The 70652-nt window shown below is 39.0% G+C and overlaps 6 protein-coding genes across 7 annotated transcripts; all 6 read left to right on the forward strand.

The window, feature by feature from the left end:
* Positions 1-3527: 3527 nt before the first annotated feature.
* Positions 3528-11655, forward strand: LOC141619630 (uncharacterized). Of its 2 annotated transcripts, XM_074436650.1 has the most exons (6): positions 3528-4633; positions 4718-7097; positions 8457-9053; positions 9518-9693; positions 10290-10860; positions 11280-11655. In XM_074436650.1, the coding sequence occupies exons 1-6, from the start codon at positions 3776-3778 to the stop codon at positions 11309-11311; spliced, it is 4614 nt and encodes a 1537-aa protein (XP_074292751.1). In that variant the 5' UTR covers positions 3528-3775; the 3' UTR covers positions 11312-11655. The 2 variants fall into 2 exon arrangements, with proteins under 2 accessions (XP_074292751.1, XP_074292750.1); XM_074436649.1 differs by having other exon boundaries at positions 3528-7097.
* Positions 11656-21465: 9810 nt separating this feature from the next.
* Positions 21466-27016, forward strand: LOC141619632 (phosphoenolpyruvate/phosphate translocator 2, chloroplastic-like). Its single transcript, XM_074436651.1, has 9 exons — positions 21466-24302; positions 24520-24642; positions 24717-24869; positions 24959-25044; positions 25119-25203; positions 25276-25395; positions 25505-25582; positions 25717-25846; positions 26710-27016. Exons 1-9 carry the CDS (start codon positions 23850-23852, stop codon positions 26778-26780), a joined length of 1299 nt encoding a protein of 432 aa, XP_074292752.1. The 5' UTR covers positions 21466-23849; the 3' UTR covers positions 26781-27016.
* A 2695-nt stretch (positions 27017-29711) lies between these two features.
* On the forward strand, positions 29712-32388 carry LOC141619662 (protein BONZAI 3-like). Its single transcript, XM_074436680.1, has 5 exons — positions 29712-30297; positions 31449-31496; positions 31739-31887; positions 31982-32030; positions 32143-32388. Exons 1-5 carry the CDS (start codon positions 30136-30138, stop codon positions 32224-32226), a joined length of 492 nt encoding a protein of 163 aa, XP_074292781.1. The 5' UTR covers positions 29712-30135; the 3' UTR covers positions 32227-32388.
* On the forward strand, positions 32257-34719 carry LOC141621081 (protein BONZAI 3-like). Its single transcript, XM_074437794.1, has 11 exons — positions 32257-32295; positions 32360-32539; positions 32636-32761; positions 32995-33056; positions 33116-33239; positions 33334-33448; positions 33536-33612; positions 33692-33829; positions 34012-34176; positions 34258-34375; positions 34712-34719. Exons 1-11 carry the CDS (start codon positions 32257-32259, stop codon positions 34717-34719), a joined length of 1152 nt encoding a protein of 383 aa, XP_074293895.1.
* An 8-nt stretch (positions 34720-34727) lies between these two features.
* On the forward strand, positions 34728-41866 carry LOC141619660 (protein BONZAI 3-like). The gene is made up of 18 exons (XM_074436678.1): positions 34728-34808; positions 36642-36711; positions 37038-37150; positions 37441-37488; positions 37948-38096; positions 38189-38237; positions 38349-38405; positions 38567-38746; positions 38833-38967; positions 39106-39167; positions 39412-39502; positions 39600-39714; positions 39827-39903; positions 40015-40152; positions 40382-40546; positions 40632-40745; positions 41269-41365; positions 41730-41866. The coding sequence occupies exons 1-18, from the start codon at positions 34806-34808 to the stop codon at positions 41822-41824; spliced, it is 1758 nt and encodes a 585-aa protein (XP_074292779.1). The 5' UTR covers positions 34728-34805; the 3' UTR covers positions 41825-41866.
* A 1489-nt stretch (positions 41867-43355) lies between these two features.
* LOC141619661 (protein BONZAI 3-like) lies at positions 43356-50465 on the forward strand. Its single transcript, XM_074436679.1, has 16 exons — positions 43356-43854; positions 44518-44565; positions 44660-44808; positions 44951-44999; positions 45098-45154; positions 45304-45483; positions 45581-45715; positions 46018-46079; positions 46172-46262; positions 46354-46468; positions 46581-46657; positions 46736-46873; positions 47013-47177; positions 47267-47380; positions 47805-47901; positions 50200-50465. Exons 1-16 carry the CDS (start codon positions 43720-43722, stop codon positions 50292-50294), a joined length of 1707 nt encoding a protein of 568 aa, XP_074292780.1. The 5' UTR covers positions 43356-43719; the 3' UTR covers positions 50295-50465.
* The last annotated feature ends 20187 nt before the right edge of the window (positions 50466-70652 follow it).

Consider the following 70652-nt stretch of genomic DNA (forward strand, 5'->3'; position numbering starts at 1 on the left):
GAAATGGTATCCGTCACAAGCTTGTGACGGATATCGCCGTCTTCAATGAGATTTTGTGTTACATAAAAGGGAGAGCGAAGTAGCGGCTTTAGCCTCTTTTACAATTTTACTTGGGAATGGGAAGGACTGGTCCGTGGTATCCTACTATCCTTAGTAAAGTGGCTACTTTTTTTTTTTCGGTGCTTAAGAGGGGCTAAGCCCCGACTAGACTAATTATGAGCTATTACACGGGGAAATGCTACCCCGAAGACGTCTTCCCGAAGAATGCTACTCAATTCCGTGTCTGGGACATGTAAAAGAGTAGGAATGGTGCTTGAATTGATTCCTCGGTTCGCTAAAAGATCCGCTGCTCTATTCCCTTCACGATAAATATGCTCCATCTCACTCATTCCGAGTAACTCAATTAATGCGACTGTGAGTGATATGTGGTGTGAAGGAAACGGATGGAAATGGGAACAATTTGCTGATTTCTTACCACAAACAATTTTACAAAAAATAGCCTCCATCTCACTCATTCCGGATCCTGACCAAGAAGACACTTTGTATTGGCAAGGGACTTCATCGGGCAAATTCTCTTTAAAGACGGCTTTGGGATTCTTAAATGAAACCGCTCCTTCTCAAGCACCTGAAACGCCTCTATGGAGAACGATTTGGAGGCTGCCAGTCCAACAAAAGGTTAGAATGTTCCTTTGGCTCGCGGGACATGGCAGATTAATGGTCAACGTTAATCGAGTTAGAAGGAATATGGGTGACAATCCTATTTGTCCGCGATGCAATGAAGAGGACGAAACAATTGAACATCTTCTCCGGTCTTGCCAGGTATCTCGACACATTTGGTTTCTCTTGGGGATTTGTCCCTCGAATAATTTCTTCTTTACTACCCCTTTTACTACCTGGTTAACCAAGAACGCGAGTAATGATGTCGAAGTGAATGCGAAAGATTGGCCCTTGGTCTTTGCAATTACCAACTGGTGGATTTGGAAATGGCGGAATAATATTGTTTTCGGGAGGGAAAACGAAAATCCGAGTCAACCCCATCTCTTTCTGCGTCAACAATTCGAGGCCACAAGGAAAGCGTTCAACAATTTTGACATTCTTATCCCGCCACCTCGACCCCATAATGTGGAAATTCATGTTCGTTGGGATCCGCCACCGTATGGGTGGATTATGCTAAACACCGATGGTGCCTCGAAGGGCAACCCTGGACCCGCGGGAGGAGGAGGCGTTTTTCGAAATGCTTCAGGCGACCTTATTTCAGCGTACTATCTATCTTGCGGAGTATGTTCGTCGATGAAAGCCGAGCTTATTGCACTGCTCGCTGGGTTAGAAAATGCTAAGACTATGAATATTTCAAGACTCATGATTAATATGGATAATGATCCTTGCATTAAGCTAATTAACGAAGACCAACTCGTAAGCAACAGCCTTAAGTTTATTGTGGAACGATGCAAGCGGCTCATTCGAGATACTAATTGGATAGTAAAGTGGCTACTTCAAGTGGCGGTTTTACATATAGAGGAACGAAGGCACTGCTTTTCTTTTTTATGAAAATGTGTAAAGTAGAAGATTTATTAAAAGTAAGGAGAAGAAGATTTACTTAATAGGAGAAAATAAAAATTGATGATGTTGATCCATTAAACAAGCCCAAAGGCCAAAAATTTTCATTTCTTACGATCCTAAGACGTAAGAGTATTATTATTGGCCAGTTTGACCAAAGTCTTGATACTTGTCATATCAGTTTTTCAATAACTTTTATTAAAGAGTATTATTTTACTGTTCAGACTTTATTTAGACTCATCTAGACTTTACACATTATTATCCCTGAGACTCTAACTTTTCTACAACTTTTTTCTTGGGAGGTTTTAAATAAAAAGGAAAAAAATACCACGAAATAGTTTAACAAAGGGAAGTCATTTATTAAATTCATCTCTAAAAAAGTGGGGTCAAGACTCTTGTAAAGTCTTGGATTTCCGTAACTCAACTTGACTTTGTTACGCCAATGGTAGATTGATTATTGGGAGTCTTGAGCGAGTCTTGTCTTAAGACTCAGGTAAGTCTTGTTTCAAGACACCAATAATCTTACCCTAAGAGCATGTAACTGGGAAAAAATTGGAGAAAACTTACGGTTATACCCTTGCCCCACTACTCATGACTGGTACAATTTCCGTACCCACACCCGCCAAAGTTCTAGCATACTCGCCCTAACTAGGGCCCGGTGCAGGGTGGTATTCACTTGTACCCGCTCCTTTGACCTTTCTATTGAATACGAGTACTTATTAATTAGGTACACAAATTCTTGTTTAAAACGGGTGTATTCGTCTTAAGTTTATAATAGGTTAATTTATATGAATAAGAAAAAACAAAATGCATAGAAAAATGCAAAAAAATTATCTTAAATATATTTTAATTGGTCTTATTCTCAACCCGTTTTATTATTAAGACGAATAATTAAAGAAAAGACATAATATCACTTCGAAATTACTAATGTCATATTGTCATTCATGTAAGGGGGCGGCTATGACCAAGTGCGGGCTGAGCGCGTGAACTGGGCCTCCAAATTTTTGGGCCTCGTGTTCGTATAAAGTATGAAAACATTAGTAATATATGCGTAATAATCTCCATGTATAATAACAAAAGTGTGATAGCACATTGGTGAATACATGTTTCAATTGCCCAAGTCACCTGAGTTCGAACCTTGCCATAACCATTTTTATTTATTTTATTTATTTTCTCAAATTTTGAGGGCCTCCGTTTTCATTTTGCACCGGGCCTCCGAATTATTCGAGACGCCCCTAAAGATGGACAGAAGATAAACAGTAATAACTCTTAGACTTAGCTCATATTGTTGTCTTATTAACAAAAAAAAATGTAGTGATATAATCATTTCTGACTTTCTGTAATTGGATTAGGTAAGGTAGAGAGAACATGACCAGACACCATTTACCAATGCACTAGGCTCTAGCTATAATCATCATACTGTTAATTGTAGCACTAAATGAACCACTTTTACCCGCAACTACTTTAAAAATACGATGTTTTAATAAGTTATTAAAAAAACCGTCTCTCAAATACTTCGTACTAGTAGTCTTAATAGTCATCTTCATTCTTCACAATTAATTGTACTACTCCGTAGTAAATAATTTGTCATCTAGTGTAAGAAACCCATAAAATTTTAAAAGATGGTCTTTTGTAATTTATTGAATGACCGTCTCTTAAAAATTTCATGATAAATACAATTATAAACTTAATTTTACCATAATTAGTGAGAATATCCTATGAATCTTTTTTTATTTGGTTTATTAATGTTTATCCTAAGGCACAAGTTAGAAAAACTCTAATAATATCTTCATATACAGTTAATTGTACCAGTAATAATTTGTCATGTGTAAAAAAATAAACATTAATGCGGAAACTACTTTTAACCCAAATACAACCCATTGATTTGTATTTATCATTATTAAAAAAAAATCGGTCTTTCAATAAATTATTCAAACACGGTTTCTCATAAACTTACCCATTTTCCTTTTAATAATCATCATCATATTCATCAATTCATCAGACACAATTAAATTAACTGTACCAGCAAATGAACCACCAGTAAATAATGCATTGAGTTACTTTTACCAGAAAGGTTACTTCAAAAAGACGGTTTTTCAATAAGTTATTGAGAAGATCGTCTCTCAAGGAACTTACTCTACTTTTAATTCTAGGGTTTCAGGTTCTTACAAATTAATTTAATTTCAATTTACTGTTGCTTTACATATTTATTTGCAGAATGTCGTTGTTACCGCCATTAATGGAGGAAGAAGCTTATTCTTCTTCATCTGAATTACAGCAATGTAGAACCGTAATTGATGAAGTTAGTGATTCTTTAAGTGAAATTCGATCACATTGTTTTTCTGTAGTTTCGTTAGCTCAGCAATGGCGGACGTTGCATAGTACTTTTAGTTTAGCTCAGGATGAGGTTGAGAGGAAGGAAATGGAGTTACGGAATCGGTTTGAGGCGGTTGAGTTGAGGGAAAGGGAGGTTACTGATCGTTGTGAGGAGATGAATTTGGAAGATGAGAGGATTGTTACGCGGGGGATGGAGTTGGAGAAACGGGAGACGGAAATCGAGGAGCGGTTTGAGGAGGTTGGGGTGAGGGAGACGGAAATTGAGAACCGGTTTGAGTATGTCCTGTCGAAGGAGAGGGAAATTGAGGAGCAGTTTGAGGTGATAGAATTGAAGGAGAAGGGAGTCCAGGAGCGGTTTGATATTGTAGAGTCGAAGGAGAGGGAAATTGAGGAGCGGTTTGAGGTGATAGAATTGAAGGAGAAGGGAGTCGAGGAGCGGTTTGATATTGTAGAGTCGGAGGAGAGGGAAATTGAGGAGCGGTTTGATATTGTAGAGGGGAAAGAGATGAAAATTGAGGAGCGGTTTAGGGTTTTGGAATTGAAGGAGAAGGGAATTAAGGAATGGTCTGATGCTCTAGAGTTGAAGGAGAGGGAAACCGAGGAGCGGTTTGAGTATGTTGAGTCGAAGGAGAGGGAAATTGAGGAGCGGTTTGAGGTGATGGAATTGAAGGAGAAGGGAATTGATAAGCGGTTTGCGGTTTTAGAGTCTAAGGAGAGGGAAATTGAGGAGCGGTTTGAGGTTGTGGAATTGAAGGAAAAGGGAATTAAGGAGCGGTCTGATGTTGTGGAATCGAAGGAGAGGCAGTTAGAGGAGCGGTTTGAGGTATTAGAATTGAAGGAGAAGGGAATTGAGCAGCGTTTTGCGGTCGTGGAATCAAAGGAGAAGGAAGTCGTAGAGCGGTTTTTGGGGGTGGGGTTAAAGGAGAGGAAGATTGAGGAGCGATTTGAAGATTTGGAATTGAGGGAGAAGGGAGTTGAGGAGCGGTTTGCTGTGGTGGAGTCGAAAGAGAGGGATTTTGGGGAACGGTTTGAGGTTTTGGAATTGAAGGAAAAGGGAATTGAGGAGCGATTTGATAAGGTGAGGTCAAAGGAGAAAGAAATTGAGGAGCGTATTAAGGTTGTGGAATTGAAAGAGAGGGAAATCGAAGAGGGTTGGCGAAATTTGGAGTTCAAAGATAAGGAAATTAAATGGAGTTTGCAGGATTTGGAGTTGAAGAAGAAACGAATTAATGAACGTCGCGAGGCTCTAGAATTGTGGGAAAGGGAGATTAATGAGGATTGTCCAGCTCCTAAGTTGGATGTGACCCAAGCTAAGATGCGAGGTACTGAGATGGATTTCAAACAAAAGCAAATTGAAGACCTTTTGTTAGAGCTAGCGTCGAAAGAGCGCGAATTGAATGAACGATCTCGAGATCTTGATTTAAAGGAGAAACTGGTTGAAGAGAATTGTATGGGGGAAGAATTGAGGGAGAAGGAAACAGATGAGAGATGTCATGAGCTCAAATTAGAAAAGAGTCGAATTGTGGAGCAGTTTGTTGAGTTAGAGAGGCGGGAAAGTGAGATTGGTGAGCGTATGAGAGAGGTAGAGTTGAAAGAGAAGAATATTGATGGGTTGATTAAAGAAATTGAATTGACAAATAAGGGCATTGATGAGAAACATCAGGGGAATATATTTGAGGACAATCGAATTAGCAAGGTTCGTATGGAGATGGAGAGGTGGAAGAATGAACTTGAGCTGAAGGATAAGAAGTTGAATGATGATTGTGAGAGTTTGAAGTTCAAGGAAAGGGAAATCGACGAGGGGATGAAGGAGCTGAATGCTGGTTATGAGAAATTGGAAGTGGAAAAGCAGCTGGTACGAGATTATAATGATCAGATTCATTTGGTCGATAAGCTAGTTAAGGAGAAAGGAGTTGAGCTAGAATTGAAGGAAACGGAATTACGTATAAGTCTCCAAGCACTGGAGTTGAGAGAGAAGCAAAACCGACATCAATCTGAAGCTTTGAGGTTGAGACACAAGGAAATCGAGGAAAAGGGTATGGCCCTTACAGTGAGGGAGGAGCAAAATCTACAGCAATCTGAAGCTTTGAGGTTGAAACAGAAGGAAATTGAGGAAAAGGGTATGGCCCTAGAAATGAGAGACAAGAAAAATGAACAGATGTATGAAGCTTTGAGGTTCAAACAGAAGGTGATCGACGAAAAGAGTATGGGTCTGGAAGTGAGAGAGAAGCAAAATCGACAGCAATCTGAAGCTTTGAAGTTCAAACGGAAGGAAATTGAGGATAAGGGTGTGGCTCTCAAACTGAGAGGGAAGGAACTCGAGCTGAAGGATAAGCAGTTGAGTGAATATTGTGAGAGTTTGAAGGCTAAGGAAAGGCAAATCGACGAGCAAATGAAGGAGGCTGCTGAAAAGCAGATGGTAAGAGAATATAATGATCAAATACACTTGGTAGATAAGCTAGTAAAGGAGAAAGGAGATGAGCTAGAATTCAAGGAAACAGTCTTGCGTAAAAGTCTCCAAGCAGTGGAGTTGAGAGAGACGCAAATTCGACAGCAATCTGAAGCTTTGAGGTTGAGACAGATGGAAATCGAGGGAAAGGGTATGGCCCTTGAAGTAAGAGAGAAGGAATTCGATAAACGTTGCCAAGAACGTGAATTGAGAGAGAAAGAAACCATTGATGATGTTCCGATGATGGAGACTGATGGACAGTGGAACGATCTGACAGTTGTTGATGATGGCGAAACTTTGCAGTTGCTTCTAAATGACAGGGTTGATGAACACTGTTTCATGGGTGAAGAGGTGCTCAAGGCATTAAAGTTATATAATGACCCAGCTGCGTTAGTATTATCGGCTGTAAACGGTTTTTTCCCACCGCATTTGAAGAAGGGTGAAGTAGGGTACACAGCAAGGACTGTAAGAAGTAGCTGTCTGCTGTTGTTGGAGCAGTTGATGAATGTGAAACCTGAGGTGTCCAAGAATGTGAGGGTAAAGGCAGAGGAAATGGTGTCTTTCTGGAGACAAAAGATGCAGGAAAGCGGAGAGAGGCGTATTCTTGTGTTGGGATTTTTGCTATTGGTGGTGGGTTTTCGTTTGAGAGGGGAGTTTGAGAGAGACGAGCTGAAGCGGCTTTGGGAGATTATTGATCAGCACAGATTAGCACCAAAGCTTCGTTTTGAACTTGACCTGTTTGAAGAGTGTGAGAGTAAGCTGCTTTGCCTTTTTTTTTTTTGGGTGTGTGTGTGTGTGTGTGTGTGTGTTTGTAGCTCTTTAGGTTTGGCTAATGACTATTTCTGTGTAAGATTAACAATAGCAACATACCCCACCGCCTTCAGAACTCCCGCTAGTGAAGGGTTAAGACTTAAGAGGGTTGTGCGTTACCCCCGTGTTAACAAAACAGAGAGGCTGTTTGTGGATTGTCCATTATAACAGTTGTGTCGATAATTATATCAAATGACTGTTATGTTACACATTATAAACTGCAGTGAGTTAGAGAGTCAATTTACTTGATTTCAGCATATCCCACAACCATAGCACCACAAATTTTAGTCTCCATTGAATTTTGGAAGGAGTTAATATATGCATTGCTTAAATTTTATTGAGAATATGTTGATCAACCTGTCAAGGTGCGGTTTTTATTGCCACTATAGGTAGCCAGTCTACCACCATCGCAACCAAAATCATTGAATAATTTCACCACTGCACAGGACATTGTATTCTGGAATCAGAATAACCTGTAGCTAGCCTTGGGAGGCCTGTCAAGGTGCAGTTTGTGGATTGGCTTGTTGCAGTAGAGGGATATTGGAAGAAGTTAACAATGTATGAATTGCTGAAAATTTTTAGATAATATGTGAGTCAACCTGTCAAGGTGCGGTTTTAGTGCACTGAGCAGGATTCAGAAAATAGTATTTGATCAATCAGAATGACCTGTAGCTAGCCTTGGGAGTCCTTGAAGTGGGTTTGTAGTCCTTCCGAAACAAATTACCCTGGCTTCCTATTCAAGCATCTATTAGTGATGATGCTTCAAAATGAAGATTGACTTGCTCTATAGTTTTATTCAGTAATGCATATAAGGTTGATATACATTTCATGTTTGGTATAATTCTCTTAACTTCCATGGCTACTTGGGATTTATAAGTTTTCTGTGAATTGGTCGTATAATGACTAGTCCGTACTTGTGAGACCACATCTCAAATCTAACCATGAGACCATTTCATATACAAAATTGTGATTTTGAATTGCTGCTGTGAAAATCTATGGATATTTTTAAGCTAGCTGGTCTTTGTAAATTGTAATTAGCGTTCTTGGCCGACATGTTTTATTGACATGTTTATGTTTATAGATGTATCTGACTACTGACTTTACCAGTTTAGATTATCATCTTGTAGTCATTGTTTGCTGATATGAATTATTTTAATTCATTGATTCCAAGTCCCATTTTGGAACATTAAGCAGTTCATATTTCATAATAATAAGTGGATTTGCTCTGGTTGTCTTGCATTACATCTACTTATTATACTTTCAGCTTATGAATGTTTATTCATCCTTGGCTTACTTTCCCCAGAAAACCGGGCTTTCTTACAACCGGAGAGGGATGACGTGAATATCTGCAATGAGATCCTATCTGCCTGCACAAATATGGATGCAGATTGCGTCAGATCATATCTGAATAAACATGTGATGGATCACAAGTTATTTCCTTACAAAATTGTGGATGCTCTCAAGTCGGCCCCTGATCCGGCAAAATTAGTCTTTAAAGTGCTTGAAAGCTTTAATCTACCACAATCAAGCACCATTGACAAAACCAGTTGCATCTTTTTGTTGGAGCAACTAATGAAACTTCAAAAACATCAATCTGTACGAAACCCACTTGGTAAGGTAGTACAGGTGTCGAGTCCACCATTGGAGATAACGCAAGATATGAGGATTAACGCTCTGGCATTTGCCTCGAGATGGAAAAGCAGATTGACTGAGCAAGGTTTGAAACCTTTGGAGGTTTATGGGTTCTTGCAGTTTGTTGCGTCTTACAAGCTTGCCAGCTTTTATGATGAGAATGAAGTTGTGCAACTGTTTAGAGTGCTTTATGATGCTCAACCGGTCTTTTGGCCTGAGGAAAACCCGCAGTTGTGCCGCGCACTGGGCTTAACAAATAAAATTCCTGGTACTTTCCTGTCTTCTTTTCGAGAGCATTATTCTATTACCAGTTTCACTGTCTAATATTCCGATGAAGCACCAAAACTACCTTTTACACCTTTTCTGATTGAAAAACTATCTACTTTATGGGGTTTATTGTCTCACATAAAAAAAAGGCCTCGGTTACACTTATATAAGTTGGTTTTGCAGAAGTATCTGCAAGAATTTGTATGTTTAAACTTTAAAGCAGGTGTGGAGTTAGAATTATATTTTTGGGTAACAAACTTTCCTCTTGTTTTATATTTGTGCTAAGGACTCATTTTCATTGATTTTGGGTAGCAAAAATCGATAACCTTAATTGATTTTTTAGGCTTTGGGGTAGCGAGTGCTACCCCTTGCTACCAACTAGCTCTGCCCTGGTTTAAAGATTGTTTGTCTCCTGTGGCTTTTCTTCTGTTTTCTGTTGATGCCATTGCTTATGCTGTTGAATAGGTCTGATCAGATCTCTTATTAAGGAGGACCGCCGGCTTCAAGCAGCTCAGTACATTTGTACGTTTATGGAGGAACCTCATTTCCCGTTAGCTCCCCTTCTGAACGTTCATGTCAAGTTCATCCAGCAAACAGTACAGAAAATACGGGGGGCATCCAACAACAAAAGTACGGAAAAGGTAATTTTCGTGTGATCTTTGTTCTGCTGTAGCTATCTGATACCTTCTTCAACTGCTTAATTTCTGCCTTCAAGTTGGCTTGTTTGTGTTACCACAAAATATTCACTCTTGTTTCTGCCACGCTGGGAGGTCGGATATGTGTGTTAATTTTCAAATGTGATATTATCGGTCATTTTGGAAATGTGTCTGTTCAGATTAAATCATTTTGCGATCAGGTTTGAGTTCGGTTGTTTTAGGATTTGTCTTGTTTTTTTTTTTCCTTTTTTTTTGTTAAGAGGTCTAATTGCCCTGACAAAGAATAACTTCAAATTAGCCATTTTGGGTCTATTCAGATTCTATCAAGACGAGTAGCTTCTAAATCGAGTGAAATTGTGCTGGGTCATTTTGTATCCAGTCAATATTGAGCGCACCAACCTTCGGGTAGGGATCAGGTTTCTCATCATATTCACGATATTTTAATAGGGCCGAGTGATCATTAGGTTGGATCAGTTGCAATGCTTTTTATCTTGATTTCCTGTGGTCTTTGCTAGAGATTTGTTAGTCTTGTAGTCTCCTAGAAATTACTTAAGCTGATTCCGGTTTTGATGGCTTCACAGATTAAAGTGACGTCTGAGCTGTCGCATCTCAGAGAAGTACTTCACTACATTAAGGACTACAACTACAAGCTTGAGCAGGAATGTTTGCCTATTGCCCTCGAATCACGCATGATACAGTTGGAAGCAATGATGGCAAACCTGAATACTGACCCACCAGAAGCCGGACATAACTCGATTACACCGCCGGTCACTAAAATGAAAAAAGATGGCTCAAAAGTTAAAAATCCACAAAGATTGGATAAGACAATTGTGAAGAACCCTTCATTCACATTGGTCGCTCCCACTGATCCGGAACTAAACTCCAATGAGCCGAATTGGGACTGTCCTCAGCAAGTAAAGCGACCCAAAGTAGAAGCGGTCAGATTACCTTCCCAGTCCAATATTATTAGCTTTAAGATCCCCTCGGTTAACACTCCTTCATTACCAGAAAAAGCTCGAGCTTTGTTACCGCGCAAACTGCTTCAACCTTGTCCTGTCAAGCCTACAAACCAAACCAGCGAAAGCCAAAATCCTGCACAACGTCTTGAAATGACACCTACTGCAAGGAGCACAAGCACCCCTGCTGGTTATGGTATCAACTAAATCTCTGTTATTGGATTATGTTACGTCTTTCAATGTTTTAATTTCTATTCCCATTAGATTCAGAAATGTGCTTGCTCATCTGACATTGTGAACTACTGCAAACTGTTAATGCAATTCATTTCATTACGGGTTACGTGGAACTAGTTTTTTATGTCCAACACACGGATAAGACAACATACTCGTCATGGGCATGATGGGGGAGAGCCTTCTAAGCTGTCAACCCTTATTTCTATTGTTAAATCATTTGAGCAATTTCTGAGGCCGTTCTCATTATTCATAATCCGAAAACTTTGTTTCCTTGATATCGTTTAAGTGGAATATATTATACTCCGTATATGACATCTCACCTTCACCAAAGTAGAAATTGAATTATCTTAACTGGTATTGACATTTTGTTTAATTTTTCAGGTGGAGTTGATGATACACAGAACACACCCTGAGTTGCGTAGGCATTGTTGCTACATATAAGTCACTCCGAAACAAGCAGTTGATGACCGAGCTTGATAGCTTTGTTTCCCTAACCAAACAATGTGTAATGTAATGCTTACAATTCAGATTGAGATGTATATAAACAAGTCTCTCTGATGTATGCAAACAGCATATTAGAGTTGCTGTGCAATTGTAGGATTGTAGATCACTGACTTTCTCGTAATCATCCATCTTTTATTATCGTGTTCAATTGTAGGACCGCAGCATATTAAAGGCTGTTGAAGAATTCCAACCCGTTAACATGTCGTGTATATATATGTTTCTGAAATTGATCGAGGAAGGTGCGATTTTTTAATTGGTTTTTGGATGAAACGTTCATTTTGTCGTTTGTCAAGTAGAATTCGGGCTCCTGAGTAATGCTCGGATAAGTAGGTTGTTCGTGACTTAACCCGGACGTAGAAGAAGTGCTTGTTTGGTCGTGGATGATAATATGGGTTGAAGTTAAACCGGGTGGTATTCTCACATACATGTAGGGCCCACTAAATTGATGGACCATTGGACCTTATATAAGTGCATCTGAAAGGGTAATAGTGTAATACTAAGATTCTGTACCATCGGTTGACATACTATCAATCTCCACTAGGGCTGAGCAAAACCGTATACCTGATACGGTTTTGAAAACCGTATCGGGTATACGGTTTTTAAATTCACAATTTTGTTGATACGGATCCGACCCGGTTTAACCGTATACCCGGTTTTCGTATACCCGATTTTTCCGTATATCCGGTTTTCGTATACCCGGATACGGATTTCACTTGTTTGTTGTTCAATTTATTGCATACGCGATAAAACCGGTACACCCTAACTTAAATTTAATAATATGTTACATATTAAAATAATCAAAATTTCAATATTCATTATACAAATGCATTAGGAAAAAAGAAAGTGGACAAGTTAAAGTGATTTTGGTTAAATTATTTAGTTTTAGTAAGATTTTTTTGGTTTTTTTTATTTATTTTCAAAAACCGTATCAGAAACCGTATACTCGGTTTTGTTTTTGCTCGACCCGGATACGATACGGTTTTTTGAAAACCGTATCGTGTATACGGAAATTCGTTTAATTGAAACCGTATACCGTATCGTATCCGTATATTAAAACCGTTTCGTATATTTCTGTTCACCCCTAATCTCCACGTTTAATTCTGGAGTGGAAAAGATGTTAACTGAAAGTGGTTTAGCAATTTCGTTTCGTAATTTGTCTTCTATAGAAGGTATCAGCAGTGACACATTCAGTCGGAAACTGCTTCAAGCGCGTTGTGGTCGTTGTTTCTTCAGTTATCTTCTTCCAAACTCCTGTTTCTCCCTTAAACTCCTTTGGTAATTCACTTCTTTGCAAACCTTTTCTTACGCGTTTAATACTAATACCACAAAAACTTGTGTAAAACGGTTTTACATGGAACTTTATTGTTAAACCGTTAACCGCCTGCTATTCTACATATATACCCTTATAAATGTAGTTGATAAGTTTATGCAAAAAGTGGTTTTCCACTAACTTGGTGAAAAACTCCATGTTGATAAGTTTCGTTATTAAGCGCGAGTGTCAGTGTGTCATGGCAAAGCATCTTGCTTGTGACGGGTTAATCCCGTCACAAGCTGAAGACCTCTCACAAAAAAAAAGAGGGGATAAGGTGGGGCACCCCCATGTGGCCATGTGCTCCCCCACTCACCTCTCGTGGGTATTTTGTGAGAGGAAACGGTATCCGTCACAAGCTTGTGACGGATATCGCCGTCTTCAATGAGATTTTGTGCGAATATAGGTCACCTCAAAGTCATGAATGTAACTCTTTAGATGGTCGGCAACAAACGTCGCCCAAGTGTCTTAGAGGATGTCCCCGTTAGGGTGGGTAAATTTTGTATACGAGTTGATTTCATTGTGTTAGATATGGCCGAGAACACCCAAATCCCTATAATCTTAGCTATGCCATTTTTACATACTACAAGGGGCTATCGTCATAGATTTATAGACGTAAAGCACAGACGCTTGACTCTCGAGATGGGGGATGATAAAGTAACCTTTAATTAGGCTAGCACACACGCAACGCCTATGATATGACTGAGGATACTTGTTATGCTATTGATATTGTTGATGAGTCAATTTATGAAGTGGGTTGGGTTCCCAGATTAGGGAGGGATATGTTAGAGGTGTTGATGGTTTTGGATACACATGTAGATAACCCGGAGAGCAATGACGTTGTGTTGGTTGCGTATGCTAGAAGTTGCATTGGATGGTCGCGAGGTGACAAATGCTGAAGGAGAAACGGTGAAAAAAGGTCGGTAGAAACCTGTTACGATGTGGAGGTAACAACACCTGAACTTAAACCCCTTCCCGATACCCAGTGATTGTTGGAGAGACGGTCTCTTAATAGCGTTATTGAGAGATCTCTCACATGATGGAGGTTATGGACCCACTGAATATTTTGTTCCCCTATTATGTCTCCCACTAAATTAGTGGGAGACGGTCTCTCATAAGACCTATATTAAAAAGGATAGGAATAGTTTAGATGACGAGTTCATTAATAATATAGTCAAGTAAGCAAACACACATGCTTTGCCGACTAGGCCCAAGAAGGACAATAAGTGAACCGGAATGTATTTAGGATTTTGAGGGCAAAAGAAATATATATACTTATAAAAATGAGGAAATTAAAATAAGGGAAAGAGAAGTATCTAGGGTTAGCGTGCGTCGAGGAGAGAGAGAGAGAGAGAGAGAGAGAGAGAGGGGAAAGAAAAAGGTATGGAGTTGGAGAAAGAGGAGAAGAAGATGAGGATGAGTTGTGCTGATGATGATGATTTTTGTCCTCAAAATCCTAAATACATTCCGGTCCTCAAAATCATCAGCAGCAATGTCTGTGCTCATCTGACATTATGGACTAGCAGACTGTTAATGCAATTAATTTCATTATGGGTTACACTTTCGTGGATATAGTTTCTATATTTTCAGCACACGAGTTAGACAACATACTCGGATGGCGGACAATATTTTCAGAATTTTTAATTAAATTTTCTGAAATTTTTTCGACTGTAAATCTTTGGTTTTCAGTTGGGTTGTTTTAGAGTGTTGTATAAATGTGATTGTCCGGAAGTATCCGAAATTGTGCCAGGACATTATGGAAGTGACTAGAAGGGTGCCTCATAAAGTCTAGAAGGCGCCCCGCCCCATTCATCTGTGTTCATAGAACAACCAAGGATTTCGAAACGTTGTAACCAAGTCTTGTAAAAACCAAGATTTACGAGGCAGACCATGAATTCGTGTTATTACGATTTCCCGTTTTAATTTCTCGAGTCTTGTCCGTTATTGACACCTTCTCAGTTCGCAGTGTGATTTAGAATCGGTTTTAGCCGGTATGCACATGAGTATAATTGGAGCTGCAGGTGCAAGAAAAGCACTGGCTTACGGTGAGAAATCATAGCTGATTGTACTTCTTACGTTGCAAAGCCGTCTTAAGCTTAAAACGGTCTCAAATCTTCTTTTATGTTTTCAAAAGAACAAACGGTCTCAAATGAGCTTATGCCATCATTAGTTTCTAACGGGTAAACTAAATAAGAACGGTCGGATGAATGCGACTCTACATGTGTGTTAAAAGTACAAGACTGTTTTCAAAACTGTGGCGAGAATTGCATCAACCGACTCTAAATAGTACAAGACTGTTTCTCCTATTGCAGAAAGCTTTGAAACATTACTCACTCGTTTTTGACATGATTTACACACCAAAATTAACTATCCTCGAGTCTAAGAGTAGATCAGGAGCCAGTATTGCTTATGGATCCGAAATGTTCGTAAATCAAGCATTCATTCAGTTTGAAAAGCTCGCTGGTTTGCCAGCTGAGATTACTACTTGCTACAGTAGTATACAGTGGGTTGGAAAACTCGTTGGTGACTCGAGCTGTGTTGATTCCTGAGAATGCAGACGGGGAGGCAGAGGCCAAGGCGAGTCATCTGATAAGTCCTTCATATCTGCAAATCTGCAATCTGCTCCTTATTATAACTGGCCCATCAAAATGAGCCCAAAACTATTTAAGACAACAAACCCTAGAATCACTCCATAGTATTTATTCATTACTCTCTCCTCCTCCACCTTCTCAACGGAAAAATCCTCCCTTCTTCTCAAAAAAAGAAAAAAAAAAAATGTGTCTTGGAGAGTGCGTCGTTAACCGATATTGTCGTGAGAATACCTACGAAGGCCTAACCCTGCCCGGAAGAACTCCGTTCCTCCGGCCAGTTACGGAGCAGGGGGACCACAACTGTTTTTTGCATCACCTCGGTCGTGCGGTTGATTACAGGTATAGGAAGGAGTGTTTAGACACCAACAGAGAACCTGCTTTTCAAGTTCTTCGCCCGAAGGAAGAAGGCGGTTTCGATGGGGATACTCACGTTAATGAAGAAGGGTTATTAGTTGCTAACTACGATCTCATAATGACAACGGCGGTGGAAAGAGGGTTACCCATTACGGGAAACTCAAATCTGCGATATCATATACTCTCTCTGTCCCGGTCATTTATTGTCCTTTTCCATTTTGGGGTGTCTCAGTCATTTGTTGTCCTTTCTATTTTAAGAATGAACTTGATGAGTAATTTGATCATTCTCATTCACTTTGTTCCACTTGTCATTTGGTTATTGACCATCACCTCTTTCCTTGGTCTTTGTGCCAAAATAAAAGGACAATAATTGACCGGGACGGAGTATCTGACTATGATATCATTGATAACCCAGGACATTCCAAGGTTCAAAGGAGGAGACTTTTGGAGCAACTGCACAGTGGTGGTCCCTTTCTAGTTGGTTTTACCCCTAAAAGTGATTTTCCACCACCCTTTGACACCGTCTACCGAGGACTAGGTGAGGAAGACCCAGATGATCCTTCCGGTCATACACTGACTATCATTGGGTCCGGTGAAGTCATGGTTACCGTTGAACGAGTTAAGATCATTAAACATCAAAACGAATACTAATTAAATTTTGGGATTTTTGTTATAATAAATTTTACGAACAAAATCATAATTTATTTTTCCACCGTTTATAGTTCTCACAATATTCTTTCAAAATAATGTTAACAATTCAATCTACCTTGAATTATAGTTCGCAAACAAAAATATATTTTTATATTGAAAATTTTCTTTTAGGTTGAATTAATTACATAGATCGATTGATTTTAATGAAATAACAATAAAAGGTAGAAAAATGACCGAGATGGAAAGATCATAATAATAAAAAAAAAAGGAAAAAAATAGAAAATAAGAATAACAATAATCGTTGCAAAACACTAACAAAAGTAGCAATATTCGTGACAAAATAATAATAAACTGTGGCAAAAGTTTAGTAACTTGTGACCATATACATAACAATAAATATATTTTGATGATATATTATGACATTATACATATTGGTTAATAATTATTTTTCATTGCGAATCCATTTTGTCTGTAGGGCCATTGTTATCATAAATCCCGCCTTGTATAACACCACCACCATGACAACATAGCTAGCCCCGTGAATTTCACGGGTTATAAAACTAGTTGAATATAATAAGAGCAAAATGAGTAACTTTGTTGATGTCTTTTGTTATTACTCGTATAAATAAATTGATTACCTCTACAAATGAAAGGAACCCTAGCCACAGCACCCACTTCTCTTTTTTCTTCCTTTTCTTCTTCCTTCATTTTCTTCTTGTCTTTTCGTTAGTGTTATGTCCTGATGAAGTTGGGGGTTTCAAGGGGATTCTTATATCAATAAAGAAGGGGTGGAGATGGCTTTTGATGGTGTAATAGACTATCCTAATCCATCGGCTACAAAGAGCCGTTGCTCAAAAGATTATGATCACCATAATCCACGCACATCATATCTCCTCCTTTAGTAAATATATTTCCTTTCCTTATTCTTTGTATTTTATAGTTGTTAGAGGGTTTATTTCTTGCTGTAATTAGGTGCTCATATTCTGTATAAATAGCTAAGCATTCTTTTGTATACAATTGATTGGATGAATAATAATTCTAATATTTTCCCATCTTGCATCTTCTAATATGGTGTGATTATGAGAACAACGGTTGAACGGGGATTACCCGTAAAGGGTGACCCCAATCTTCGTTATCATATCACAGATTTTAAAATTGTTGATAACCCACATTCTGACTCCTCTTTCAAGAGACTGGTGAAAGAGTTGGATTCTTGGGGTCCGTTTGTTGTGGGTTTTACGCCAAAATCGAATTTTCCACCGAAATTTGACGAGGTTTACAAAGGGTTGGGTAAAGAGGATCTGGTTGATCCGTCTTCTCATTCAGGTACTGTCATCAGTTACGGGGAAGTGGTGGTAACCGAAAATATTAAAAGAAGGAACAAGCCGGTCGAGACTAATGTTTGAGTTGAGTTGAGTCACTGGATCGTCGAAAATTCTTGGCATGATAATGAACCACCTCACAGAATCGATCTGAAATAGGTTGAAGACGCCATTTTTTCATATTATAGTCAGTAGGCGTCGTGGTCTTAATTATTACCTATTTTTCTTTTTCTTTTTTTTTCCTTAATCAGTCCTGTATGTTCCTAGGTATGAGCCGTGAGAATTTTTGGTCCAATTTGATTGGAGTATTATTATTAGAGTTTTTCTAACGTGTGCCCTAAGGTCACACTCACACATTAAGATGCCGTAAAAGGAAAGATTCTCTGGGATAATTTCATTAAAAATGGCAACAATGAGTTCATCTCTAAATTTATCATGAAATTATCCTGAGAATCTTTCCTTTTATGACTTCTTAATGCGTGCCCTTAGGTCACACGTTAGAAAAATCCTTATTATTAATATAAGGAAGATTATTTTGTTTCATGTCAAAGATATATTCTCTCTCCTCTACATATTCATTCTGTTTCTGAAATTCACATAAAAGGATCAATTTTTGAAAATGATATAGTTAATAATAAATTCACCTACTTATAAATGGCAACGGAATAATTTTATAACACGGTTACAAAACATGAGACGATTATTTTTTTAAAAAAAAAACATATTTATTTAATGCTAGCGAAAGGGTTGTAGATCATCCAACAATATGAGATCGTCTAATTCAATAATCACAAAAATTAACATGTATGTTAAAAAAGGTAAGTAAATTACGAACCATGTGTTACTCAAACTCACATTTTCCTTTTCTTATTGAAATCTGATTTACATTCATTCGGGTATGTAAAAAAAGGCATGTAAAAAAAGCAAGTAATTTTTATAAAAACAGTCTTGTCATTTAGTGTAATAAAATTGAAAACCAAAAATTATTGCACGAATTAATTTTAATACAAAGACATCAAAACACGATTTTCTTTTATAAGCTAATGAGAAAACCGTCTTATGGAGACTTGCTCTACTTTTAGTAATCAACTAATCATTATACAGTCATACACAAAATTGTACCAATACCAGTAAATAATCTTAACTATATTAATACAAAAGACAATACTCAATCCTCAGCGTGCCACGTCATTAATGCAGTTTTTTTTTTTTTTTTTGAAATTCATGTTATGGTGGGACCCGTGAGTGTGCAATGTATTTATTTCTTCATATTTCCGTCTTTTCAAACATGCGATAAATTCCGTCTTACAACAAATTCTATGAAATAATATTATGAAAAAATTCTATGAATTAATATTATGAAATAATTTTATACATTCCGTGTAAATAAAACTAATAACATATACGCAGAATGAATTACAAATGCGAGTAAATGAAATTGAATTACATAATTTTTAAAACAAAATTACATAATAATAAAATTACATAATTTCAAGAAGGAATAACATTTATATACGGGATCGAACATAAAACGCAAATGAATTACATACATAAGTTAAAGTTGATTATATTAGATTATATTTCTTTTATCCGTATGTAAAGTTTTTTATGTATGCAATTTTTATTTACAAGAGTAGATTACGTTATTTCCTTATAAACCAGTGTATGTGAACACGTGTTTGTAACAAATTTAAACATAAATTATGTAGATCTTAGATTTAGACCAAGTAGATAAGTACAATAGAAATGCAAAAACAAATATACATCCAAAAACATTAATATTGGCCCAAATACATACCCGTGCAATTTTGCACGGGTTTAAAACTAGTTTCTCATTTATGTAACAACAAAAAATGATTGCATGAATTACCTTTAACCAGAAAGACGTTTTCTCAATAAACTACCTGTACTAAAAAAAAAAAAAGACAATTCTAAAGACTTACTCTACTTTTACCAATCCTCATCCACAATTAAATTGTACTAGTAAAAAAAATTGAACTAAAAATTAATTTATGATCTACCTAACCCAAAAACTTTGAAAAACGGTTTCTCACCAAGTTACCAAGAAGATCATCTCTTAAGAAGACTTACTCTACTTCTAATTCTAGAGTATCAGGTTCTTACAAATTAATTAATTTAATTTCAATTTTACTGTTGCTTTATATATTACTTGCATAATGTCTAAGTTACCGCCATTAATGGAGAACAAAGTTTCTTCTTCTTCATCAAAATTAGAGCAATATAGGACAATGTTTAATGATGTTAGTGATTCTGTAAGAGAAATTCGATCACATTGTTTTTCTGTAGTTTCGTTAGCTCAACAATGGCGGACGTTGCAGAGTACTTTTAGTTTAGCTTGTGAGGAGGTTGAGAGGAAGGAAATGGAGTTACAGAAACGGTTTGAGGCGGTTGGATTGAGAGAAAGGGAGGTTAGTGATCGTTGTGAGGGAATTGAGAAGCGGTTTGAGGTTGTGGAGTCGAAAGAAAGGGAAATTGAGGAGGAGTTTAAGGTTTTGGAATCGAAGAAGAAGGAAATTGAGGAGCGATTGAGGCTTTTGAATTATAGGAGGATGGAGATTGAGGACCGGTTTGCTGTGTTAGGGTTAAAGGAGACGGAGATTGAGGAGCGTTTTGGGGATTATGAATTGAAGGATTGTATTTTACGGAAGCAACTAATTGACAATTAAACCGTAAAAGTAAATAAATGTAAGCAATAATAAGATGAGACGGTATTTTAGGGTCAAACCCAGGGCAAAACCTTCCAAACCGAAAGTAAAACCCACTAGCCAAAACGACTAGAATCCACTATAATAATATAGTACCAGTACAACGTAACCGTCCCGAATTAATACCAATTCGAAACCCACAATAATATAAGATAACAACCTCTAGCCCTCCAGTAATATTATTCAATGCCACTAATATCACCCCTAGAGTAACCTCCTAAATTATTGTATAAAAACACCCGGTGTACTGCCTCTCACCCTCAAACCCGACTTGCTATTTTCTACCAAGCTAAGTCACCTTGTTTGATATTTGTTGTGAGATATTGTTGTGTTGCTTTCCAAATGAAAACCATCCTTTATATAAGAAAGCCTATGGAACAAATTCCATGTACTAACATCTTCATAAAGACATAAGTCCCCCTTGTCCATAGCTAATACAATGAATCAAATATAATTCATTGAATTCCACCATGTACATTGTAACTTTGTAATGTATGTACATGTAACATCTTGTAACATTGAACAAAACTTGTGTTGGACAATTGGGTGTTACCCAACTGATGTGAACATTATTTGTACACATTTAGTCCCCTAATTGAGCCTATTTTGCATACTATTATAACATTTCATAGCCATTTTATCCGTCAAATGCTTTCTATTTTGCTTTCCTAGTGCATTTCGTATGTTTTGTAGGAAAAAAAGATAATAAGGCGGAAATTCCCGTCTTTCGTGCATATTTGGAAGCTTATTGATGATATTAGATGGACTAGTATGAAGAGGAGGTAAGAACTAAAGACTAATCTCACAAGAATGAGAAGTAAGCGAAGAGAAGGATTCTGAAGCAGAATCCGAGCGTCCAAGGAGACAAGACGCCCGTCCAAGAAGCAGAATCCGAGCGTCCAAGCCTTTAAGACGCTCGTCCACCTCTGCAACAATCCGAGCGGATTCCCCTCCTGGACGAGCGGATCGTGGCGTCCTCAGCTAAGATGCCCATCTCTCCGAAAGACTAGCGATTCCCTGCTTAGAACTTACAAATGTTAATTACTAGTTTAGCCTTAGTTAACCTAATGAAGCTCTATTATAAATACCCCATTTTTGATGATAATCAAAGGGGGGGCTTCCACATTAGAAAACTCTCTTAGATTAGATTAGGAGTAGATTAGAATAAATTACTCTTTAATCTTTCGACAAATTACACATCAATCTCTCCTAAAATTATTGTCCAAGTTTGTTACTTTTGGGTAATTGAAGATTATTGGGGTATGATTGGAGGATTGACAACCCTTCATCAATCAATCAAGTTTCTTCTATTATTCTTTGCTTTACTATTTACATCATCTCAAGTTTGGTATAACTCCTTCACTCTTTACTCTTTATTGTTCATTTCTTCATTCTATTATCATGTTTATACTTGTTGTGATGATTGACACCATTAATGACATGTTTCCCATGATAATGAGTGAGTAGTCTCTTAGCTATGATTAATGGGTAATTAGGGAAACCAACATGGGATTAATCATGCTTAATCTAATATGTTTTCATAATTAAATTGCTTGCTTGTTGTGATGTCAACCTATGCACATGTTATGTTTGATGAAATGCCAAGCCTATGAATCCTTGCATTTTTACCCATCTCTTATCTACTCAACAAGACTTGTAAGATATAAACCAACCCGAGTCTTGTTAAACCATGCATAGAAGTTGAATATGAGGAAATTAAGTCGACTTGTAGGTGTTGTACAATCTAATCGATTCGGCTCCGGGACCCAACTCTTCCTATGAACCGTAAGACATAAACCAACTCGGTTCCTTTACAACATTAATTGCTTGCAACTTTGTAAACATGTTTGTGTGATCAACACCATGAATCCCCTATGACCCCATGATATCCTAGTGCTTTTAGTCATTTGTTTACATTTCTTAGTTTATTGTTTGTTTTACTTTATTGCTTGCATTAGTCTAGAACACAACTACAAACCCAAATCAATCGTGACACTAGCATAAATTGAGATAGATCGACTTAGAACCCAAAGCACACCGTCCCATGGATCGACCTCGACTTACCGCTAACTAGTTGTTTGTTGAGTATTATAAATATGTTTGATTGGATGTGTGACGACCAACTCTTGTCCCGATCACCAACAAGGATAACGGAATTGAGGAGCAGTTTGTGATGGTGGAGTTGAAAAAAGGGATTTTGAGGAGCGATTTGATGTGGTGAGGTCGAAGGAGAAGGAAATTGAGGAGCGTATTAAGGTTACTGATTTAGAGAGGTGGGAAAATGAGGTTGCTGAGCGTTTCATGGGGTGAAGCGCCAAACCGGACCTCAATTCCTTCTAAATGTCAGGGTTGATGAACATAGTTTAATGGGTGAAGCAGTGTTGAGGGTGTTCAAGTTATATACTGACCCAGCCGAGTTAGTATTATCGGCTATAAACGGTTTTTTCCCACCACATTTGAGGAAGGGTGATGCTGTTTACACAACCAGGACAGTAAGGAGTAGCTGTGAGCTTTTGTTGGAGCAGTTGATGAATGTGAAACCTGAGGTGTGCAAGAATGTGATGGGTGAAGGCAGAGGAAATTGCGTCTCTCTGGAGACCAAAGATGCAGGAAAGTGGAGAGAGTCGTGGTGTCGTGTTGGGATTTCTGCTAATGGTGGTTTGTTTTCGCTTGAAAGGAGAGTTTGAGAGAGACGAGCTGAAGAGGCTTGGGAGATTGTTGATCAGCATCGGCTAGCACCTCAGCTTCGTTTTGAACTTGACCTGTTTGAAGAGTATGAGGGTAAGTTGCCTTACTTATTTTCTTGTGTTTAGAGCTCTTTAGGCATGTGTTTTCGTAATGACAATGTCTGTGCTAGATTAACAATAACAACATTTCCCACCGCCTTAGGGTAATAATATGCTTTGTCCCAGTCATTTGTTTACCTATTTCTGTTTTGGGAGTGGGCGTGGTCGTGTGGCTCAATTGGTCTACTTACGCCTTTGTTGCCTAGAACGCAACAACTTATGGAATCTCACAACACCTATAGTAAAAAACGCGGTTTGATTTGCTCATCCTTACGGGCTTACCCCTTGGTTAACACCAGGGTGAGTCATTTCGCTTTATTCCATTATAATTCAGAAATGAATCGTACGAGTCTTTAACTTCACCGAAAACGGAACTCTCACTCTCATTACTACTTTACACTTCACAACATGAGGCAAACAAGAAAACATTCAAAAATCAAAACTTGTGGTCCTTGGAAAACTTTGGTAAGACTTGATTAAAATCATGAACCACTTATTTTTCATCAATCTTATTCCTAACTCTTTGAAGTCCTACAAATAACACCCCACATTGTTATAACCATATAAAATGTATAGCGCGTGGGGCACGTGCTCCTCTTATTTCTAAAATGTCATCCACTCAATGAATAAGACGGGTTCGAATCCCGCTCCCCCTATATTGTACTGGCCTTACGCCTCATTTGACACCGCATGTAAACATTACTTTAAATGGTTCCAGTAGTACACATTTTTGCAGCTATTAAAACTATGTATTTTTGGAAATGTGCTTTAACTCCTAAAGGAATGTCTACTCAAACATTGTTTCTTGTACCGAAAAGACCAATATCTATTCCTAACGGTTTCTACGCAGTGCCCGGTAGTATATTTTTTACGTGTTGTTGCAGCAGTCGTGTCGCCTGCAGGTCCGTTGGTAGAGCATTGCATTGGGAGGCCTCATGTCCTCCTGCTTCTTCCTGGCTTATATTTTCTAGATCGAAGCGAGGGTTGGAAAATTCGTTGGTAGCTCGAGCTGTGTCGATTCCTGAGAATGCAGACGGAGAGGCAGGGGCAGACGCAGAGGCAGAAGCGAAGGCTAGTCAACTGGTGCAAAGACTGCAGCTTGGAGGCATGCTTTTTCTTTGGTATCTCTTGAATGTCTACTTCAACATATTCAACAAACAGGTACCTAGTAACACAATTCTCGACACAATTTCCATTACGAGTTTAAACCTTAAACTCATGTCTTAGTTAATAGGAATAAATATAATAGTTGGGCCTCAACCATCACCTTAAGGTTTTGGTTGAGATGGTTCATCTATCATGGTATCAGAGCCAGTGTGACCAAGAGGTCACGGGTTCAAATCCTGGCAGCCTCCAATAACTCGTTGAGTTGTGACAGGTACTAAAGGTGTTTCCATACCCATCTACAATAACAGCATTCCAATTTGGCTGTGGAAGTATCCTTGTTCTTCTAATGTGGAGTTTAAATCTGCATCCACGGCCAAAGATTACTCGATCTCAGGTACTGATAATTGCAGAAATTCATGTGACTATAAGTCTATAACCTCAGTGTGAAACTAAAATTAATGACTGCAGTTCGGAGCGATTCTGCCATTAGCAGTGGCTCATGTGATGGGAAATCTTCTGACAAATGTCAGTCTCGGAAAAGTTGCAGTTTCCTTCACTCATACCATCAAAGCTATGGAACCCTTCTTCACTGTTGTCTTATCTGTCCTCTTTCTCGGTGAGGTTAGCATCCGTCTTTTTTTTTACTGTCAAGCCGTTGTTGACAGTAAAACTGTCTGAGTTAAAAACTGTTTTCTGAAAATTTATTGCAGAGGCCGAATTTTTGGATAGTTTCGTCACTGGTGCCAATCGTAGGTGGTGTAGCATTGGCGTCTTTCACAGAAGCGTCTTTTAACTGGTACGCGTAAATTACCTTGTTTTCTTGTAACTAGTCCAAATTTATAAATAATATTGCCATGGATTTTCCAATAGGTTAGGTTTCAGCAGCGCGATGGCCTCAAATCTTACTAATCAGTCGCGTAATGTGCTTAGCAAAAAGTTGATGGTTAACAAAGAGGTAAATTTTTTACTTCGACTGTTTGAAACTTCAAGTTAATCATTTTAATCCTGATAAGTTCAATTTTTACAGGAGACTTTGGACAACATCAATCTGTTTTCTGTGATAACACTCATATGTTTCGTCTTAATGGTGCCAGCCGCGATTCTCATTGATGGTGTTAGATTTAGTCCTTCATATCTGCAGTCTGCTGTAAGTTTTACATAATTCATACAGTGGTTTCGTTTGTTAACTCGGGATTTCTCATGGTAGTTAAACTGTTAAAAGTAATCATGCATTTTTCCTGTGTCCTGCTTTCTAGGCAAACCAAGGATTGAATGTCAGAGAACTTTGTTTAAGAGCTCTTGTTTCCGGCCTTTGCTTTCACACTTATCAGCAGGTATCGCCTTTTATCATTCTGTTCTTTAATATTAGCAGCGATGGCCTGGCGGAACCAGGATTTAAAGTTAATGTCGACAAATTTTAGGGGGACGAACGAGTACTGCAACAACATAACTGATATTTTACTGTCAGGTTTCGTACATGATATTAGGGAAGGTATCAGCAGTGACTCATTCAGTCGGAAACTGCTTGAAGCGCGTTGTGGTCATTGTTTCTTCAGTTATCTTCTTCCAAACTCCTGTTTCTCCCTTAAACTCCTTTGGTAATTCACTTCTTTACAAACCTTTTCTTACGCGTTTAATACTAATACTAGTTTAGATCCCGCGCAATGCGCTGTATTTATAGAAGCTACACATTTTAGTGTATTATTAGTATAGACCACGTGCAATTTATGCACGGTATATATGAAGTTTTACTTTTTATTATAACTTAACAATTCATTAATTTTTTATGCGTTTTTCATCTGTATATTTTGATTTGAAAAAAAAAAACTTAATATTGAAAAAGTAATCAAGATGATTGAGTAATGTTAGAAATGGCTATTTTAATGAGATTATTTTTCATAATCATTTTATTATAAAATATTTTATTAATTTATAATTTTGATCCGCAATTTCTTATATTTTCATAAAAATTCAATGAATTTTTTTATTATAAAACCTTCGAAGGCAAATCTTGCAGATCAAATGTGCAAATTGTGAGCATTTCAATTAATGAATATATCCAATTAAAAGATTATATCCATTTATAGTTCAAGATACACCTATAGAATAAATTAGAATAATAATAATCCAATTTTAGATTCTAAAATTTTAGGCGGGAAAATTTAGAGTTCCACCTATTCTTTTAGTAGATAGGGGATTACAAAAGCTTGTGTAAAACGGTCTTACATGAATTTCACTGTAAAATCGCCTCATATACTAGATAGATAAATCCTTATAAATGTAGATTTTCCTCCAACTTACTAATTTAATTAGTCTAATTGCAAAAATCTGTCCTTCACTGCAAACATGACTGATACGGTTTCAGCCTTAGTCCCAACATAGGATAGGATCGGCTAACATGAATCATCATCTGTAAATTATATTTATGCATGTTAAAATTTGTGTTGATTTACAACTGCAGGGACTGCATTAGCACTAGTTGGTGTATTCTTATATTCAAGAGCAAAAAGGATAAAATCAAAGGTTAACTAAAGCTGCATGATTGTTAGTTGCGCAAGTTGGGCTGGGCTAAACGTGTTGAATCAGTGGGCCAATTCCTCATCTTTTGGGCCTTGAAAGAATATTCGGTTTATAACAACTACTTGACCCGTCTTAAGCTTAAGAGAGAGTATATCCGTCTTAAATGAGTGATAAAAGATAGGTTACCCTATTTGTACAATGTAAACATACCGAGTTTTTTTTAATCAAAGGAAAACACTTCTTAAAAATTGGCAAAAGTTTAGTTGCAACTTTCGTACCCTTTTTCGAAATGGAGACGATTATTATTTTATTAGTTAATTATTGGGTGTAGTAAATAATTTGAACACAAATATATTTTTATTCAGATTCTTGGATAATTTTGATGATGCAAACATCATTGGTAAATGAACAATTCGTAGATACCATTTTGTAGGGTTAGTTGTTTTAAATGGTTGGAACTTGGAACTAAATGAAAAATATGGATTTTAAATCCATACAAGTTTGTATTTGGTTTTGTTAGATTTAATATGTATTTTATAGAGAATGGAGTTAGAAATTGCGGAAAAATAGTAAAATTAGCCTTATTTCGTAACAAGCTCAATAGACAATGAATCAGAATAACCTATTCTGAAAACATTTGATCAAACGTTCGTTAAAATAAAGTGTTTGGTCTCTCCTTCCAATGCAGGAAGCTCAAATGTAGACCTGACAACGGTTAATCGGGCTATGTTTAGGTTTGATCTAATCATTCTCGAGGTTTGCAAGACTCGGGTCAGGCCAATTCATTCAGTTCATGTCATTTTTGGGCTTATCACTAAGGTGCCGTTTGGTTCAAAAGGTTAAAATGGATTGGAATGGAATGAGATAGTATGAGGGGATAGATTTAGAACCCCATACCTAATATTTATTGTTTGATTCACTCTAAAATTGTATGGAGGGGGATGAAGTTAGACAGGGCCGTCTTGGTGGTTTCGGGGGCCCTGTGCAAAATTAAAAAATGAGGCCCCGCGTAATATATTAATGCTTTTTTAAAAAAAAATTCTATTAATCCAAATTTCAACCGACGCAATCCTAAATATAACTAAAAGGACCTAACTCAAAATTTCAACATGTTATTAATACTAAATTTTGTTATATAGTTAAGATACTAAACAAAATAATAAATTGAATTGTACACAAGTAAGAACACAAAATTACTTTATTTCGTGAGCCAAACTCAAAGTGATTTCCCAAATTTTTTGGGTCTTTCTAAGTGTTTACTTACTAAAACATTTTACATTATCATATTTAATTTTTGTTTATTAAAATACTTTACATTTATCATATTCAATTTTTAAGAAAATTTGACCGATAAAAGAAATGGGTATATGAATGTGAGCCCAAAAAAAACTAGAGAAAGGTCGCTACAAGGTATTGAACCTGTGACCTTGTGAATAAAAGGTAAAGTTCATACCACAACACGAGCACCTTTCATTGTTTATCTCTTGTGCAACATATAATTATCTTAGACATACTAGGTTTCGAAGCCCAAAATTTTGGGGCCCTGTGCAGCCGCACGGGCCGCACAAGCCCAAAGACGGCCCTGAAGTTAGAAACCTGAGTGGGAAGGTGGATATGGGATTCCAAGGCGTTGAGGTGGAATTAGAATCCATCGGAATTCTAACTCCATTCCAAAATATCCCAACCAAACACTAGAATCACTCAAATCCATTTCATTCCATTCCAACACCCTCAACCAAACACCCCCTAAGTTCTTCAAAGATAATACTATAGTTTGTTTGCATCAATAAACATTTTAGCCGAGTCATATTGATCATGTCAATTCGGGTTGTTAGCCATGTTCAGGTCCTTAGTTCAGGTGCGGGGCCAGGTCACATGAATTTACGGGTTATGGGTTATGTTAGGGTGTCGGGTCGGGTCAATTTTTCCAAAACTCACATGTGTTTTATCAAGGGTGAGCTGGTTCTCTCTTTTCAAGCATATCTGATCTTTCTGGGCTCCTTGCTGCAATCAGGTAGATGGGCTTCTATAGCCCATCTACTCGGGTCCTCAATTCGGATGCTGCAATCAGGTCCTCAGTTCCGGTGACTACCTAGGTCTAATCCAAAAGAACAAAGACGGACCACTTAACAAAAATACTTTGTATATGAGAGATTTCATCCTAATTTGGGCATTACTTAGACCTGACAAAATAGATCTGCCCGAATAATCTACATAAACCCGACCCACACCCAATTTGTGGAAAACTCGAATTGACCCGACCTGTATATTTATTATCACATACTGTCTATAATTTCCAAATAACATGATAACAACCCACTCGAAAAAACTCGAACCCAAAATAACTCAAACTGGCCCAAATTTTTACAGTCCGATGAACTAGGGCAGAGCAAAAAATCCGATTATCCAAACTAATCCGATATCCGATCCGAATCTGATCCGAATGTTTGGATATCTGATCCGAAAGTTAAGTTTGGTTTGGATATCTGATCCGAAATCTTTGGTTTTGGTTTGGATATGGATATTAGAATTAAAACATTTGGATATCCGATCCGATCCGAAACTATAGTTTTCTAGTATAATTTCGAGAAAATAAAATTTTATTTGATACAACAACTTAATTAATGTTTAAAATATTAGAGAAATATCTAGGTAGTACTTAAATTTTATGTCGAGAACATTGGAATAAGAATACTAAAGAAAATCATCATGTAAGACTATGAATATAATCGTGTTTCAAACTTAATTTTAAAGTAAATTCTAAAGTATGGATGGATATCCGCATCCGATCCGATTATTTTGGATACCCGAACATTGGATATCCGAAACATTTGGTTTGGATATTGGATATCTAACTTCAAGATTTTTAATATGGATATCCGATCCGAACTAGCACTTTGGATCAAATACCCGATCCGTACTCTGCCCTACGATTAACCCAAACTCGAACTAACCCTGAGTACCCGACCCAATTAATCCGTATGCCTGGTCTAGCGTTACCAATACGGCAATACTGTCTTTATCGTCGCCGTACTAAAGACCCTTTCGCGGCGTGTACTGGCATTCACCATTCACCAAGGTTACCAATTCTACCAAAGACCCTTTCTAAGTGTACGAGTATTCTCCAAATTTGCATTAAAAAGGCAGAAAAGAAAATGGAAAATTTTGGAATTGGCATCAAAATAATCCCCAAAAGTTGCCAATTACAAAACCCATTTCCCCAAAAACTTCATTTTGATCATAATAGTACAATATTTTGTTTCGCTATAGAAATTTCCCCGACAGTCGATAAGGAATACTCTTGATCAATACCCGTAAGGCCGTAACGGTTTAAAAGGGTACTGGGTATATATACAAAGAAGTTGAAATGGGTGCATGTTTGTCTGATGAAAGGGGTGGGAAACAAGCCATAGGAACAGGTTCTAATCACATGCATACTACAAATCATGGAAATGGTCAAGTCTATAATGATGCTATTGATCATTTTTATAGGGCTCGTGGTCTTCAACCACTGTTTTCCCACCTTGAGGTTTGTTTTCATCTTCGTTCGGATTATTTATTTATATATTCAATCGGGTGTCTCAGTCATTTGTTTACTTTTTTTTATTAAATATTTGAAAGTAGCTTATATATTGGGATTTTGTTGGTAAACCCACCTAAGGTGTTCTTGTTTGACATTTATAACTTTACTCTGACTCATCTGCACGCCACCAAAGTGAAGTGTCGGAGTAATATAGATTTATACTCTAAAATATATTGTAGAATTCCCTTTTTTTGGATAAACATTGAACATGTGTTTTCGACTGATACTGTATAATTGGAATTTTTTGCCAAAATAGGCGATTTTCCCTAATTATTTAATGAAATGGGCGGAGTCTCAAATTAATTACCCAAAATGGGTCCACGTCATACCTAAAGCTAGGTTTGATCTAAGTCGCCACCTCGATTAGCGACCAATACCGTTGAGAGATAAAACGCCAACTCGGCTGGCGACCTCGAGCTTAGTCGCCAACCGCCCTGGCGACTTGACCCTCACAATAGCTTCGTCAATACCAAGCCTACGACAATTAATTTGAGACTCGACCCATATCGTTAAATAATTAGTGAAAATCGCCCATTTTGGAAACGGATTCGTATAATTGTGTCGTGAATGCGACCAATACCATTAGATGTCACGATAATCTTGTATAGAGTATATATTACAAAGCTGTAGGACAGCAGTGGAGCGGTCTGAATGTAATACCGCACTGCAATATAAGACTGAGTCACTGATAATCTTGTACGGAGTATATATTACAAAGCCGTGGGATGGCAGTGGAGCAGTCTGAATTTAATTCCGTACTGCAATATAAGACTGAGTCACTGATAATCTTTTACGGGGTATATATTGCAAAACCGTGGGATAGCAGTGCAGCAGTCTGAATGTAATTACGCACTGCAATATAAGACTGAGTCATTGATGATCTTGTATATATTACAAAGCCGTAGGATGGCAGTGCAGCAGTCTGAATGTAATACCACGCTGCAATATATGCATTGATCTTGTAATCAGATTCGTATAAGCTGTAGAGTGAAGGAGACTAGTAGGTGTAAGGATGTTGACGAGTAACTTATAAGGCTTGCATTTACAAGGGTTGAAGGGCTAATTTGTTTATTTTTTCACCTGTCTCTTGACTGCAGTTATCTTTGTCAGCGACAAAGCTACGAGACCGTGACATCTTCTCAAAGGTATAACTTCATTATATTCCTACACAAGCTAGAACATAACTTAACAGTTAACACGTCTAACATTCATCTGATTTTGAGCTAGTACTCATCAACAGCTTAAGGTAGACAAAATGAATAATGTAAAATATATGATTTCGACGTAAAAACTAATACCAGGATTCTGTTTTTTCCTATTACAGTTCTGCAGCATATACTCCGTATTAATTACTTTGATTTTGAACAGTTCCTTTTATTTTTTGTAGAGTGATCCAATGGCTGTGGTGTACATGAAAAAACGTGATGGGACACTTCTGGAACTCGGCCGTACTGAAGTGATTTTGAACAGTTTGAGTCCTTCCTGGATAATAAAAATTCCCATTGTTTACAACTTTGAGATTGTACAGCATTTAGAGTATGACTTTGTTTATAACTCTCAACTAATCAACTTTCAACTGAAACCATCACTTGACTCTGAATTCTGAATATTCTCGATCTTTTCCATCCAGGTTTCGTATATATGATATCGACACGAAATTCTATTACACACCAGTAAAGGTACTTCTAGCTGTATGCAAAGGCATTTGCTATTCTTGTAAAAACAGATGCTATTAGTATGAAGTTCACTTATGATTACCGAGATTCATAAGTCTCAAATTTTGCATTGCAGGATCTCGACTTGAGCAAGCAAGATTTTCTTGGGGAAGCCAGTTGTGTTCTATCAGAGGTAAATGCTTCTAATCAAGCCATGTAACACAGGCTCGTCTGCAGGTCTTGAAAAGGGATGTTTTTGAACCTAAATAAATTGCGCCTTTCTGACACCGTACCTTATCCCATTTGCAAGCACCGGAAACTGAACTGTGATTTCTCTTATTTGAATTTATCAGGTCGTAACTAAACGAAGTCAGAATTTAACGATAAATATTGAGAACAAAAGCCAGCAGGGATATTCAGGAAGCTTAGGCACGCTGAATATCCACGCAGAGGAAACTGCAGAGTCGAAAACTACTGTGGAGTTTGTATTCCGTTGCACTAACCTGGAGAATAAAGACGTGTTTTCTAAAAGCGTATGTTAATGTCATGCCAGCGCAGATAATGCAGGTGTTTCTAAATAGACTTCTTTTGTTTTGCTGACGAAATACCTCTTTACATGCTTCTTTTAGGATCCTTTTCTGAAAATATCCCGAAATGCCGAGAGTGGAGTAACTATTCCAATTTGCAAAACAGAAGTCATTCACAATAATTTGAACCCAACATGGCAGCCTGTTTGCTTGACTATGCTGCAGCTTGTAAGCAAGCTATGTACCTCATTTTCTCACAATCATAAAACGACAACAACATCGTTACGCATGTGCCCCAAAGGTTCCCGCTTATGGAGTTGGCTAACGAACATGGTTGTTGGTACATCATTAGAAATATAAAAGTTAATCAGTTCAATTATGTTCTGCATCTGTTAAAATGTCTTCACTGAATTTAAATTTAACCGTCTTCATTTTTAACGTTTATACTCCTTAACTTTCAGGATAATCCCCTAATCATCGAGTGTCTTGACTTCGATATAAGTGGTAAACATGAACTTATTGGGTGAGAATTTTAAAACCCTGTATTTTGTTTATGCTTTTATTACATTCAAAATCACTTAGCTGTTTACAAGCAATGATTCATATCTGCACCAGTAAAGTCCAGAGATCAATGTCAGACCTTAAAAACTTGCACAAGGAGAAGGCTGGCGCCAATTTTGTTGCAACCCATCACGGTCGTAATAAGGTGTACACTTCAGTCGATTAAGCCTTCTTTTTTATGATGAGCTTTGTATTATCCTGTATTAATTTGCCCTTCTTTACTCTCATTTTCATTATAGGTCTTGAATGGTGAACTATTTGTAGATATGTATCGTGAGAAACCGACTTACAGCTTTCTTGATTACCTTTCAAGTGGATTTGAGCTCAATTTCATGGTTGCTGTCGATTTTACCTGTATGTTACTTTCCGTCTCGTCCTTGCACTTTTTGTATGTTGTTATCGTTCCTGTTTATTGTGCTTATTTTTCCCTACCTTGTGCAGCTTCAAATGGAAACCCGAAAAAACCACATTCACTGCATTACATTGATCCCTCGGGCCACTTGAATGCATACCAACGGGTAAATATCACTTAGTGACTTACATTTGGTAATGTTATGCTTCTCTTAACATTATTAATTATGTCTCTCTTCCTTGCAGGCTATACTAGAGGCAGGGGAGGTTCTGCAGTTTTATGATTCCGACAAGCGATTTCCTGCCTGGGGTTTTGGTGGAAGAACACCAGATGGCAATGTGTCTTACTGTTTTAATCTCAATTTGTCTCCACACGAATCAGAGGTAACTTTTTAACAACAATAAATTATTACAAGTACGAGATTATAGAGTACCTACATCATTTGTCGGCATTCTCAGAATAAAGTGCCTTGCTGAAATTCTGTGAGACCCTGAGACGGTTCCATATTTGTTCCTTTTACTAGTTGGATACAGTTTGGTTAGTTAAAGTGCTTAATCCCTGGTAGGTTAATGGCGTTGAAGGGATCATGGCTGCCTATACTTATTCCCTCCAGAATGTTGCGTTGGCTGGACCTACCTTGGTTGGCAAAGTGATCGACAAAGCTTCACAAATTGCTGCAAAATCTGTTTCTCAGAACAGCTACAAATACCATGTCTTGCTTCTAATCACGGTAAATTAACCATGAACGTTTCAACCCGTAGTCTGTCTTGTTTGATCAACCACCCAGTCATTTCAATCTATCTTATTCTAGGATGGAGTTCTAACTGATCTCCAAGAGACTATTGACGCGCTGGTGAAGGCATCTGACCTGCCCCTATCGATCCTTATTGTAGGAGTTGGAAATGCAGATTTTACTGAGATGGAGGCAAGTAAATTTTGTGTTAATGTCATTTATTTATGCACACGCATGTTTTTGGATCGGGTTTAAGATTGGACATTATGGATTCAAGTCATTTCGAGTGCGTTGTTATTAGGTCAACTTAGGTTTGGGTCGTCTGTGGTCAGGTTAATAATCAGCTCAACCAGGTTATTTTCGGGTATTTTTTAGACTGTATAGGTTTTGCTACAAATAAATTGTTGTGGGTCATTTGGAGCCGGGTTTCTGCAGATCGAATCATTTATAGGTTTGTGTTCTTATTTTCGGGTATTTGGTCAAAGCCTGTCATTTCACTCATGTGTTTGATTTGTTGCTGTTCAATATATAGATTCTTGATGCCGATGGTGGTGGTTCATTAAAGAGTTCTACAGGAACGCTAGCTGCTCGCGATATAGTACAGTTTATGCCGATGCGTGAAGTGGATGGTTAGTCTACTAACTCTACTACTGTCAAATTGTTTTACATTCATGTAAATCTGGAGGCTCCCTCACTTATCCATGACTTTATCTCAAGTACATACATAAGCCTTAACCCTGAAAATGATCTAGGAAATTCTCTGTCAAAACTAGAGAAGCCGAGTCTGAATGACACAGGTGCTTACGCCATCGATTTGAGTAAACCGAGTAACCAACTATCTTGCATTTCATTTATTTGGACTCCGGTAAATGGATAAATCTTGGACGGCCTAAAGAGGCTATGAGGGTTAGTACTGTAGTAGTCGACCAGTAGCTAATACCCTTATGATTTCCGCTCTTTAGTTCCTAGTTTCTTACCACCCCGGAGAAACACATGAAATTTGATAGAGAATACATAATGTAAGTTTCAAATCCTAGTTCCGCCTTTAGAGACGTGTCTTTAATCAGTACCTGGTCTGTAAGTCTTTGAACTTTTGGATGTATGCTTATGGTCGAATGTCGATGGTCAATATACGGATTACGGAACGGTGGACTGAACTTGGGTTTGAACCGTGCAGCTGGGCAGATATCATCTATTGAGACCCTCTTGGCAGAATTACCTCAGCAGTTCCTTGCTTATATGAACAGTAAAAACCTCAAACCTCTCAATTAACAATATTTGCTTGTTTGGTTGCATGCCAAAGAATTATTTGTAAATTGGTCCCTTGAATTAAAAGGAAAGCTGTATGAGTGTGAAAATAATGTAATGCCATCATTTTTTTATTTTTTTTGCAATGCAATCTTTGATGCTTATTTTTAGCAAGGAATCGAATTTTTCCCACTGAACGTTTGTATCATAAAATGCCGGAAATTTTGTATGCAAGCTCGGTGTGTTAATTCTTTGGCATGCAACCAAACGCATACAAACTGGTAGGATTCACGAGTAAGTTGTCTGGGAGACGGTGTGACAATAAAGTAAAAGTATAGTAATAAAACAGGTAGGATTCAAGATTAAAGATAAAATGAATACGCTTATAATGAAAATATGCACCAAATTGAAGTCGCTTTAGACCATAACCAACATTAAGAAACTTACGATAAACTATTGTAGAGTGAGCATCGGTTCAAGACTGGACTCACCGAACAAGACTTAGTAGGACCGAAGACCAAAAAAATAAGTCGGAGGGTTTCAGATCGGACCTACAAAGTTCTTTTTTGGACCGGACTAAACCCAAATATTTTGGTTTGGTCATGTCTTAGATCGAAGTTGACCAAAAACCAATATTTACCCTATTTCAAATACGATAAATTTAAATTTCATTAAATCAAATAAAATAATCCACTATGTTACTTTGATAAATTTCGGTTCATAGTCTGAGCGTAAATGAACCAATCTTTGCCTAAACTAGACCGAAAACCGAAATTTCACAGTGTGGACGGAAGACCGAATCTAAATGCATTCGGTCTGATTTGGTCCGGACCTTAAGTTGCTTATTCCTAGACTAATAGAAGAGTTGTTTAGTTGCCCTCTAAAAAACATAGGAACCCTAGTTGTTGTGAAATGTAAAAATGATAGGTTGATTGGTTTCCACTACCCACAATTCACATTTGGGACTTTCCATTAATTTCAATTTCAATTTCTCCATAATGGAGGAAATGGCTTATCTAGCCCTTTGGTAAGTTGGAATCCCATGCCATTAGAGTTTCTACATGCAACCAATGTAAATTTATGTGAAGTGAAAGCTTATATATAAGTGTAATTCCTACATGCAATAAACCGACCCACATCGTCGTTCATTACTTGAAATCACGACTGTTATATCGTTTTCGGATAAAATCTGAACCGCTGGCAATATAATGAAGGTGGGAGAAATTGGAAATGATCAAATTGGCACTAAAGACCTTTTCTTTGGGTGTACTGGCATTTACCAAGGTATTGTAGACTCTTTCTTTTGAGTGTACTAGTATTCATCATACTTGCCTTTAAAGGGGAAAGAAGAAATGGAAAAATTTGGAATTGGCACCAAAATAATCCCAAAAAGTTGCCAATTACAAAACCCACTTCCCATTTGAAAAATATTTCCAAAGTTCATTTTGATCATAGTAGTACAACATTCTGTATTGTTATAGAGACTGGCCTGTCAGTCGATAAGGGATATTCTTGGTCAATACGAAAAAAATACTTGCAACTCTTAAAAAGAGTAGACAAAGAAGTGGAAATGGGTGCATGTTTGTCTGATGGAAAGGGTGGGAAACAAGCTGTAGGAACAGGAAACATGCCTGCAAATCATGGAAATGGTCAAGTCTTCAATGGTGCTATTGATCACTTTTATAAGGCCCATGGTCTTCAACCCATGTTTTTCCACCTTGAGGTTTGTTTTCAAAACTACCTTCGTCCCGATCATTTCTTTATGTATTCCTCATTTGTACGTCTCTGCATTTCCTTACGTTTTGATGTAAACCCACCTAAGGTGTTTATCTGGAAATATACTCGTAAAATTTAAAATTGTTTATGGTGTCAATGTGATTTCTTCTGTTGGAAATATGTGATATGGTAACAAATGATGGTGTTCTGATGTGTACACAGTCTTACCCTTGTTTTAGCAACTTCACTGGTGTTGAAGGGCTAATTTTTTTTTGTTCACCTCTCTGTTGACTGCAGTTAACTTTGTCAGCGACAAAATTACGAGATTGTGACATCTTCTCAAAGGTATACTTCTTTGTTATTTCCCTGCACAGGCTAAAACCCCTCTTAAAGTCTTAACACATTTAACATTGCATTTAGTTTTTAGCATGACTGATGACTATAGATTTCTAAGTGAGCTTTCTAGCTATGTTATACATTTTTCAGTTTTGACATTGCTATAGTCATTGATAATAGACAGGGTGAATTGTGTAAATTATTAGACGGCTTCGACAGTAACTAATCACTGCAAGGGTCCTGTGTGTTATCTTTCCTTTAAATGTAAAACTTGTATTTCTGTAGTTTCAATTCTGCAGCAAATATTAATCACTTTGACATATAAAACTATTTTAATTTTGTACTACTAAGTTTTGCCATGTCATAATGACGGTTCCACAAAGGTCCATGTTAGCTGAAGCCGATTCTACTAGGACTATGCCTTTACATTTATATTCTTCTTCTTTTTTTTTTTTTTTTTTTTTGTAGAGTGATCCAATGGCTGTGGTGTACATGAAAAATCGCGATGGGACACTGCTGGAACTCGGCCGTACTGAAGTTATTTTGAACAGTTTGAGTCCTTCCTGGATACAAAAAATACCCATTGCTTACAACTTTGAGATTGTACAGCATTTAGAGTATGACTTTGTTTATAACTCTCAACTAATCAACTTTCAACTGAAAGCATAACTTGATTCTGAGTTCGAGTATTCTCTATTTTTTCACGCAGGTTTCGTATATATGATGTTGATACAAAATTCTATAACATACCAGTAAAGGTACTTTTAGCTATTTGCAAAAGCAGTTGCTAGCAGTCTTTCAAAAACTATTAGTGTGAAGTTCGATAATGATATAACAAATATTCACAAGTCTCAAATTTTTCGTGGTAGAATCTTAACTTGAGTGAACAAGATTACCTTGGGGAAGCCAGCTGTTTTTTATCTGAGGTAAACAGTTCTAATTAAGCTATGTTACACATACTCGTCTGCAAGTGTTTAAGATGATTATTTTTACGCTAAAAATAAGTCGCGCCTTAAATACACCCAAACTTATCTTGCTTGAAAGCACAGGAAACTGAACTGTAATTTCTGTTATTTGAATTTATCAGATCGTAACCAAACCAAGTCAGGAATTAACTATAAATATTCAGAACAAAAGCCGGCAGGGTAATCCAGGACGCTTAGGCACGTTGACAGTCCACACAGAGGAAACGGCAGAATCTAAAACTACCGTGGAGATTGTATTCCGTTGCACCAACCTAACGAATAAAGATGTGTTTTCTTTAAGTGTAAGTTAATATCTTGCCATGAAGCTGATAATGAAGATGTTTCTAGGTAGTCTTATTTGCCTTGCTGATTAAATACCTTCTTTCAGGATCCTTTTTTGAAAATATCTCGAAATGCTGAGAGCGGAGCAACTATTCCAGTTTGTAAGACAGAAGTGATTGATAACAATTTGAACCCAACATGGCAGCCTGTTTGCCTGACCATGCAACAAATTGTAAGCAAGGTACGTACCTCGTTTCCACAAATACAGATCCAAGAACGACAATGTGTCCACTCTTGAGTCTTAAGCACAGTTGATATACGTTGATCAAGTAAATTATAGCTGTCTTCATATTTCAATTTTGTACTCCTTAACTTTCAGGATAATCCGTTAATCATGGAGTGTTTTGACTATGATTCAAATGGCAATCATGAGCTTATTGGGTAAGAATTGTAAAAACCTGTATTTTGAATATTGTTTACTTATTACTATTTTATTTTCACCATTATTATCATATTATTTTTAATATTCTACTATGCTTTTCCATCTCTTTTTACTTAAAGCTCTGTATATTGTGGAACCCTATTGGATGCCCTAGACGGTTTCAGATGATGATTCATGTCAGCCGACCCCAAATCATTTTAGGACTAAGGCTCTGATGTTGTTGTTGTTGTTGTTGTTGACCAGCAAAGTTCAAAGATCAATGTTGGACCTTAAAAAGTTGCATAGGGAGAAGTCTGGCACCAATTTTGTTGTAACACATCGCGGTCGTGACAAGGTGTACACTTCAAAACAATTTCAGATACTTTTAGATCATGAGCGCTGTATTTATCCGTGATTAATTTGTCGTTCTCGCTTCCATTTTTTTTTTTCAGGTCTTGAAGGGTGAACTATTTGTAGATATGTATCGTGAGAAACAGACTTACAGCTTTCTCGATTACCTGTCTAGTGGATTCGAGCTCAGTTTCATGGTTGCCGTCGATTTTACTTGTACATATCCTTCATAAATCTGTCTCGTCCTTACGCTGTCACGAACATGCAAGAATTTTATATATTGTTATTTTTCCTGCTTAATGTGCTTATTTTCCCTTATCTTCTGCAGTGTCCAATGGAAACCCAAAACTTCCACAGTCACTGCATTATATCGATCCCTCTGGCCACTTGAATGCGTACCAACGGGTAAGGCTACCTCGGCTTACCTTTTAGACTTTGCTTAGCACTTAGCGACTTACATATAGAGTTAACTTATGCTTTTCTTAACATTATAAATTATGTATGGCTTCCTTGAAGGCTATAGTAGAGGTTGGAGACGTTCTGCAGTTTTATGATTCTGACAAGCGATTTCCTGCCTGGGGTTTTGGTGGAAGAACACCAGATGGCAATGTGTCTTACTGTTTTAATCTCAATTTGTCTCCACATGATTCAGAGGTACTACAAATAACTGGGAGACCGCTCCATATTTTCTCCATTTTTTTTAATTGCACAGAGTCAGCATAATGGATAGGATACTCTAATGAATTTGAAGATTTTGTCCCTTTGAAAATTTTATTCATCTGCTGATACTGTCCGAGATCTGTTCCCTTTTAATTTTTTTGGCAACTACGGAGTAGCATATAATTAGAAGCGTGTTCACGGTTTTACGATCAATCCTGAGTAGGTTGATGGCGTTCAAGGGATCAAGGTTGCCTATGCTCATGCCTTCCAGAATGTAGGGCTGGCTGGACCGACCTTAGTTGGAAAAGTAATCGACAAAGCTTCAAAAATCGCTGCAGAATCTGTGTCACGTAACAACTACAAGTACTATGTCTTGCTTCTTATAACGGTAAGTTGGCGAAAAGATGAGCCGTGCATATTCCGTCTCTCTGTCTTGATCAATCACTCAGTCATTTCAATGTATGTCATTCTAGGATGGCGTGCTATCAGATCTTGAAGAGGCTATTAATGCGTTAGTGAAGGCATCTGACCTGCCCTTATCCGTCCTTATTGTAGGCGTTGGAAACGCGGATTTTACGCATATGGAGGCAAGTAAATTTGATGTTCATGTCATTTATTTATATTCACATGTGACATATCTAGACCTGGCAGACGGGTTTTTGGATCGGGTTATTGTCATTTTGTGGGTTAGCTTAGGTTTGGGTCGTTTGGGATTATGCTTGCTAAGATTTTGTTCCGGATAAGTCGCGGGTCATTTTTGGATTTGCAGACTGAATCATATTTGGGTTTGTGGAATTGTGATACTATTTTCGGGTTAAGGTCGGGTCAATTTTTCCTGGAGTACACTTATCCGTCTCCGGTTAAGGTGTTTCTTTGTGACCGTGAGGTCATGGGTTCAAGTCCCTGGAGCGGCCTCTTTCCAAAATGGCAAGGGAAGGTTTGCCCCAATTACACCCTTGTGGTGGGACCCTTCCCCGGACCCTTGCCTAGCGGGCACGCCATGGTGCACCGGGCTGCCCTTTTTTTTTTTACACATATCCGTCTCCTTGGAATCCTTTTACTTAATTTCACTCATATGATGTGTTTTATTTATTGCTATTGAATATATAGATTCTTGACGGTGATTATGGTGGTCCGTTGAAGAGTTCTGGCGGAAAGCTAGCTGCTCGCGACATAGTACAGTTCATGCCAATGCGTGAGGTGGATGGTTAGTCTACACTACTCCCCTGTCAATTCAAGTTGTTAACATGCATCATCCATGTAAATCTGAAGTCTGGGTATTATATATATTTCCGTTAGAGTTTGAGCATTAGTTTCCGGTGTTTCATTTTCTTACGTGGGGTAGTAATTGTTGTTACCATAAAGATTTTCCCTGGTGTACTTGATACGACTAATTTCACACTTCCACCATAATCTTGCCGCCTCAAATTTCAAGTCCTAGGTCCGCATTGATGTGTCTCTCGACTCTAGCCAGTAGCTGATACCTGTGTCAATAAGTCTTTGATATGCGTGCTTATGCTCGATGGTCAATATAAAAACCGATGATATGAACTTTGGTTTAAACCGTGCAGCTGGACAGATCTCGTCTATCGAGACCCTCCTGGCTGAACTACCGGGACAGTTCCTTGCGTACATGAACAGTAAAAACCTGCAACCTCTCCACTAACGATTTTGCTTGTGGTCCTACGAATCAGAAGAAAATTGTAATTATATAGAATTTTTTGGTTTATTGGTGTTATTTAGCAAAATAATTAGGGAAGTAGTGTTCGTTTGATAGTATTTGGACTTATGGTGTCCACGTCATCACTTGTATTTTTTTTTCGTGTTTTAGGTAAAGCCGCTAAGAACCTTAGCGGCTTTACAAAATTTCATCGTCGAAATATTTGTATCTGTTAAAAAAAAAAAAAAAAATCTAGGAAAGCCGCTAAAGTCCTTAGCGTTTTCCACAAATTTTCACAAATTTCCAACAATTTTACATGGGTACACTACAATATGACAGTAGGTAAGCCGCTAAGATTCTTAGCGGTTTTGCCTTTTATATAAAAAAAAAAAATCTTAAGTGAAACCGCTAAGATTCCTAGCGGTTTCATATAAAAATTGGAAAAAAATAAAAAGTGATGACGTGGACACCATAAGCCCAAATACTTTCAAACGAACACTACTTCCCTAATTATTTTGCTAATCAACACCAATAAACCAAAAAATTCAATTATATAATGTGTGTTATTCAATTTGTGACATTCTTTTGTTGAACATAATAATAATAAAAGGTAGTTGCTCATTAGTCATTACGTATTCACAAATTCTTGTTTCAGACGGTCATTTTGGTTTGAAACAATAAGACGAGATTTTGTGACTATTTTATGGTCAAATGAAACCACAATAGTCCAGCCAGAGTTACAGCTTATAGTAACTTATTTTCTAGAAATGGTCACATTTGTCTGTCATATGGTTACAAAACCCCGTCTTATTGTTTCAGCCCAAAATAAATAACCCGTCTCAAGCAAATCCAACTGGTACCTATTACTCATTGCAGTACGCTACGGCGTAATCCGTACTGTAAAATGCTGGAATTCTTCCATGAAAGTTCGATATGCTTGCCAAGTAGTGTAGTTGGTTAACATATACGTGCACATTGACTAATCCCCTCATCCATTCTGCGAAACACATCCCTTTTACTATTCTAAGGTTATATATGTTGCGCTGGGTAACTTGCGTTCGATTATGGAAAAGATGGATTGATAGAATCCATATTCAGATTCGTTTCTATGTATATGGATCCGACCCATATTCATATCCACTGGATCCAAAATATTGCATTTCAGGTCCGACCCGTCGGATCTGGACAGAATACGGGATCCGTTGCCATCTTTTAGGACAAACTATAGAGTTGTTTGTTTGCCTTTAGAAAAATGTTCCTTGAACTCTAATTTTTGTGAATTGTAAAAATGATACGGAGTAGGTTGTTTGGTTTCCGTAATTCACGTTTGGAACTTTCCATAAATTTCAATTCCTCCATATTGTTTATCAATCGCTTTAGTAAGTTGGAAATCCCATGCCATTAGAGTTATTACATGTAAAGTTCATGTATAAGTGTATTTTGTACATGCAATCAACCGACTCACATCGTCGTTCATTACTTGAAATTGCGACTGTTATATCGTTTTAGGATAAAATCTGAACCGCTGACAATATAATGAAGGTGGGAGAAATTGGAAATGACCAAATTGGTACTAAAGACCTTTTCTTTGGGTGTACTGGCATTTACCAAGGTATTGTAGACTGTTTCTTTTGAGTGTACTAGTATTCCTCATGCTTTCCTTTATAAGGGGAAAGAAGAAATGAAAATTTTTGGAATTGGCATCAAAGATCCCAAAAAGTTGCCAATTACAAAACCCATTTCCCCAACAACACCCTTCGAAAATATTTCCCAAACTTCATTTGATCATAGTAGTACAACATTTTGTTTTGCTATAGAGACTGCATCGACAGTCGATAGGGATATTCCTAGTCAATACGGAAAAAAATAGCACCTTAAAGAGGGTATACAAAGAAGTGGAAATGGGTCCATGTTTGTCTAATGGAACTGGGAAACAACCCGTAGGAAGAAATCCTGGAAATGGTTATCAACCCAATCATGCTATTGATCACTTTTATAAGGCTCATGGTCTTCAATCCATGTTTTCCGACCTTGAGGTTTGTTTTACAAACTACTTTCGTCACGATCATTTCCTTATGTATTCTTATTTGGACGTCTCAGCCATTTCTTTACATTTTTTTTAAAAACATGTGAAAGTAGCTTAGATGTTTTTGTGGGGGTGTTGTTCTTTCTTGCACATTAGGCGCTCTTGTTTGGAAAGTTATACTCATAAAACTTAGAATTCTTTATTTGGGTGTCAATGTAATTCTTCTGTTTGAAATATGTGATAAAGCATCAGTTGAAGAATAGCTAGCAAAATCGGTCCGACTGTTATCTGAATTGGTAACTTTTCTGGTATAGATGATGACTGAAACTAGGAGTAGAATTGGTAATTTCAACTGATTCAATGATCATCTGTATTAACATTCACATTCTTACAAGTTCCCTCGTCACAAACATATATTTTCCACAATTTAATACCACGCTGCATTATAAAAGTGAGAGATATGAAATGATGTCAGACTTTCGGTCAGCTTCAGTATCAGCTGTAGATTAAAACTTGAAAGAGACTAATAGGCTTTAGCATGTTGACGAGTTCCCTGATTTGAGATTCTCGTCTCTTTCTTGTTGCTGCTCCTCATTGACAATGTAGCCATTTACCAGGATTGCATTTAGTCGAAGGGCTAATTTGTTTTTGTCCACTTTTGTATTGACTGCAGTTAACTTTGTCAGCGAAAAAGCTGCGTGCTCGTGGCATCTTCTCAAAGGTATACTTCTTTGTTATTTTTCTGCACAGGCTAAACACCAATTAGCACATTAATATTCATTTATGCAGATTAATATTCATTTTATTTTTCGTAGAGTGATCCAATGGCTGTGGTGTACAAGAAAAAACCAGACGGGACACTTGAGGAACTCGGCCGTACTGAAGTGATTTTGAACAATTTGAGTCCTTCCTGGATACAAAAAATTCGCATTGTTTACAACTTTGAGATTGGACTGCGTTTAGAGTAAGACACTGTTTATAACTCGCAAGTCTCAAGTAATCAACTTTTTTGTCATCTTTTCTTCTACGAATACAACACTAATTCTTCTTCAACTGAAACCATCACTTAACTCTGATTCTTGAACAATCTCTATTTCATCATCCAGGTTCCGTATATATGACATCGACACAAAATTCTATAACATACCAGTAAAGGTACTTTGCTAGTCGTCTTTTAAAAACTGATGCACGCAATTAGTGTGCAGCTCTCTTATGATAACCAATATTCACAAGTCTCAAATTGTTCATTGCAGGATATTAACTTGAATGAACAAGATTACCTTGGGGAAGCCAGTTGTTATTTATCCGAGGTAAAACTCGTCTGCAAGCCTTGAAAATGAATGTTTTTGTACCTAGAGTGAGGCACCTTAAATTGCATCATATTCCTCTGATCCCTTAAATTCTCTCATTTGAAAGCACCGGAAACTGAACTGCGATTTGTCTCATTTGAATTCATCAGGTTGTCACTAAACAAAATCAGCAATCAACTATAAATATTCAGAACAAAAACCGACAGGGTTATGAAGGACGCTTAGGCACGTTGACAGTCCACACAGAAGAAACGGCAGAATCTAAAACTACCGTGGAGATTGTATTCCGTTGCACCAACCTAACGAATAACGACGTGTTTTCTTTAAGTGTAAGTTAATATCTTGCCATGAAGCTGATAATGAAGATGTTTCAAGGTATATTTCTTTGCCTTGCTGACTAAATACCTTTTCACATGGTACTTTTAGGATCCCTTTTTGAAAATATCCCGAAATGCCGAGAGTGGAGCAACTATTCCAGTTTGTAAAACAGAAGTGATTGACAACAATTTGAACCCAACATGGCAGCCTGTTTACCTGACCATGCAACAAATTGTAAGCAAGGTATGTACCTCGTTCCAGAACAACATCATTACCTAAGTTCCTCTAAGTTTCATACGAGGTCCGCTCATGAGCACACTTGATATGATCAAGTCGAGTATGCTCTGCATTAAGGCCCTGCTCTTTCTGGCTTAATTTTAGCTCATTAGAGTTCAGCTCAGCTCCATTTAATTCAGTTCAGTTTAGCTAAGCTTTCAGTTCAGTTCAGCTCTTTTCCGCCGAACAGAACAGGGCCTTAAGTGTCTTCATTCAAATATAAATTTTAGTTGTCTTGAGTTTTCACTTCTATACTCCTTAACTTTCAGGATAATCCATTAATTATCGAGTGTTTTGATTACAATTCAAGTGGCAATCATGAACTTATTGGGTAAGAATTGTAGAAATCTGTATTTTGTTTAATGTTTTTGTCACCTAGCTGTTTACAAGAAGTTAACAAGAAGTTGCTCATATCTGGATCAGTAAAGTTCAGAGATCAATGTCAGACCTTATGAAGTTGCAGACGAGGAGGGCTGGCGCCAATTTCGTTGTATCACATCGCGGTCATGACAAGGTGTACACTTCAAAACATTTTAAGGTTTTTTATATCACGACCTGCAATTTTCCCCGATTAATTTGTTCTTCTTCATTTCCATTTTTTTTAGGTCTTGAAGGGTCAACTATTTGTAGACATGTATCGTGAAATACAGACTTATAGCTTTCTTGATTACCTCTCTAGCGGATTTGAGCTCAATTTCATGGTTGCTGTCGATTTTACTTGTACATCTCCTTCATAACTTTGTCCCATCCTTACGCTGCCACAAACATACAAGAATTTTGTATATTGTTATCATTCCTGTTTAATGTGCTTATTTTTCCCTATCTTCTGCAGCTTCTAATGGAAACCCAAGACTTCCACAGTCACTGCATTATATCGATCCCTCTGGCCAATTGAATGCATACCAACGCGTAAGGGTCCCTCGCTTTCCATAGCACTTAACGACTTACATATAAAGTTTACTTAAATTCTGAATGGCTTTCTTGCAGGCTATAGTAGAGGTCGGGGACGTTCTGCAGTTTTATGATTCGGACAAGCGATTTCCTGCCTGGGGTTTTGGTGGAAGAATACCAGATGGCAATGTTTCTTACTGTTTTAATCTCAATTTGACTCCACATGCTTCAGAGGTAATGCTGACAAAATTATTATAAGTAAACGATATTGTACAGCAGATGCAAATCTTATTCATCTGCTGATACAAAATTCGTAAGATCTTTATCCTCGTATGTTAACAGAATTTGATGAGAAGTGCTTAATCTCTGGTAGGTTGACGGTGTTGAAGGGATCAAGGGTGCATATGCTTATTCCCTCCAGAACGTAGGGCTGGCTGGACCGACCTTAGTTGGCAAAGTAATCGACAAAGCTTCAAGTATCGCTGAAAAATCTATGTTTCGTAACAACTACAAGTACTATGTATTGCTTCTTATCACGGTAGGTTGGCGAAAAGAAGAGCCTTGCACACTCCATCCCTTTGTCTGTATTGGTCAATGACTCTGTCATTATAATGTATGTTATTCTAGGATGGCGTGCTAACAGATCTTCAAGAGGCTATTGATGCGTTGGTGAAGGCATCTGAGCTGCCCCTGTCGGTCCTTATCGTAGGCGTTGGAAACTCAGATTTTGCTCAGATGAAGGCAAGTAAATTTGGTGTTCATTTCTATTACTTACGTACACATATGTGACATATCTACACCCAGACGGGATTTTTGGATCGGGTTAAGTCATTTTGAGTGCGTTCTTATTGCGTTGGCTTAGGTTTGTGTCGATTTAGAATATGCTGGTTAGGATTTTGTTCCAAATAAGTTGTGGGTTGTTAGCCCTATTGGATGCCCTAGACGGTTTCAGATGATGATTCATGTTAGCCGACTCCAAATCATTTTGAGACTAAGGCTCTGATGTTGATCATATTTGGGTTTGTAGAATTGTGGTACGGAGTAATATTTTTGTGTTCACGTCAGGTCAATTTTGCCAAGAGTACACATATGACGTATCTATCTCCTTGGAAGCCGCTTATTTCACTGATATGATGTGTTTGATTTGTTGCAATTGAATATATAGATTCTTGATGGTGTTTCTGGTGGTCCATTGAAGAGTTCTGAAGGAAAGCTAGCTGCGCGCGACATAGTACAGTTCATGCCAATGCCAGAGGTGGATGGTTAGTCTACTCCCCTGCATTCATGTAAATCTGGAAGTCCGGGTATTATATTTCCTTAGAGTTTGAGCATTAGAGCATCCGCAAAGGCGAGGCTCCTCATATCTTCTCTTTCCTTTTCTTATTCGTCCACCTCATCTTCCACTAACTTTTCCATTTACCCTCCCCATTTCATAATTACATTTATGCAACAATGGGGTTCTCCAATTCACACACAAAAATTTGGGAACCTCCCCAAAAGTAACACAAATTGCCTTACTTTTTTTTTTGGGGAGCTCCTCTAAAAACAGTGCAACCCCAAATGTTGGGGAGCTTTGTGCAACAATGAGGAGCCCCATATGAGGAGAGAGAGGACATATGGGGAGGCACCTCCCCACCTTTGCGGATGCTCTTAGTTTCCGGTGTCTCACTTCAATGTGCATTTTCGTCATCTATCAACTATCCTTGACTTTGTCTTAAATACAACCTAACGCGACACTCTAAACACTTCATTTTCATCCTTATAACTTAAAAATGTTTTAGGTATTGTTTGACAAAACTTAAAGTCAAGTCTTTGTGCCGAAGACCCTATTAGGATGATATTAGGCCCATTAGGGTTTAGTAGTGATGGCTACGTCTGACTGTCTCTAGGGTTTTAGTAATGCTTAGGGTTTCTGGTAAGGTATTATAAATACCGATCATTCTACTTATATCAATAACACAACTATTATCAATACAATTACTTTATGCAATCTCCCCTCTATAATCTTAACATGGTATCAGAGCCTCACGCTCTTGAGGCCTAAAAACGATCTTCCGCCGCCCTGCCGGAGGGACTAATGAATTACGGTGCCCTCCGGCGGGATTTAAAAAAAAAAAAAAAAAAAAAAAAAAAAAACTCTCAAAATATCAGTGCCGATAATTGTATGCGCATACAGTCATTTAAAAAAAAAAAAAAAAAAAAAAAACTCTCAAAATATCAGTGCCGATAATTGTATGCGCATACAGCCATATTCATTTATTCATATGATTTGTTTTCATCTCATCATTACTTATTGAAGGGATGACTGATGATGAGGTGCTAATGTTGTGCGCTGTGTTTCGACTTTTGTCGATTTTCCATTTTTTTACCGAGAATAAATTGCCCAAACCTAAAAAAAAAAAAAAAATCGTGATTCTTCTCTTTCGAAAATCATCAATTCTGACCAAGGTAGCACCGAAAAAAAAAACTGGCGAGTTACGCACTGAGAAAAAAACTGGCGAGTTACGCACTGAAAAAAACTGGCGAGTCACGCACTGAAAAAACTGGCGAGTTACGCACTGAAAAACTGGCGAGTTACGCACTGAAAAAACTGGCGAGTTACGCACCCAAAAAGACTGGCGAGTTACGCAAGAAATTGTCTGGCGAGTCCTATACGCACCCAAAAAGAAGTGTCTGGCGAGTCCTATACGCAATATATACTGCCTTGCGACGATGAGAAGTTTTTCATAAAGAAGATTCGTGAAGATTTGAAAATCCATGTTTTTATTTTAATTATTATCTGCTTGTATTTTTCTTTTTATATTTTCTTTGTATTTCTCCAATCGTAAAGTTCGTACTACTTACTGCCTTTACGATTGCGGGAGGGTATTAGGATGATATTAGACCCATTAGGGTTTAGTAGTGATGGCTACGTCTGACTGTCTCTAGGGTTTTAGTAATGCTTAGGGTTTCTGGTAAGGTATTATAAATACCGATCATTCTACTTATATCAATAACACAACTATTATCAATACAATTACTTTATGCAATCTCCCCTCTATAATCTTAACAGACCCTTAGTTTTTTTTTTCTTATTTACGGTCTGCTTTTAATTTAGGGTTATTTCATAACAATAATCCATCCTATTGGTGTTATGCAATAATCACTCCATCCTATCAATAATCTCAATTAAATCTAACCTAAGCACCATACCTTCTAATAAAACCAAGTACTTGATTCATCACTTGAAAATATTACACATAAACATCACATATACCAGCTAGGTTGTCAAAAAACTATCAAATATTCCAACGTAAACTTAAGAAAATATCAGTTGGTTCATTATTAGAAGGTATGATGCTTAAGTTGGATTTAATTGGGATTATTGATAGGATGAAGTGATTATTGCAGACCACCAATAAGATGGATTATTTTTATGAAATAACCCTAAATTTATGTGTCATTAGACTTTCTAGCGAGTACTTGGCTCAATAAGTCTTCGAGTCTGTGTATGTGCCTATACCGATGGACGATGGTCAGTATAAAAACCGATGATATGAACTTTGGTTTAAACCGTGCAGCTGGACAGATATCGTCTATCGAGACCCTCCTGGCAAAACTACCTCATCAGTTCCTTACGTACATGAGCGGTAAAAACATCCAACCTCTCGGCTAACAATTTTACTTCTGGTCGGATGAATCAAAAAGGAAGTTGTAATTATATAACATATATGTAAATTCAATTTGTGACACATTCTTTTGTTGAATATATTAATAACACAAAAACGTACTCCCTCCGTACTACACCAATGGTAACATTCCTTATTTGACCAACAACATTACCAAGTTATTCTTATACTCTTTTGATATTTACACAAAATGTCATTACATATCTCATCTATCAACCCACAATTACATACTCCACCTATTTTTTCCCCTCTTTACCCCTGTTTTTACCCTTTTTCCTTAAAAATTCCATTTTTTATCATGTTACCATTAGTCTGATTTGGAGGGAGTATTATTCATTACGTATTACTCATTGCAGATTTGCAGTACGCTTACGACGTAATCAGTGCTGGAATTCTTCCATGCAAGTTCGATGTGTCTGCAAAGTTGCAAAATACGCGCATATTGATGAATCCTCTCGTCCTTTCTGACGAACACATCTGACATCTCTGTGCTAATCTAACGTTTTACGTTGCACCCGGAAATTTACGTTCGATTATGGACCATGTTTTTTAAAAGTTGAACATGCAAGTAGACTATAAAGTCCACGTACAATTATCGGTCTTAATTAAAGATGGGTTGAATTCATACCAAATCATATGATAAGTTGTCTAAGAAATGTCAAAAATTTTGTCTTTATTACCATCATGGGGTAGTATAAAGTCCACGTACAATTATTTATAAAGTCCACGTACAATTATTTATTGTTATACCAAACATCTCTAAAAAGGAACATAAATTTTCATTTAAGACGTGCATTATACATCTTAATTTAAGACGGGTCAAATATATACCAAAGCATATGGTAAGTTGTCTAAGAAATGTCAAAAGTACTCTTTATTACCATCATGGAGTAGTATTTGATCCGTCTTAAGCAAGACTTACCGAGGAATAAGGAAACATACATTATTAACTGAGACTAGTAACGTAGCCAGGCGGGATTCGTAGGGGCGGTCGCACCCATTTAAAAGATTACAACTTTTAGTTAAAAATTTTGATTTTTCTTTAGTTTATTATTGTGTTAGTATTACTACTCCGTATTAGTTTTTCGCTCTTACTGAAATTTCTCACCCCTAATTTCGTTAACTCTTGACTCAGTCACTATGTCTTCTTTAATCTTTATCAATATAACCTTGGTGTGTGGTAAAGTTAATTGACTTGAATGACTCGATATAAATAACTTGACTAAGACTTGATACAAGTTTAAATACACAAATTGTAACTCAATATGTGACAGTACACATTCTTTTGTCTAACATAATAATTTTTATTTTTATGACGGAGGGAATCCGCATCCGTTATCTTTAATACGCACTGAATAAATCATTGGGTATACGTGATAGCCTGTAAATCAGGTAAGCCATCCGAGAGTAACAGACTCGAAGTCTAAAAGGCATCAACTTAGGTCATAAATACTCCACACAATTAATACATTTTTCACGATTATCCGAGGTTAGACGAATGCTAGTTCCATGTCATACCGACACCCCCAAATATCTTCCGTTGCTACTCAAATTTTGGGTGGCCGCTTTATCTGACCCGGGTAACTATCTATGTGATTTCCGGAGAATTTTGTTCCGGGACCCTGGAATCCCGAAAAACCGTGTATTATACACTTCAATTTGACCGTTCGGGAGGTCATACTGGACCCTGTTTTTTTTCTCCCTGTTTTTCAATCACGCGTCCGAGGTCATTTCAGGAGTTCACCTATTCGATTCAGTCTCAAATAACGAGCATTAAACGAGCATTAACACATTTTTCACGATTATCCGAGGTTCGACGAATGCTGGTTCCATGTCATATTGGCACCCCCAAATGTCTTCCGTTGCTACTCAAATTTTGCGTGGCCGCTTTATCTGACCCGGGGAACTTTCTATGTGATTTCCGGAGAATTTTGTTCCGGGACCCTGGAATCCCGAAAAACCGTGTATTATACACTTCAATTTGAGCCGTTCGGGAGGTCGTACCAGACCCTGTTTCTTTTTCTCCCTGTTTTTCAATCACGCGTCCAAGGTCATTTCAGGAGTTAACCTATTCGATTCAGCCTCAACTAACGAGTATTAAACGAGCGTTAATACATTTTTCACAATTATCCGAGGTTCGACGAATGGTAGTTCCATGTCATACCGGTACCCCCAAATGTCTTCCATTGCTACTCAAATTTTGCGTGGTCGCTTTATTTGACCCGGGGAATTTTCTATATGATTTCCGGAAAATTTTGTTCCGGGACCCTGGAATCCCAAAAAACCGTGTATTATACACTTCAATTTGAGTCGTCCGGGAGGTCGTACCGGACCCTATTTCTTTTCTCCCTGTTTTTTAATCACGCGTCCGAGGTCATTTCAGGAGTTAACCTATTCGATTCAGCCTCAAATAACGAGCATTAAATGAGCATTAACACATTTTTCACGATTATCCGAGGTTCGACGAATGCTGGTTCCATGTCATACCGGCACCCCCAAATGTCTTCCGTTGCTACTCAAATTTTGCGTGGTCGCTTTATCTGACCCGCGGAACTTTGTATTTGATTTCCGGAGAACTTTGTTCCGGGACCCTGGAATCCCGAAAAACCGTGTATTATACACTTCAATTTGAGCCGTTCGGGAGGTCGTACCGGACCCTGTTTCTTTTTCTCCCTGTTTTTCAATCACGCGTCCGAGGTCATTTCAGGAGTTAACCTATTCGATTAAGACTCAAATAACGAGCATTAAACGAGCATTAATACATTTTTCACGATTATCCGAGGTTCGACGAATGCTCGTTCCATGTCATACCCGCACCCCCAAATGTCTTCCGTTGCTACTCAAATTTTGAGTGCCCGCTATATCTGACCCGGGGAACTTTCTATTTGATTACTGGAGAATTTTGTTTCGGGACCCTGGAATCCCGAAAAACCGTGTATTATACACTTCAATTTGAGCCGTTCGGGAGGTCGCAGGACCTGTTTTTTTTCTCCCCCTGTTTTTCAATCACGCGTCCGAGGTCATTTCAGGAGTTAACCTATTCGATTCAGCCTCAAATAACGAGCATTAAACGAGCATTAATACAATTTTCACGATTATCCGAGGTTCGACGAATGCTGGTTCCATATCATACCGGCACCCCCAAATGTCTTCCATTGCTACTCAAATTTTGCGTGGTCGCTTTATCTGACCCGGGGAAATTTCTATGTGATTTCCGGAGAATTTTGTTCCGGGAACCTGGAATACCGAAAAACCGTGTATTATACACTTCAATATGAGCCGTTCGGGAGGTCGTACCGGACCCTGTTTCTTTTTCTCCCTGTTTTTCAATCACGCGTCCGAGGTCATTTCAGGAGTTAACCTCTTCGATTCATCCTCAAATAACCGAGCATTAAACGAGCATTAATACATTTTTCACGATTATCCCAGGTTCGACGAATGCTAATTCCATGTCATACCGGCACCCCCAAATGTCTTCCGTTGCTACTCAAATTTTGCGTGGCCGCTATATCTGACCCGGGGAACTTTCTATTTGATTTCCGGAGAATTTTGTTCCGGGACCCTGGAATCCCGAAAAACCGTGTATTATACACTTCAATTTGAGCCGTTCGGGAGGTCGTACAGGACCCTGTTTATTTTTCTCCCTATTTTTCAATCACTCGTCTGACGTCAGTTCAGGAGTTAACCTATTTGATTCAGCCTCAAATAACGAGCATTAATACATTTTTCACGATTATCCGAGGTTCGACGAATGCTGGTTCCATGTCATACCCGCACCCCCAAATGTCTTCCGTTGCTACTCAAATTCTGCGTGGCCGCTACATCTGACCCGGGGAAATTTCTATTTGATTTCCGGAGAATTTTGTTCCGGGACCCTGGAATCCCGAAAAACCGTATATTATAAGCTTCAATTTGAGCCGTTCGGGAGGTCGTACCGGACCTTGTTTCTTTTTCTCCCTGTTTTTCAAACACGCGTCCAAGGTCAATTCAGGAGTTAACCTATTCGATTCAGCCTCAAATAAAGAGCATTAATACATTTTTCACGATTATCCGAGGTTCGACGAATGTTGGTTCCATGTCATACCGGCACCCCCAAATGTCTTCCGTTGCTACTCAAATTTTGCGTGGCCGCTTTATCTGACCCGGGGAACTTTCAATGTGATTTACGGAGAATTTCGTTCTAAGACCGTGGAATCCCGAAAAACCGTGTAATATACACTTCAATTTGAGCCGTTCGGGAGGTCGTATCGGACCCTGTTTCTTTTTCTCCGTTTTTTTCACTCACGCGTCCAAGGTCATTTAAGGAGTTAACCTATTCGATTCAGCCTCAAATAACGAGCATTAATACATTTTTTACGATTATCCGAGGTTCGACGAATGCCGGTTTCATGTCATACTGGCACCCCCAAATATCTTCCGTTGCTACTCAAGTTTTGCGTGGCCGCTTTATCTGACCCGGAAAACTTTCTATGTGATTTCCGGAGAATTTCGTTCTGAGACCCCGGAATCCCGAAAAACCGTGTATTATACACTTCAATTTGAGCCGTTCGGGAGGTCGTACCGGACTCTGTTTTTTTTCTCCCTGTTTTTCAATCACGCGTCCGAGGTCATTTCAGGAGTTAACCTATTCGATTCAGGCTCAAATAACGAGCATTAAACGAGCATTAATACATTTTTCAGGATTATCCGAGGTTCGACGAATGCTGGTTCCACCCCCAAATGTCTTCCGTTGCTACTCAAATTTTGCGTGGCCGCTTTATCCGACCCGGGGAACTTTCTATTTGATTTCCGGAGAATTTTGTTCCGGGACCCTGGAATCCCGAAAAACCGTGTATTATACACTTCAATTTGAGCCGTTCGGGAGGTCGTACTGGACCCTGTTTCTTTTTCTCCCTGTTTTTCAATCACGCGTCTGAGGTCATTTTAGGAGTTCACCTATTCGATTCAGCCTCAAATAACGAGCATTAAACGAGCATTAACACATTTTTCACGATTATCCGAGGTTCGACTAATGCAGGTTCCATGTCATACCGGCACCCCCAAATGTCTTCCGTTGCTACTCAAATTTTGCGTGGACGCTTTATCTGACCCGGGGAACTTTCTATGTGATTTCCGGAAAAAAAAATTCCGGGACCCTGGAATTTCAAAAAACCGTGTATTATACACTTCAATTTGAGCCGTCCGGGAGGTCGTATCGGACCCTGTTTCTTTTCTCCCTGTTTTTTAATCACGCGTCCGAGGTCATTGCAGGAGTTAACCTATTCGATTTAGCCTCAAATAACGAGCATTAAACGAGTATTAACACATTTTTCACGATTATCCGAGGTTCGACGAATGCTGGTTCCATGTCATACCGGCACCCCCAAATGTCTTCCGTTGCTACTCAAATTTTGCGTGGTCGCTTTATCTGACCCGGGGAACTTTCTATGTGATTTCCGGAAAATTTTGTTCCGGGACCCTGGAATCCCAAAAAACCGTGTATTATACACCTCAATTTGAGCCGTTCGGGAGGTCGTACCGGACCCTGTTTCTTTTTCTCCCTGTTTTCAATCACGCGTCTGAGGTCATTTCAGGAGTTAACCTATTCGATTCAGCCTCAAATAACGAGCATTAATACATTTTTCACGATTATCCGAGGTTCGACGAATGCTGGTTCCATGTCATACCGGCACCCCCAAATGTCTTCCGTTGCTACTCAAATTTAGCATCGCCGCTTTATCTGACCCGGGAAACTTTCTATGTGATTTATAGAGAATTTTTTTCCGAGACCCTGGAATCCCGAAAAACCGTGTATTTATAAACTTCAATTTGAGCCGTTCGGAAGGTCGTACCGGACCCTGTTTCTTTTTCTCCCTGTTTTTCAATCACGCGTCCGAGGTCATTTCAGGAGTTAACAAATTCGATTCAACCTCAAATAACGAGCATTAAACGAGCATTAATACATTTTTCACGAATATCCGAGGTTCGACGAATGCTGGTTCCATGTCATACCGGCACCCCCAAATGTCTTCCTTTGCTACTCAAATTTTGCGTGGCCGCTTTATCTGACCCGGGAAACTTTCTATGTGATTCACTGAGAATTTTGTTCCAGGACTCTGGAATCCCGAAAAACAGTGTATTATACACTTCAATTTGAGCCGTTCGGGAGGTCGTATCGGACCCTGTTTCTTTTTCTCCATGTTTTTCAATCACGCGTCCAAGGTCATTTCAGGAGTTAACCTATTTGATTCAGCCTCAAATAATGAGCATTAATACATATTTCACGATTATCCGAGGTTCGACGAATGCTGGTTCCATGTCATACTGGCACCCCCAAATGTCTTCCATTGCTACTCAAGTTTTGCGTGGCCGCTTTATCTGACCCGGGGAACTTTCTATGTGATTTCCGGAGAATTTCGTTCTGGGACACTGGAATTCCGAAAAACCGTGTATTATACACTTCAATTTGAGCCGTTCGGGAGGTCGTACCGGACCCTGTTTCTTTTTCTCCCTGTTTTTCAATCACGCGTCCGAGATCAGTTCAGGAGTTAACCTATTCGATTCAGCCTCAAATAACGAGCATTAAACGAGCATTAATACATTTTTCACGATTATCCGAGGTTACACGAATGCTAGTTCCATGACATACCGGCACCCCCAAATATCTTCCGTTGCTACTCAAATTTTGGGCGGCCGCTTTATCTGACCCGGGAAACTATTTATGTGATTTGCGGAGAATTTTGTTCCGGGACCCTGGTATCCCAAAAAACCGTTTATTATACACTTTAATTTGAGCCGTTCGGGAGGTCGTACCGGACCCTGTTTCTTTTTCTCCCTCTTTTTCAATCACGCGTCCGAGGTCATTTCAGGAGTTAACCTATTCGATTTAGCCTCAAATAACGAGCATTAACACATTTTTCAAGATTATCCGAGTTTCGACGAATGCTAGTTCCATGTTATACCGGCACCCCCAAATGTCTTCCGTTGCTACTTAAATTTTTTGTGGCCGCTTTATCTGACCTGGGGAATTATATTTGTGATTTCCGGAGAATTTTGTTTCGGGACCCTGAAATCCCGAAAAACCGTGTATTATACACTTCAATTTGAGCCGTTCGAGAGGTCGTACTGGAACCTGTTTCTTTTTCTCCCTGTTTTTCAATCACGCGTCCGAGGTCATTGCAGGAGTTAACCTATTCGACTCAGCCTCAAATAACGAGCATTAAACGAGCATTAACACATTTTTCACGATTATCCGAGGTTCGACGAATGCTGGTTCCATGTCATACCGGCACCCCCAAATGTCATCCGTTAGTACTCAAATTTTGCGTGGCCGCTTTATCTGACCCGGGGAACTTTCTATGTGATTTCCAGAGAATTTTGTTCCGGGAGCCTAGAATCCCGAAAAACCGTGTATTATACACTTCAATTTGAGCCGTTCGGGAGGTCGTACCGGACCCTGTTTCTTTTTCTCCCTGTTTTTTAATCACGCGTCCAAGGTCATTTCAGGAGTTAACCTATTCGATTCAGCCTCAAATAACGAGCATTAAACGAGCATTAACACATTTTTCACGATTATCCCAGGTTCGACGAATGCTAATTCCATGTCATACCGGCACCCCCAAATGTCTTCCGTTGCTACTCAAATTTTGCGTGGCCGCTTTATCTGACCTGGGAAACTTTCTATGTGATTTCCGGAGAATTTTGTTCTGGGACCCTGGAATCCCGAAAACCGTGTATTATACACTTCAATTTGAGTCGTTCGGGCTGTCATACAGGAACCTGTTTCTTTTTCTCCCTGTTTTTCAATAACGTATCCAAGGTCATTTCAGGATTTAACCTATTCGATTCAGCCTCAAATAACGAGCATTAGACGAGCATTAATACATTTTTCACGATTATCCGAGGTTCGACGAATGATGGTTCCATGTCATACCCGCACCCCCAAATGTCTTCCGTTGCTACTCAAATTTTGCGTGGCCATTATATCTGACCCGGGGAACTTTCTATTTGATTTCCGAAATAAAATTTCCGGGACCCTGGAATCCCGAAAAACCGTATATTATACATTTCAATTTGAGCCGTTCGGGAGGTCGTATCGGACCCTGTTTCTTTTTCTCCCTATTTTTCAATCACGCGTCCGAGGTCATTTCAGGAGTTAACCTATTCGATTCAGCCTCAAATAATGAGCGTTAATCGAGTATTAATACATTTTCACTATTATCCGAGGTTCGACGAATGCTGGTTTCATGTCATACCCGCACCCCCAAATGTCTTCCGTTGCTACTCAAATTTTGCTTGGCCGTTATATCTGACCCGGGGAACTTTCTATTTGATTTCCTGATAATTTTGTTTCGGGACCCTGGAATCCCGAAAAACCGTGTATTATACACCTCAATTTGAGCCGTTCGGGAGGTCGTACCGGACCCTGGTTCTTTTTCTCCATATTTTTCAATCACGCGTCTGAGGTCATTTCAGGAGTTAACCTATTCGATTCAGCCTCAAATAACGAGCATTAGTACATTTTTCACGATTATCCGAGGTTCGACGAATGCTGGTTCCATGTCATATCGGCACCCCCATATGTCTTCCGTTGCTACGTACTCAAATTTTGCGTGGCCGCTTTATCTGACCTGGGGAACTTTCTATGTGATTTTCGTAGAATTTTGTTCCGGGACCCTGGAATCCCGAAAAACCGTGTATTATACACTTCAATTTGAGCCGTTCGGGAGGTCGTACCGGACCTGTTCCTTTTTCTCCCTGTTTTCAATCACGCGTCCGAGGTAATTTCAGGGGTTAACCTATTCGATTCAGCCTCAAATAACGAGCATTAATACAATTTTCACGATTATATTAGGTTTGACGAATGCTGGTTCCATGTCATACCGGCACCCCCAAATATCTTCCGTTGCTACTCAAATTTTGCGTGGCCGCTTTTTCTGACCCGGAGAACTTTCTTTATGATTTCTGGAGAATTTTATTCCGGGACCCTGGAATCCCGAAAAACCGTGTATTATTTTGGACATGGGCCACAAGCCAGTCTGCGGGCGAGATGCCGCCTACCGGTCCGTAGTCACGGGCCACCTGCACGCTAAGCCAATATGTGGACATGCAGTGGTCTTTTGAAAGCCACGCTCGACGGCGTAAAAATGCTTTCGACCGGATCGTTTTAGATCGGTCGGTTTCGTCTCGGTAAAAGTCTCGAAACGATTAGAGATGTTCGGAGTCGCCACCAAGCATTTGTGGGATGCTTGGAACCCGTTCGAATCCACTTTATACCTAGGTCAATCAAGGCAAAAAGCGGTGTTTGACATAGGTACTAAAGATAAGGACTCGTCCCCCTTTTAGCATTCTATGCCTAAAATGACTCTCGTACTCCCTGGATAAGGCCATCCACTATCCAAAGGTTCTGAGTAAGGGGTGAGGGTACGTATTGGGAAGCTCTTTAATCGGACACCCAATCCCGCCCGCGTTAGCGGCCTTTACTGATCGATCGTGGTTGTTTAAGTGCAAAAGTTGATAAAACGGTGAAAATGCATGAATGCGCATCCAAAAGTTTAACCTAACATGTGAGCCTTCTAAATCGGTTTGTTAATCCAAATATCAAGCATAAGATGTCTAGTTAGATTTAGATTGATTTGCATGTGAAAACGGAAATTAAACATCCATTTACCAAATTCGGGTTATGATGCTTAACACGATCCATTTATTTGAAAAAGAAGTGTGTTTAAATGACAAAGTGTAAAAACGTAAGCTTGCCAATCTGATTCGTCATGTATTCGGATTAACCATAATCGGGATCGTCCTAGACAAGTGTTAAAAACGAGGCAGAACAGCGCCAGGCAGCTCCATTAGGGCGTGAGCCTATTGGCGAGGTAAGGGGCTCTGCCCTGGTTTTAAAATATGAAAACATGAGCTGCCTTGGGGCGCGAGCCATGAGCCGACCCAAGGGGCGTCTCCTGGTTGTTGAAAAGGTTGTTTAAAACCGTATTTATGATGAAAGATTTGCAAATATGATTTGCATGACTCGGAATAATTACTATTGTGTTAGTAATATCCGTTGTCGGATTTGCATGTTTGAAAAGCATAGTAAAATGTGTAAAAGGAAAATATTTGATTTGAACTAATTATGTTAAGTTCGATTTTTTGTAATTAGTCAAGTTTGTCATCGTACTCGGATTAAACCGACATGGGATAAAGAACCAAGGATGATTATGGATTATGACTAAAATATTTACAAATGTAAACAAATAAGAAAAATGGTAAATAAAATAAAAGGAGGTTAAAATACCCATTAAAATGTAATTAACCAATAATATCATCGAGTCACGGAATAAACCGTCATGGTATAAGGAACCAAGGATGATTTTTGTAATGGTCAAAATATGTTTATCATAAAAATGAATTAAAATGGTAAATAAAAGAAAAGAATTTCTTTTAAGATGTAATTAACCAATTAATATCACCGAGTCACAGATTAAACCGTCATGTGGTACTAAGAACCAAGGGTGATTATGATTTATGGCTAAAAAGTTTGTCATAAAAATGATTTGAAACATTTGGAATGGTAAAAACCGATTAAAAATAAGAAATGAAATAAAGAGGAAAGACGAGAACAAACACGGTTGAGTCTGACCTGGACACCCCATTGAGGCGCGAGCCTCTGTGCATAGCAAGGGGCTTCTGTCTCAGACCAAAACTCAGTTTTAGCTCGTCTAACCTATATTTGAATCGTGTTATGCATTGTTGATGCTCATAAACTCATAAAAACAGTAGAGACGTGAAATAAGTGAGATATTTACACCCTCAAACTTACGTGTATTGATGTTTGCGAAGTAGACGACTTTAGAGACGGTTTTCTCGTTGTGACTAATCGCGGTCAAAGAAGTTTAGAAGAGTGCCTTAAAAAAGAATTTTGTTTTGAAAATATGTTAATTAAAACATGTTGATTGATGAATTGAGTTGGTCAAATGGGTCGGTCGAATGCACGGCGACGGTACCAAACAAAATGTGTAAGGCTTGTGTTTACGATCGGTAGGTCGTAAACACGTGTCGATTTTGTGACTTAGGAAGTCGGGTCTAGAAGTTTAAGGGAGAAGGAGGGGGCAGACTCTCGCGTAAAGATTGTGTTGTGTGAAGGGTGGTACTTATAGAGAAATGTGGGGAGGTAGGTCGGTTGAGTTTTCTTAGAGACTAAGCAGACACCTGCTTTAGGCACGAGCTACCTCGTGATGGAATGGGGTGCTCCGTCCTTTTCAATTTGGACGTGGCCAATTCTCCATCCATTGTTTGGTTGGTTTGATTTGTAATAATCAAATAGGATGTCGTGTAACAATATGGGCATCTAATAAGATGATTTTGGGTGTTAATTGAGGTAGGTGTTTTGTGTGCTTGACTCGGGTTTGACCCGTGTGAGTCGGGATTTGAATTTCGAGTCGGTTTTTGGCTCGGTGTCGGTTTAGACTCTAAATAGGGTCATTTTAATGGAAATGACATGATGAAGACATTCATGGCATTATTTTTGGCATTCGAGATTTGGGTTGACTCGGGTTGACTCAGGTTGACTCGAGTTGCGGGTTTCTGAGTCGGTTTTGGGTCCGAAGACGGTTTTAACTCTAAATAGTGTTATTTTAATGCAAATGAAGTTAGAAAAATTTTGAAATCATTTTTCATATTCGAGTAGTGCATTAAACCGTCTCACATATAGCCAATCCACGCACGCATATCAAAAACACGTTATAGTCCGAGCATCATCGGGTGGTTTTTGGAAAGTGCAGATACTAGGTATCTACAATTATACACTTCAATTTGAGCCGTTCGGGAGGTCGTACCGGAACCTGTTTCTTTTTCTTCATGTTTTTTAATCACGCGTCCGAATTCATTTCAGGAGTTAACCTATTCGATTCAGCCTCAAATAACGAGCATTAAACGAGCATTAATACATTTTTCAGGATTATCCGAGGTTCGACGAATGCTGGTTCCATGTCATACTGGCACCCCCAAATGTCTTCCGTTGCTACTCAAATTTTGCGTGGCCGCTTTATATGACCCGGAAAACTTTTTATGTGATTTCCGGAGAATTTTGTTCCAGGACCCTTGAATCCCGAAAACCAGTGTATTATACACTTCAATTTAAGCCGTTCGGGAGGTCGTACCGGACCCTGTTTATTTTTATCCCTGTTTTTCAATCAAGCGTCCGAGGTCATTTCAGAAGTTAACATATTCGATTCAGCCTCAAATAACGAGCGTTAAACGAGCATTAAAACATTTTTCACGATTATCCGAGGTTCGACGAATGCTGGTTCGATGTCATACCGGCACCCCCAAATGTCTTCCTTTGCTACTCAAATTTTGTGTGGCCGCTTTATCTGACCCGGGTAACATTCTATGTGATTTTCAGAGAATTTTGTTCCGGGACCCTGGAATCCCGAAAAAACGTGTATTATACACTTCAATTTGAGCCGTTCGGGAGGTCGTACCGGACACTGTTTATATTTCTCCCTGTTTTTCAATCACGCGTCCGAGGTCATTTCAGGAGTTAACCTATTCGATTCAGCCTAAAATAACGAGCATTAATACATTTTTCACGATTATCCGAGGTTCGACGAATGCTGGTTCCATGTCATACCGTCACCCCCAAATATCTTCCGTTGCTACTCAAATTTTGCGTGGCCGCTTTATCTGACCTGGGAATTTTCAATATGATTTCCGGAGAAGTTTGTTCCGTGACCCTGGAATCCCGAAAAACCGTGTATTATACACTTCAATTTGAGCCGTTCGGGAGATCCTACCGGACCCTGTTTCTTTTTCTCCCAGTTTTTCAATCACGCGTCCGAGGTCATTTCAGAAATTAACCTATTCGATTCTGCCTCAAATAACGAGCATTAAACGAGCATTAATACATTTTTCACGATTATCCGAGGCTCGATGAATAATGCTGGTTCCATGTCATACCGGCACCCCCAAATGTCTTCCTTTGCTACTCAAATTTTGCGTGGCCGCTTTATCTTACCCGGGAAACTTTCTATGTGATTTTCGGAGAATTTTGTTCCGGGACTCTGGAATCTCGAAAACCGTGTATTATACACTTCAATTTGAGACGTTCAGGAGGTCGTACCGGACCCTGTTTCTTTTTCTCCTTGTTTTTCAATTACGCGTCCGAGGTCATTTCAGGAGTTAACGTATTCGATCCAGCTTCAAATAACGAGCATTAAACGAGCATTAATACATTTTTCACGATTATCCGAGTTCGACGAATGCTGGTTCCATGTCATATCGGCACCCCCAAAAGTCTTCCGTTGCTACTCAAATTTTGCGTGGCTTCTTTATCTGACCTGGGACACTTTCTATGTGATTTCCGTAGAATTTTGTTCCGGGACCCTGGAATCCCGAAAAACCGTGTTTTATACACTTCAATTTGAGCCGTTCGGGAGGTCGTACCGGACCCTTTTTCTTTTTCTCCTTGTTTTTGAATCACGCGTCTGAGCTCATTTCAGGAGTTAACCTATTCGATTCAGCCTCATATAACGAGCATTAATACATTTTTCACGATTATACGAGGTTCGACGAATGCTGGTTCCATGTCATACCGGCACCCCCAAATGTCTTCCTTTACTACTCAAATTTTGCGTGGCCGCTTTATCTTACCCGGGAAACTTTCTATGTGATTTTCGGAGAATTTTGTTCCGGGGCTCTGGAATCTCGAAAACCGTGTATTATACACTTCAATTTGAGACGTTCGGGAGGTCGTACCGGACCCTGTTTCTTTTTCTACTTATTTTTCAATTACGCGTCCGAGGTCATTTCAGGAGTTAACGTATACGATTCAGCCTCAAATAACGAGCATTAAACGAGCATTAATACATTTTTCACGATTATCCGAGTTCGACGAATGCTGGTTCCATGTCATATCGGCAACCCCAAAAGTCTTCCGTTGCTACTCAAATTTTGCGTGGCTGCTTTATCTGACCTGGGACACTTTCTATGTGATTTCCGTAGAATTTTGTTCCGGGACCCTGGAATCCCGAAAAACCGTGATTTATACACTTCAATTTGAGCCGTTCGGGAGGTCGTAGGACCCTTTTCTTTTTCTCCTTGTTTTTGAATCACGCGTCTGAGCTCATTTCAGAAGTTAACCTATTCGATTCAGCCTCATATAACGAGCATTAATACATTTTTCACGATTATTCGAGGTTCGACGAATGCTGGTTCCATGTCATACTGGCACCCCCAAATGTCTTCCTTTGCTACTAAAATTTTGCATGGCCGCTTTATCTGACCCGGGAAACTTTCTATGTGATTTCCAGAGAATTTTGTTCCGGGACTCTGGAATCCCGAAAAACAAGGTATTATACACTTCAATTTGAGCCGTTCGGGAGGTCGTAGCGGACCCTGTTTCTTTTTCTCCCTGTTTTTCAATCACGCGTCCAAGGTCATTTCAGGAGTTAACCTATTCGATCCAGCCTCAATTAACGAGCATTAATACATTTTTCAGGATTATCCGAGGTTCGATGAATGCAGGTTCCATGTCATACCGGCACCCCCAAATGTCTTCCGTTGCTACTCAAGTTTTGCGTGGCCGCTTTATCTGACCCGGGGAAATTGTTATGTGATTTTCGAAGAATTTCGTTCCGAGACCCCGGAATCCCGAAAAACCGTGTATTATACACTTCAATTTGAGCCGTTCGGGAGGTCGTATCGGAACTCTGTTTTTTTTTTCACCCTGTTTTTCAATCACGCGTCCGAGGTCATTTAAGGAGTTAACATATTCGATTCAGCCTCAAATAACGAGCATTAAACGAGCATTAATACATTTTTCCCGATTATCCGAGGTTCGACGAATAATGTTGGTTCCATGTCATACCGGCACCCCCAAATGTCTTCCTTTGGTACTTAAATTTTGCGTGGCCGCTTTATCTGACCCGGGAAAATTTCTATTTGATTTCCGGAGAATTTTGTTTCGGGACACTGGAATCACGAAAAACCGTGTGTTATTCACTTCAATTTGAGCCGTTCGGGTGGTCGTACATGACCCTGTTTCTTTTTCTCCCTGTTTTTCAATCACGCATCCGAGGTCATTTCAAGAGTTAACCTGTTCGATTCAGCTTTAAATAACGAGCATTAAACGAGCATTAATACATTTTCACGATTATCCGAGGTTCGACGAATGCTGGTTCCATGTCATACCGGCACCCCCAAATGTCTTCCGTTTCTACTCAAATTTTGCGTGGCCGCTTTATCTGACCTGGGGAACTTTCTATGTGATTTCCGGAGAATTTTGTTCCGGGACCCTGGAATCACGAAAAAACGGGTATTATACACTTCGAGCCGTTCGGGAGGTCGTACTGGACCCTGTTTCTTTTTCTCCCTGTTTTTCAATCACGCGTCCGAGGTCTTTTCAGGAGTTAACCTATTCGATTCAATCTTAAATAACGAGCATTAATACATTTTTCACGATTATCCGAGGTTCGATGAATGCTGGTTCCATGTCATACCGGCGGCACCCCCAAATGTCTTCCGTTGGTACTCAAATTTTGCGTGGCCGCTTTATCTTACCTGGGCAACTTTCTATGTTATTTCCGGATAATTTTGTTCCGGGACCCTGGAATCCCGAAAAACCGTGTATTATACACTTCAATTTGAGCCGTTCGGGAGGTCGTACCAGACCCTGTTTCTTTTTCTCCCTGTTTTTCAATCACGCGTCCGAGGTCATTTCAGGAGTTAACCTATTCGATTCAGCTTCAAATAACGAGCATTAATACATTTTTCACGATTATCCGAGGTTCGACGAATGCTGGTTCCATGTCAGACCGGCACCCCCAAATGTCTTCCGTTGCTACTCAAATTTTGCGTGGCCGCTTTATCTGACCCGGGGAACTTTCTATGTGATTTCCGGAGAATTTTGTTCAGGAACCCTGGAATCTTGAAAAACCGTGTATTATACACTTCAATTTGAGCCGTTCGGGAGGTCGTACCAGACTCTGTTTCTTTTTCTCCCAGTTTTTCAATCACGCGTCCGAGGTCATTTCAGGAGTTAACCTATTCGATTCAGCCTCAAATAACGAGTATTAATACATTTTTCACGATTATCCGAGGTTCGACGAATGCTGGTTCCATGTCATACCGGCACCTCCAAATGTCTTCCGTTGCTATTCAAGTTTTGCGTGGCCGCTTTATCTGACCCGGGGAACTTTCTATGTAATTTCCGGAGAATTTCGTTCCGGGACCCTGGAATCCCGAAAAACCGTGTATTATACACTTCAATTTGAGCCGTTCGGGAGATCGTATCAGACCCTGTTTCTTTTTCACCCTGTTTTTCAATCACGCGTCCGAGGTTATTTAAGGAGTTAACCTATTCGATTCAGTCTTAAATAACGAGCATTAAATGAGTATTAATACATTTTTCACGATTATCCGAGATTCGACGAATGCTGGTTCCATGTCATACCGGCACCCCTAAATGTCTTTATTTGGTACTCAAATTTTGCGTGGCCGCTTTATCTGACCCGGGAAAATTTCTATATGATTTCCGAAGAATTTTGTTTCGGGACCCTGGAATCCCAAAAAACCGTGTGTTATTCACTTCAATTTGAGCCGTTCGGGCGGTCGTACAGGACCCTGTGTCTTTTTCTCCCTGTTTTTCAATCACGCATCCGAGGTCATTTCAAACGTTAACCTGTTCGATTCAGCTTTAAATAACGAGCATTAAACGAGCATTAATACATTTTTCACGATTATCCGAGGTTCGACGAATGCTGGTTCCATGTCATACCGGCACCCCCAAATGTCTTCCGTTTCTACTCAAATTTTGCGTGACCTCTTTATCTGACCCGGGGAACTTTCTATGTGATTTCCGGAGAATTTTGTTCCGGGACCCTGGAATCCCGAAAAAACGGGTATTATACACTTCGAGCCGTTCGGGAGGTCGTACTCGACCCTCTTTCTTTTTCTCCCTGTTTTTCAATCACGCGTCCGAGGTCATTTCAGGAGTTAACCTATTCGATTCAGTCTTAAATAACGAGCATTAAATGAGTATTAATACATTTTTCACGATTATCCGAGATTCGACGAATGCTGGTTCCATGTCATACCGGCACCCCCAAATATCTTCCTTTGCTACTCAAATTTTGCGTGGCCGCTTTGTGTGACCCGGGGAAATTTCTATGTGATTTCCGGAGAATTTTATTCCAGGATCCTGGAATCCCGAAAAAACGTGTATTATACACTTCAATTTGAGCCGTTCGGGAGGTCGTACCAGACCTTGTTTCTTTTTCTCCCTGTTTTTCAATCACGCGTCCGAGGTCATTTCAGGTGTTAACCTATTCGATTCAGCCTCAAATAACGAGCATTAATAAATTTTTCACGATTATCCGAGGTTCGACGAATGCTGGTTCCATGTCATACCGGCAACCCCAAATGTCTTCCGTTGCTACTCAAATTTGGCGTGGCCGCTTTATCTGACCCGAAGAACTTTCTATGTGATTTCCGGAGAATTTTGTTCCGGGACCTTGAAATCCCGAAAAAACGTGTATTATATACACTTCAATTTGAGCCGTTCGGGAGGTCGTACCGGACCCTGTTTATTTTTCTCCCTATTTTTCAATCACGCGTCCGAGGTCATTTCAGGAGTTAACCTATTCGATTCAGTCTCAAATAACGAGCATTAATACATTTTTCACGATTATCCGAGTTTCGACGAATGCTGGTTTCATGTCATACCGGCACCCCCAAATGTCTTCCTTTGCTACTTAAATTTTGCGTGGCCGCTTTGTCTGACCCGAGGAACTTTCTATGTGATTTCCGGAGAATTTTGTTCCGGGACCCCGGAATCCGAAAAAACGTGTATTATACACTTCAATTTGAGCCGTTCGGAGGTCGTACCGCATAATCTTGTTTCTTTTCCTCTATGTTTTTCAATCACGCGTCCGAGGTCATTTCAGGAGTTAACCTATTCGATTCAGCCTCAAATAACGAGCATTAATACATTTTTCACGATTATCCGAGGTTCGACGAATGTTGGTTCCATGTCATACCGGCACCCCCAAATGTCTTCCTTTGCTACTCAAATTTTGCGTGGCCGCTTTATCTGACCCGGGGAAGTTTCTATGTGATTTCCGGAGAATTTTGTTAGGGACCCGAAATGCCGAAAAAACGTGTATTATACACTTCAATTTGAGCCGTTCGGGAGGTCGTACCGGACCCTGTTTCTTTTTCTCCCTATTATTCAATCACGCGTCCGAGGTCATTTCAGGAGTTAACCTATTCGATTCAGTCTCAAATAACGAGCATTAAACGAGCATTAATACATTTTTCACGATTATCCGAGTTTCGACGAATGCTGGTTTCATGTCATACCGGCACCCCCAAATGTCTTCCTTTGCTACTCAAATTTTGCGTGCCCGCTTTGTCTGACCCGGGGAACTTTCTATGTGATTTCCGGAGAATTTTGTTCAGGGACCCTGGAATCCCGAAAAAACGTGTATTATACACTTCAATTTGAGCCGTTCGGGAGGTCGTACCAGACACTGTTTCTTTTTCTCCCTGTTTTTCAATCACGCGTCCTAGGTCATTTTAGGTGTTAACCTATTCGATTCAGCCTCAAATAACGAGCATTAATACATTTTTCACGATTATCCGAGGTTCGACGAATGCTGGTTCCATGTCATACCGGCAACCCCAAATGTCTTCCGTTGCTACTCAAATTTTGCGTGGCCGCTTTATCTGACCCGAGGAACTTTCTATGTGATTTCCAGGGAATTTTGTTCCGGGACCCTCGAATCCAGAAAAAATGTGTATTATACACTTCAATTTGAGCCGTTCGGGAGGTCGTACCAGACTCTGTTTCTTTTTCTCCCAGTTTTTCAATCACGCGTCTGAGGTCATTTCAGGAGTTAACCTATTCGATTCAGCCTCAAATAACGAGCATTAATACATTTTTCACGATTATCCGAGGTTCGACGAATGCTGGTTCCATGTCATACCGACACCCCCAAATGTCTTCCTTTGCTACTCAAATTTTGCGTGGCCGCTTTATCTGACCCGGGGAACTTTCTATGTGATTTCCGGAGAATTTTGTTCCGGGACCTTGAAATCCCGAAAAAACGTGTATTATACACTTCAATTTGAGCCGTTCGGGAGGTCGTACCGGACCCTGTTTCTTTTTCTCCCTATTTTTCAATCACGCGTCCGAGGTCATTTCAGGAGTTAACCTATTCGATTCAGTCTCAAATAACGAGCATTAATACATTTTTCACGATTATCCGAGTTTCGACGAATGCTGGTTTCATGTCATACCGGCACCCCCAAATGTCTTCCTTTGCTACTTAAATTTTGCGTGGCCGCTTTGTCTGACCCGAGGAACTTTCTATGTGATTTCCGGAGAATTTTGTTCTGGGACCCTGGAATCCCGAAAAAACGTGTATTATACACTTCAATTTGAGCCGTTCCGGAGGTCGTACCAGACACTGTTTCTTTTTCTCCCTGTTTTTCAATCACGCGTCCGAGGTCATTTCAGGAGTTAACCTATTCGATTCAGCCTCAAATAACGAGCATTAATACATTTTTCACGATTATCCGAGGTTCGACGAATACTGGTTCCATGTCATACCGGCACCCCCAAATGTCTTCCTTTGCTACTCAAATTTTGCGTGGCCGCTTTATCTGACCCGGGGAAGTTTCTATGTGATTTCCGGAGAATTTTGTTCCGGGACCCTGAAATGCCGAAAAAACGTGTATTATACACTTCAATTTGAGCCGTTCGGGAGGTCGTACCGGACCCTGTTTCTTTTTCTCCCTATTTTTCAATCACGCGTCCGAGGTCATTTCAGGAGTTAACCTATTCGATTCAGTCTCAAATAACGAGAATTAAACGAGCATTAATACATTTTTCACGATTATCCGAGTTTCGACGAATGCTGGTTTCATGTCATACCGGCACCCCCAAATGTCTTCCTTTGCTACTCAAATTTTGCGTGGCCGCTTTGTCTGACCCGGGGAACTTTCTATGTGATTTCCGGAGAATTTTGTTCTGGGACCCTGGAATCCCGAAAAAACGTGTATTATACACTTCAATTTGAGCCGTTCGGGAGGTCGTACCAGACACTGTTTCTTTTTCTCCATGTTTTTCAATCACGCGTCCCAGGTCATTTTAGGTGTTAACCTATTCGATTCAGCCTCAAATAACGAGCATTAATACATTTTTCACGATTATCCGAGGTTCGACGAATGCTGGTTCCATGTCATACCAGCAACCCCAAATGTCTTCCGTTGCTACTCAAATTTTTCGTGGCCGCTTTATCTGACCCGAGGAACTTTCTATGTGATTTCCAGAGAATTTTTTTCCGGGACCCTCGAATCCAGAAAAAATGTGT

This window comes from Silene latifolia, chromosome X (genome assembly GCF_048544455.1).
Source record: "Silene latifolia isolate original U9 population chromosome X, ASM4854445v1, whole genome shotgun sequence".
NCBI classification, from domain to species: Eukaryota; Viridiplantae; Streptophyta; class Magnoliopsida; order Caryophyllales; family Caryophyllaceae; genus Silene; species Silene latifolia.

Bases quoted from the DNA above. Each gene is read 5' to 3' on its own strand.
- LOC141619630 (XM_074436649.1), top strand. From the start codon at position 3,776: ATGTCGTTGTTACCGCCATTAATGGAGGAAGAAGCTTATTCTTCTTCA. The intron at 7,098-8,456 runs GTAAGCTGCTTT...TACTTTCCCCAG, and splicing joins CCTGTTTGAAGAGTGTGAGA to AAAACCGGGCTTTCTTACAA. The intron at 9,054-9,517 runs GTACTTTCCTGT...GCTGTTGAATAG, and splicing joins CTTAACAAATAAAATTCCTG to GTCTGATCAGATCTCTTATT.
- LOC141619632 (XM_074436651.1), top strand. From the start codon at position 23,850: ATGGTTCCAGTAGTACACATTTTTGCAGCTATTAAAACTATGTATTTT. The intron at 24,643-24,716 runs GTACTGATAATT...TAATGACTGCAG, and splicing joins CAAAGATTACTCGATCTCAG to TTCGGAGCGATTCTGCCATT. The intron at 25,396-25,504 runs GTAAGTTTTACA...CCTGCTTTCTAG, and splicing joins CTTCATATCTGCAGTCTGCT to GCAAACCAAGGATTGAATGT.
- LOC141619662 (XM_074436680.1), top strand. From the start codon at position 30,136: ATGGGTGCATGTTTGTCTGATGAAAGGGGTGGGAAACAAGCCATAGGA. The intron at 30,298-31,448 runs GTTTGTTTTCAT...TCTTGACTGCAG, and splicing joins CACTGTTTTCCCACCTTGAG to TTATCTTTGTCAGCGACAAA. The intron at 31,497-31,738 runs GTATAACTTCAT...TATTTTTTGTAG, and splicing joins ACCGTGACATCTTCTCAAAG to AGTGATCCAATGGCTGTGGT.
- LOC141621081 (XM_074437794.1), top strand. From the start codon at position 32,257: ATGTTTTTGAACCTAAATAAATTGCGCCTTTCTGACACC. The intron at 33,449-33,535 runs GTATGTTACTTT...TACCTTGTGCAG, and splicing joins GGTTGCTGTCGATTTTACCT to CTTCAAATGGAAACCCGAAA. The intron at 33,830-34,011 runs GTAACTTTTTAA...AATCCCTGGTAG, and splicing joins TGTCTCCACACGAATCAGAG to GTTAATGGCGTTGAAGGGAT.
- LOC141619660 (XM_074436678.1), top strand. The intron at 37,151-37,440 runs GTTTGTTTTCAA...TGTTGACTGCAG, and splicing joins CCATGTTTTTCCACCTTGAG to TTAACTTTGTCAGCGACAAA. The intron at 39,168-39,411 runs GTAAGAATTGTA...GTTGTTGACCAG, and splicing joins GGCAATCATGAGCTTATTGG to CAAAGTTCAAAGATCAATGT.
- LOC141619661 (XM_074436679.1), top strand. From the start codon at position 43,720: ATGGGTCCATGTTTGTCTAATGGAACTGGGAAACAACCCGTAGGAAGA. The intron at 45,000-45,097 runs GTACTTTGCTAG...TGTTCATTGCAG, and splicing joins TCTATAACATACCAGTAAAG to GATATTAACTTGAATGAACA. The intron at 46,874-47,012 runs GTAATGCTGACA...AATCTCTGGTAG, and splicing joins TGACTCCACATGCTTCAGAG to GTTGACGGTGTTGAAGGGAT.